Source organism: Mus musculus, chromosome 17, assembly GCF_000001635.26.
Source record: "Mus musculus strain C57BL/6J chromosome 17, GRCm38.p6 C57BL/6J".
Taxonomy (NCBI): domain Eukaryota; kingdom Metazoa; phylum Chordata; class Mammalia; order Rodentia; family Muridae; genus Mus; species Mus musculus.
The window spans coordinates 75,853,247-75,925,335 of NC_000083.6; the positions used below are offsets into that span (position 1 = coordinate 75,853,247).

At 39.0% G+C, this 72,089-nt stretch overlaps 1 long non-coding RNA gene across 1 annotated transcript; it reads left to right on the forward strand.

The window, feature by feature from the left end:
• Positions 1–7,776: 7,776 nt before the first annotated feature.
• Positions 7,777–35,793, forward strand: Gm4710 (predicted gene 4710). The gene is made up of 5 exons (NR_033456.1): positions 7,777–8,073; positions 8,265–8,366; positions 24,725–24,830; positions 32,999–33,192; positions 35,315–35,793. It is a non-coding gene; the product is annotated as a predicted gene 4710 (long non-coding RNA).
• Positions 35,794–72,089: the final 36,296 nt, after the last annotated feature.

Below are 72,089 nucleotides of genomic sequence, written 5' to 3' on the forward strand. Positions count from 1 at the left end.
TGGGGAGATGTTTTCTTCAATCTTACACTAATTGTGTTGAAAATTAAGATCGCTAGTGCAGATCTCTTTGGAATATTTCTGTCCAGGTTTTACCTGAAGGGGAAGAAAAAGAAAGAGACAAGATTTAGAAAGGCATGCTCAGGGCTGGGAGAGCTGAAACGTGATGAGTGGTGATCTGGCAAAAGTCCTTTTTGAGTTGATTAGGACACATCAAGGACCTACCCTAGTTAGTGTTCAACTTGACATCCTTAGAGTCATCTGAGAGAAGAGCCTAATCTGAGGAATTGTCTGGATTAGATCGTGCTGTGGGTGTGTCTGTTTGATATTGTCTTGATTATTAATTGATGTAAGAGGACCCAGCCCTCTGTGGGAGTACCATTCCTAGACAGTTGGTCCTGACCTATATAAGAAAGCTAACTAAACATGAGCCCATGAGTGAACCAGCAAGCAGGGTTCCTCCATGGTTCCTGTTGTACTTTCTTGACTCTGAGAGAGCTCTCTTGTCAGACGTAATGCTCTGTGTGTTGGGAAACAGTCCTACCATTAGGTTCCTGCCTTGTCAGTGATGGACTGCAACTTAGAAGTGTAAGATGCAGTAGTCAGTGTGTTTGGTCAAAGTAATAGGAAACTGGATTCATTCCCAGTATGTTATAAAGATGATGAAATGGGTTAAATAACTAATTTAAGAGTTCTGAGGGAGGGTATTAGCTTAAGGCTTTCCTGGTTGACAACAGATTTAGTGTAAGAAATGAATAGAATTTTTTAAAATATAGTAAACATAGTAACAGGCAAGAGTAAGTCATTTTAATGCACAGTATGAGATTTGTCACCACGTATGGTATGTGGGTATCACTTTAATCATGTGTTTAGTTCTCTTTAATCATGTGTTTAGTTATACTTTAAGAGTATAATTCTATGCTTCTCCACACAAATATATTTACAATTTCAAACCAATGTAAAAATGATTCTGTCTTTGAATTTTAGAATACCAAGAAAACTCTTGCCAGAATACTGGGGATGAGTGGAATGAGTTTTTGTTTTCAAATGAAACACACGAAAACCTTCATTATTTTTGGATGTTATTTGATTTTGGGGAAATTATTCATGTAACCATCTAGGATTCTGTCCTCACTCTCCCTTGAACTTACTGGCAGAGAGTATAAATTTATACTTACGTATTTTCCAGAATAATATTAGAAATTTTATTTTACCACAAAATTATGTTCATGCTGAAATAGTTTCTGTAAGAGCTAGTTTTGTAGTTATACCAGGAAAAATAATATTGTTTATGAATAACAAAGGATTAGTAATAAAACAAACAAACATTTGGCTTGGTTGAGATAAAAACAGGGTTACATCCTAAACCTGTCACTAGATTCATGAGCATAAAGCACCAGAAGCTATGCCACCCTGGGCATTTCCACAAACAATGCCTAGCGTTTAATATCTTTATGATGAAAGCCATTCATCTCTTGACTATTGACCTGCTCAGATTTTTTTGCCCATCTATTGCCCTCTGGAGGAAGATACTTTCTCACTTTAAATTGGCACTTTAGAAAGATGATCTGCTGAGTGTTTCCACATGGGCAGGAGCAATGCAGTGATTAGATTTTCCCATGTCAGTCAAGAAAGTAGGGAAGGTAAAATCAATGCTGAGGTTTTTGTAAAAGCAAAGTCATTCCATTGAGCACATTTTTCTTTATTCCAAGAACATGTCCTATTTACTTCTATGGCTTTAAATACATTTTATGAAATGATGACAGTAGATGCCTGTTTGAAATTTTTATTTCACAAATAGAGTTGTTGCCTTACATTGATCCCAAATAAAAGAATGCGAACAACAAAACCAGAAATCAGTTAACTTCTAGAACTTGTAAATAGGAAGCAACCACAGAACAAGTGGCTATAAAAACACACAGAGCTTCAAAAATGTTGCCTCAGTTACCTAACTTTGCCAATGCGTGTTTTTCAGACTTCTTCCACGGGACCCCTGATCGTCTCAAAATTAATTCACTAAAATATCTAATCATGCTACTTGTCATGGACGAGATTTCCAGTATACTCTGACAGCTCATATTTTTTTTCTTTTTTTTTCTTTTTTTTTTAAATTAGGTATTTTCCTCATTTACATTTCCAATGCTATCCCAAAAGTCCCCCATACCCTCTACCCCCAATCCCCTACCCACCCACTCCCACTTTTTGGCCCTAGTGTTCCCCTGTACTGGGGCATATAAAGTTTGCAAGTCCAATGGGCCTCTCTTTCCAGTGATGGCTGACTAGGCCATCTTTTGATACATATACAGCTAGAGTCAAAAGCTCCGGGGTACTGGTTAGTTCATAATGTTGTTCCACCTATAGGGTTGCAGATCCCTTTAGCTCCTTGGGTATTTTCTCTAGCTCCTCCATTGGGGGCCCTGTGATCCATCCAATAGCTGACTGTGAGCATCCACTTATGTGTTTGCTAGGACCTGGCGTAGTCTCACTAGAGACCACTATATCTGAGTTCTATCAGCAAAATTTTGCTAGTGTATGCAATGGTGTCAGCGTTTGGAGGCTGATTATGGGATGGATCCCTGGATATGGCAGTCTCTAGATGGTCCATCCTTTTGTCTCAGCTCCAAACTTTGTCTCTGTAAGTCCTTCCATGGGTGTTTTGTTCCCAGTTCTAAGAAGGGGCAAAGTGTCCACAATTTCGTCTTCGTTCTTCTTGAGTTTTATGTGTTTTGCAAATTGCAACTTATATCTTGGGTATTCTAAGTTTCTGGGCTAATATCCACTTATCAGTGAGTACATATCATTTGAGTTCTTTTGTGATTGGGTTACCTCACTCAGGATAATGCCCTCCAGGTCCAACCATTTGCCTAGGAATTTCATAAATTCATTCTTTTTAATAGCTGAGTAGTACTCCATTGTGTAAATGTACCACATGTTCTGTATCCATTCCTCTGTTGAGGGGCATCTGGGTTTTTTACAGCTTCTGGCTATTATAAATAAGGCTGCTATGAACATAGTGGAGCATGTTTCTTTCTTACTAGTTGGAACATCTTCTGGATATATGCCCAGGAGAGGTATTGCGGGATCCTCTGGTAGTACCATGTCCAATTTTCTGAGAAACCGCCAGACTGATTTCCAGAGTGGTTGTACAAGCTTGCAATCCCACCAACAGTGGAGGAGTGTTCCTCTTTCTCCATATCCTCGCCAGCATCTGCTGTCACCTGAATTTTTGATCTTAGACAGCTCATATTTTATCAAGAGTTAGTTATTTTAAATATCGCTATCCTCTGGACCTTTATGTCAGAAAAGTAACATCCATTCCTTTTCAAGGTCAAAAATACTACAGACACTTGGACTCTGTGACACCGTAAGAATGCATTCAAGAAAATCTGATAACTCCAAGTTTGATAAATACAGGGTGGGTTGTTTTCTCCTTTTTCCCCCCCAGGAAGGGCAACATAAAAATCCCTAGCAGTGAAAGCACTGAGCTTGTTACTTCTAAGAACGAAGAGCACTATCCCGAGGACAGGTGGGAGGGTACACAAAGTGGGAGATCTCCTGTTCCCTTCTTATGTTCTTCTCTGAGATCCTCCTCTAGTGAAAAAAAAAAAAAAGAATTAGGTAAGAAGGAAATGTGTCTGAAATAAACTTTGCAGCTTCAACAGTGAGCAAGGATCCCATCCTCTTCCCTCAAACTAGGAGGACAAGTATAACATTACACAGAACAAGTAAAAGGCATTGAAAATCTCGTTTAGAATTTGGTAGAGCACATTGTGAAGTAAATACCACCCTTTCTTTGTTTATAGATGCTTGTCCACAAAGCACAATATGGAAGGGATGGAACTAGTTCACTTAGATCGACAACATGACAGCTTTTACGAATTCAGAGAGCACATTCCGTCCCCGTAAATAAGTCAGAGCGACGGGTTTTGCCCTGCACAGTTAAGCTGCAGAATTGCAGTTAAGCACTAATTGACCCTCTTTGCTTTGTGAGTCACCAAAGTACTTGATGCTTTTCCATGAATGACATCACCATTTGAAGCCCGAGTCTTACCACGTTTCTACCCTAATCTTGAAAAACATTGGAGCCAGCAATCTTTTCTGCTTATTTCTTTTATATTTGAGATCATAATATAATTACATAAATTTCTCTTCCCTATCCTCCCTCTAAACCTTCCCATATAGCTCTCTTGGTTCGTTTTAAATTTTTTTTATCTTTTTCATTAATTGTTGTTATATAAATGTATATGTATGCACAAATATATTTCTGGATATAACCTGATAAATCTGCATAGATGACCATCTCTCTAGCTCTTGGTATTCTTTAGTTGCCTGCAATTTAAAAAAAATTATTTACTTATGCACTTTACATCTTCTTCACTGACCCTTCCAGTCACCCCCTATCACAACCTTTCCCCTTCTCCTCTACTTCTCCTTCTCCCAGGGTTGGGACCCCCACGGATACCCCTCCCAACCTGGCACTTCAAGTCTCTGCCTGCACCTGTGTGTGTTTGTGTGTGTGTGTGTGTGTAGTTGAGGCCTTGAAATGATGCTAATGAATTGACAGTTCTAACCTACCCAAATAGAAATATTAGATGCCACATGGATACCTAAAAATATTGAGAATGTAGCTATTGATTATGGCTTCGAGTATCACATCACTGTCTTTAGAGTTTTGCTTTAATGTCTTTAGAAGGGGATGGTAATGAGCCCATGAAAATAAGAGTAACTCATTGCAGGTGTTTGCTCTAATGGAGTATCAATGAAGAGCAAGAGCACACAAATAGGGAAATGAGAGCAAAGTTTTCTTTGCCTGTTTTTAGCTTTATATGTTAGGACACACACACACAATTTTAGGGGTATACTAAGACTTTCTGATTATCAAGCCACAACATAGTTACCCCACCAGCTGCCTCTTTCCTCTCCCAGCTTATTCATTTCTGTTCATAGGTGAGGATCATCGCATCTAAGTCAATCGATTTTGAGTTGATCTTCTTGTCATCCATAACATAGGTGAGGTTCATTTATGAAATAAAGACTGGCTTCTCCCTAACAAGGAGAAATCCTGCCAGTAGATAAGATGTGAGTTGCCACAAGCAAATCCTCTGAGTCTCAAGTCTGCCTTGGAGATTCTTCACTGGACAGCATAGATTAGCACTGGCTAAGTGCCTATCCATTAAACTATTTCTTCCTGTGCACAGAACTGGAGTATATTTCTCAGATAGTCTTTCAAACAGGTTACATGGTTTCCTTCTTATTTTTTCTCCCCAGTTAGTGTGGGTAAAGCTTTAGATTTGGCTTATTCAAATAAACACTTTTGCATACCTTTACCATTCTCTGGGAATTAAGGTTAATACTCTGGACCTGTAATAGGTAGCATATATTTCATCTTTTTTTTTTAGTCCTTTAGTAAACTACTAAAAGGCATAACTTCCTTAAGCCCTGCCATTAAAATTGAGATGAACAGGATACATTTTTTTTGTTGTTGTGAAAACTTTCTGAGATTTCTGTATTAGCTTGTGAACAGTGACTTATGTATTAAATTATTATTAAATTATGTATTATGTATTAAATGCCACTTACCTAGTCTACAAATATTATAATTAGATTTATTTTGAAAAAAATAAAGCAGAAAAAGTAGGCTTTGGGAAGCGATTTTCATTACCTTTATTCAGGTATAGGTCCTTCATACAGAGCTGAAGCTAACGATAAGGGTGGAAATGATAAATACCTCCATGGATTGTTTACATATTGGTGGTGATTGAAGTCAGAGAAAGGAACCTGGTCTTTCAGGAGACAAAGTAGAGAGCAACAGAGGTAGACTCAGTGTGAGTCTTTAGCAACAATACTCTTTGCAAAGAGGATATAGTGCAAGACATCCAGAAAGAAAAGGAATGGGGCATGCTAAAAGAATAAAGGGGAAGATATTTTTTTAAATGGAAAGTCTGTCAGCAGTATCAGCATGACATAGTTAAGGCAGCTAAAGACTGAAGGAAAGGCCACTTAGCCAATTAGCTGGCGAGTGTTGACCTTTCCAGGAGCCTTTTTAGATGGCTCCTCTGAGTGGATGCCTGACTGAGATGATTTGACACGTGACTGAAAAGGGAGAGAACTCATGGCTGTTGTGTGTAGAGTTCCTTTTGAAGGTATTTGAAAACAAAGAGGAAAAATGTGTCACATAGAATGAATGCCTTGATGCTGAGCACTGAGAAAAGTAAAAATTCCAAGAGCGAAGGGCCAGAACCTTTCAATTTGACAAATTCTTATGTTGTTCAGATGAATAAATGAATAATGGTATATTTCAAGTCATCACTAGGTATACATGGGACTACAGCAAAAGAATTCTCGATTTCTATGTCCCGTTGATGGTCTGAGGTTAATTTGTTAAGCTGGAAAGGTGAGCTGAAATAGAAAAACATCCTAAGAGTAAAGTCTGGGGATGAAAAGGAGGCACACTGCCTGTCATCAAGTGGGGACTGTTAAGTACAAAAAAAATGGGAAGGGAAATATATTGCAGGACACCAGTACTAGTGATGCCTTCTTCATGAACTATTAGCATTTGCAAATATTATTGACATTTAAAGAACACTGTGCAAAATCTTGGATCCTGTTGATATTTAATTGTTTCAGACAGTGTCACTGTACTCATGTTGAGGTTCAACAGATTAAGAATATTACAGGAGAGCCAATGAAGTCCATGACAAGGAACATGCCAGAGAAAATGTGCGTGTATTTAAAGGGAATAAGATACTTAAACAACACACACTTATACTCTCTCTGTCTCTCTCCATCTCTCCTTGTCTCTCTCATCTCTGTCTCTGTCTCTGTCTCTGTTTCTCTCTCTCTCTCTCTCTCTCTCTCTCTCTCTCTCTCTCTCTCTCTCTCTCTCTCTCTCTCACACACACACACACACACACACACACACCCCTGAGAAGAAAGTTCATATATTAGATAGATGTACTAGATAGATAGTTTTATGTCACCTTGAAAAATGCTGGATATCTGAGAGGAGGGAACCCCATTAAAGAAATGCCTCTGTAAGATAAGTGTGTAGGCAAGCCTGTAAGTCACTTTCTTAATTAGTGATAGCTGGAGGAGGGCCCAGCCCATTGTGGATGGTGCCATTCCTGGGCTGGTGGTCCTGAGTACTATAAGAAATCAGGGTGAACAAGCCATGTGGAGATAGCTAATACACATCTTTCCACCCTGAATGCTGCATCAGATCCTGCCTCAAGGTTCCTGCCCTGCTTGAGTTCCTATCCTGATGTCCTTTTATACAGAACTTTGATGTGGAGGGGTAAGGTGAACAAACCCTTTCTTTTCCCCAAGTTGCGTTGGTCATGGGGTTTATGACAGCAATAATAACCCTAACTAAAACAGTAGAGCTTACAGTTTTAAAAAGCTCAAGGCAAAACAAAACAAAAACAAACAAACAAAAAACAAACAACAAAACCTTGTCAACAACTACTCCATGACATGGAGTGTGTGCAAGATGGGGCACATGGAAGCTGTGCCACAAGAACAAGAGCAAGAGCAAGAGCAAGAACAAAAAGAACAAGAACAACACAAGAACAAGAACAAGAACAAGAACAAGAACAAGAACAAGAACAAGAACAAGAACAAGAACAAGAACAAGAACAAGAACAAGAACAAGAACAAGAACAAGAACAAGAACAAGAACAAGAACAAAACAAGAACAAGAACAAAACAAAACATTGTGAGACCAGGAGAGAGAAGCCTTTTAGCTGGTGTACAAAGTAGCCCAAATTGCAGCAAAGATTTGGGGGATGCCACACAGTTTAATGAGAGCTAGGCAGATACTCTCCTCCAATAGGATGAAATGTCCCAGGGTCAAGTAGATGGAACATACCTTTACAGGAGAAGCTGGGTTAATAAAAACTAATTGTCAGAAGACTGGATAGACACCCAGCACTGGAATGGAAGATTATGGCAGAGAAGGATCGACCTGAGCTGGGATGAAGTTGAGCCTTCCAAGCATCTTCCCAAACTTTGGTTGGGTGGTGAAGAGGTTCTGGCAATAGACTCCCATGGTTTCACGTGATTGTAAAACTTGTAAAAGTAAGATTATTTTTCAAAAATAACCCCATCTCTTTCTAAATTATGTCTTGACTGTCACTATATATATCTAAATAGCACATTATTAGGACATGAATGCCAAGAAAGAATTGTTCCTTCCCTGCATTTGGGATAGCAGTGGTGAAAAGAGGAGTTGCTAATCCCTGCATGTTTCCTTGCCTTGCAATAAGAAGGTTTTGGGACCTGGAACTGCGAGGTTCACAGCCTACCTATATGGAGATTGCTAGAGGAGACCCAGCATAAGAAAACTGAATACAGAATACCATAAACCACAGGTGAGTATGTAGAGGATATAGCTATAGTTTTAAATTGTACCATGGCAGCAATGTTGTGGAAGTGAAAAGAGGGACGTGATATTTGGGGGCTGCATGCAACATGCTTGATTGTTGAAGAACGCACCTTTCAACAGTTGCAAGATCTTATGAAAAGTACAAGAACAGCTTCTTTGGTTGGCTTTTACATCTATGAAATTGGGTGACTTGTTGCTCTTCACCTTTCTGTTTTTGGTGCTTTTGTGCATTTGAACTGAAAGCCATATATATTGCAGGATGCAGTACTGATTGCAGGAGATAAAGAAGAACTATATATTGTGCATGACTTCCACAGTCAAAAGTCATATTTTAAACTTATAATCAGCACCTTGTGAGAAAGTCATTAAACTTTGGTTAAGACCACAGACTTAAAAGTATGACTTGCTGAGTGTATGACTCAGTTTGACAAGGGAAAGCTGTTATACATTTTCTTCAGGTTCTTTCTCAGTTTCAGGAGAATATCAGTAAGTAGTGAACATTAGCACTTTTATAAGGTGGTTGTGAGGACTAAAGGAGCAGGTGCCTTTCATGTAGCACATACTGGTTAGTACCTGCAGTGGTGAGCTGGCTTTTAAGTCTCTTAAGCTAAGTCATAGCTTTCCAGACTGTGATAGGTGGAAGTGGCTAGAGGCATGCTAGGTATTATAAGATAAATGGAAGTATCTTCTTGAGGTATTCATTTAGTGATATCCATTATAATTTTATATTCTGTAGAGAATATGAACTCATTTGAGTAAAAGTGTACATCTATTTTAATCGGGTATATATATGGGTTACAATAAAATGCATCTATCAACTATCTATCTATCTATCTATCTATCTATCTATCTATCTATCATCTATCTCTATTTATCATCTATTATTTTTCTGTCTACCAACTCTTTTTTTCAAGATTAGATCTCACTGTATAACCCAGGCCGCCCTTAAACTTGCAATTTCCCTTCAGGTACTGGGATCACAGAGTATGATAATGTACCTTGCTGAAGTATGAGAATGTGTTCATACAGTGTCATGATTAAATCACAGTAATTAGCACTTCCATCTCCTGAAAGGTGTAAAACACTTTATTTCAATTATTTATTTTATTTGCATGTGTGCATGTATGCACGTTTGTGTGTGTGTGTGTGTATGTGTGTGTGTGTGTGTGTGTGTGTGTGTGTGTGTGTGTGTGTGTGTGTGTGTGTGTTTAGATTTTAGGGAACTCGTTGGAATCACTGCCCTCCTTTTTCCATTTGTGTGTTCCAAAAGAATGAAGTTAACTTATCAGGTTTGGTAGCATTGTTTACTGAACCAACTTAGTAGCCTTTGAAATAAGTTTTGATCAAAACATAACTGTTCACACACTGTTATGAGGGAGTATTTGCTTGGTATAAATGTACAATGTATCATAACTCAGTGCAATTAGAATTTCCATCTTTTTTCCCTTTGTATTTGGAACCCATTGTCTAGATGGTAATAAAATATGCAACAATTTCCAGTGATGTATAGTCATCCTTCTGTGGTATAAGCACTGAATTTATTCATTTTACCTGACTATAGGTAGCTGATATTCAATTTCTCATAATTCCCCTGCCCCACATTTCTTAGCTCCTACTAATCTCTATTAAACCTTCATGTTAACTCTACATTTAAAAAGAAGATTTCAAATATATATATGCTGCCTTTGGAAGAGTGGGGAGGTTGGAATGTGTGTGTGCTCACTTGTGAAAGTTGGGGATCTCAGAGGAGATAGGCAAGAGTTCCTTTGTGGGTTTAGCCCTTGTTGGAAAATTTTCACAGAGATATGTTTCCAGCATCCCACTGTTTTAAGTAATTGAAAACACTGCAACCTGGATTGCTTATGAAAAAGGCAAGCTAATATATTTTCAGAAATGCTGAATAATAAGCTCTACGATTTTTTATATTCTCAACTTCCTTATTTACCCTGACTAAGATAATTTGGCAATTTTTAGGTTTTAGAATACTTAGATATATAGTCCTCAGAGAATACATTTTAAAACATCACTTCTCACTTTATAGACGGCAATTGCCAAGATGTAAGCATATGCTTCCTTATCAACATGGTACCTTATTTTGAAAGAGAAACTGGATTTGGATGGATATACCACAGTCATAAGGACAAAGAAGATAAATACAGACATAAAACCAATTTCTCGTCATCCTTTGTCAACCATTTCTTGTGTGCCTTTGACTCTGTGGACCTCCTGTTCAATTCTTTGCTTCTTTGACTGTGAGAAGCTACACACAGGTATTGGTGGAGAGCCTTTCTTTCTTGCTTTTACTTTTACGTATTTCTTTCACTTAGAGAATGCCTTTCTTCGTGGAACACATCAAAGCCACATTTGGATATTTCCTCTTCTATCAAATCTTTAGTGACCCAGGGAGCAGATTTAATTTTATCTTTGTGCATGCATCAGTCTGCATTCTTTGAAGTACAGAGAAATCATTTCTTTACATATCTGTATTTTCCAATGTTTTACCTTGTTTATGTAAATCTTACAGATTCAGGCATGAGTATGTAGCAAATTTTCAATACCCATCTTTTAATTGAAGCTCAGAGAAGACGTGGTAGATATAAAAACTTTGTGGAAATGAAAGGTATTAACAGAGAGCTCCAGAAATAAGTCATTGTATTATTATGTATTGTATCATTGTATTATGGCATATAAATATCTTTAAAACAAATACAAACCCTCCATATGGGAGACACCCAGAGCTATGCCAGACTGTATGTAACTACATAAGGGATTATGGGTACCTGGCAGGAATAGGCTGGGGACCGTGCAGATGAATGCAGTCAACTTCCATCAACTTTTAACTTAAGAATTTATAATATGACAAGTAATTATACATTTATTACTCAAGTCATTTTGTAATCAAGTAATTAATCAGGTGATATGTAAGTCCTATAAGACATGAATCCATAAAAAGAGAAATGATTATATGTTCATTAATCAGGTAACTTGCAGCCAGCTGTATAGTAGTAGTTGATAAGAGAAGAGTGAAGATGCCCAGAGAATTATAGAACCTGTGTTCTAACACAAAGCAGGTAAGTTTTATGCAGGAGTGGGTAGATCAACACCACACAGAACAACAGGAGATGAACTAACTCAGTGTGACAGCTTGAGACACAGAATGCATCTTTTTTACTGGGGATTGGCTAGTGCCCAAAGTTGAGACTATCAGGTAGTGCCTTTGTTCATGCTCTGAAAGAAAACTTCTAGAAAGTTTCCTTGAGATTTCAAAAGTAGAACCAGTTGGACAATCCACTTTCTTCTTCTGTTTTTTTCTCTTGGGGTCATAGGAAGGCTGGGAGGAGAAAGACACCTGAAATTTCAGTGGCTGTGAGAAGTCTGTAGACCCTGACCAAGTAGACAGAATTAAGCATACAGGGATGGAAACATTACTAACGCAATGGGGAGAAAGAGAATTGCTCTAAAGATTAGAGGCTATTGTCTGGGAATGTAATGCAGTATTCAAACCTTCCAAAATATTCTCTGAAGTATTAGGCTTGCAGTAATAATATTCTGTGCAGTACAACGGCTGGGTTTGTATCTCATGAAAGTGGAAAGTTCTGATGTAGGAGATACAAGAGAGGCATAGAGAGAAGTTAAGAAATCCTGGGAGTCTCTTGAGAAGGTATATGATAAATTTTGTGAGAAAACTGAATGTCACCCCATGTAGTTATGGGGAGAGCAATACTTGTTAGGTTCTATTCTGAAGATGTCTGATATATAGTTGTTTTTAACTTTAGTGTACCAAGTCAACTGATACTTTCTCTTATATCACTTATGAACTGTTCAAAAGATTGTTTGACTACATCAGTTTTATATAAACAATTCTCATATCTGACATTTTACATTTTTTAAAAATAATTATAACTCATATTTAACCACAAATTCATTTTGGGGTTGAACTTTTATGTGTGTGCACAGTGTAACTTAGGAAAGAACTGTCATGTGATCATCCAATAGGCCTATATAATTTGTTACAAAGACATCCATTTCCCATCAGAACAAAATATATTACCACTTTGTCATAAATCATGCATTTGGTCATTAACTTTAAAGTCTGTTCCTGGAATCTTTGTTTCTGTTCCATTTATTTACCATATCATGTTTTAATTATTATGGCTTATAATCATTCTTGATATTTGATTGCATAGATCATCCAGCTTGTCATTGCCATTGTTGGCTCTTATCCATACTCACTTTTAAATCAACTTCTCTGATTCTGTACACTATAGAAAGAAACGTAGTGATAAGAGTTTGGGATCACATTGAAACCTTAGATTAATGTGGAGAACATTGGCATGAGTTTCTCAATTCATAAACATTACCCCCTTCTTTTCTTATTTAGGCATTTTTTTTTGTTTGTTTTTTTTTTTTGGTTTTTCGAGACAGGGTTTCTCTGTGTAGCCCTGGCTGTCCTGGAACTCACTTTGTAGACCAGGCTGTTATTTAGGCATTCTTTAATGTCTTCTAGCATTTTATAGTTTTCTGTCATGAGCTTCCATACATTTTTAATAAGCCCAATCATTATGTATTTGCTATTTTTAAAATGTGCTTTTAATGCCTTTTTCTTTAAATCGCAGTTTTTGCTCTTTTGTATTCTAATTTCCATTTGTTTTTTTTCCAGCACCACGTGGTAGATTATAACACTTCCTAACTTCTCAAAGCCTTAGTCTGGATTTCTCTTTGGCACCTTTGTCTCTCAGCTTCCGCACATGGGCCGTGCTGCAGGGAAAATAGTTCAGGTTCTTGAGATGACTTCCTCATGCTTATCTTCTCTGAATTCCAGTTCCTGAATCAGCAGCCTAAGGAACTGGAGACATTTTGCTGAACCTCTCTGTCCCTAAGACACCGCTCTCATCATGACTTGTGTCTTGTCCATTGATGTCACCGTGTGTTGGAAAATACATGAACTGATGGGACAGTGTCAAATGTGAAGTTCATGTTGAGATCGGAACTCTGTTTCTGTCAAGAAACTTGCTTGAACCTGTTAGATAATAACTAATCAGTTTGGGAAAAAAAGGGCTGTTCTATCCATTCTAGTTATTCTCAAGGGGAAGTGAATTTTTCAAAATCTTGGCTGCACCTTTTCACGTGAATTTGTGCCGCTGTACTGTTTGTCACCGGCATTATTATATTATTTCTGTGTATAAGAATAATTTCATTATTGCCCTGCAAATTATCTCTACAACCTTTAACTAGAATTGGGTTCTAATTCACCAAATGCAATTTTTCTTAATTAATCTTTCCTTTGATTTATGTTGGTATTTGGTTCTTATGTACATACTACTTTTTAATACTATAATCTGATTTATGTGTATTTAATTAGTTTATATTAAAATCTTGCAATCCTATATCTAAATCTTTATTTTCTGTTTCTAATATATTTTTGTTTTTCTTGAATAATCATTAGTTTTATTTGTAAATATTAATGGTATCTTTCATCACATATAAAATTTCCCTGTTTTCATTTTGCTTATCATTTATCATTTCAAAGTCTTTTTCTTTCACCTTATATTATGCCTACTTGCCATTTATTAAATCTTTATTGTTGTAGTCATGACTTCTGACTTCTATCTCTTTAAAAGGCCAATAATTTCATTTTTCTTCTTTTTTATTTCTAAATTTTCTGAATTAATGTTTTAGGTTCGATTTATATTTATATTTATAGTCTCCATTTTGTATTAATGTATGCAAGTAAATCTATCCTCATAGAAGACACGATTAGTTATAGTTTTTAAAAATGGTAAATGTATTTCTTTCTTTTTCATACTACTTTATGTTCTATCTTTACGAATCTTTTAAAAATACTTCATCATCTGCTTTGATTTTTCTGAATCATGTTTGTGTCTTCTCTAGTGCTTATAAAAGCAAATACTTTTCTCATATATATGTGTGTGTGTGTGTGTGTGTGTGTGTGTGTGTGTGTCTGTGTGTGTGTCTGTGTGTGTGTATGTATGTATGTATGTGTGTATGTATGTATGTATAGGATATCTTCATGCATGAATTTGTGTACCCTTGCTCATGTGTGTATGGTTGTTTACAGGTGCATGTATGTGTAAATACTTGTATGTGTAAATACATGTATGTGTAAATACTTGTGGAGGTTCAGGTTGCCATCAGGAGTCGGTTGGTGTGTGTGTGTGTGTGTGTGTGTGTGTGTGTGTGTGTGTGTGTGAGAGAGATTTGTCTGTATTGTATTCATTGAGGCAGAGTCTATCAGTTGAACCCAGGGCTTGTGGCTATGAATAGTCTATCTAGTCATCTTAGTCTTCCAAAATACTGGGATTACATGTGAGCCAACACATATCTCTCGTATTTCCATAAGTTCTGGAGGTCCCAAACCTGGTCTTCACTCTTTCACACAAACTCTTTAACCAGTGAACTGTCTCCTAACGTTGTCTGTATTTCCTGTTATAGTTGTTTCCTATAACCTATAACTGTACAATAACTTTAATGTTTTCTTAGGAGGTGTTTATTAATTTGCTACAACTAATAATAGAATTATATGGTTTTCTTTTTCTTCTTGGTTGTCTTCTAATTTAATTAAGTATATGGTATTTTTTATTATTTCTCTTTTGTGATATAGGCTCATTTTTAGGTCTAACTGCTTTGGATCTTCAGTGGTTAAGATCAAATCAGAACATTTGCAATCTTTCTGTTCCCTTTGTGCTAACATTTTGTTATTGTTACATACTGTTAAGAATTGTACACATGTTGGAACAATAGGAACTCCACAGTAGTTCCTGTTTTTGCTACATGGTTGCATATATGTCCAATACATTGAGATTCCTTCTGCCACTTTCTCTTCAGTCTTCCATTGATAGATTCTCTGATAGATTTACACAGAGATCCTCATGAAGATGATGTTTACAGTATTCTTGCTGTTCTTAGTGGTATAAAATAAGTTTTATAACACATACACCAATCATAAGCCTCACTTAGACACTAATCACAAGCTATGCAATACACTAATCATAGGGTTTTCTTCAGTCAGTAGGGAAGCAGGCTCCTGTGCAGGAGTGAGAAAGGCCCAGGAGATAGTCCTTCAAGCTGCCCGGAGCAGCCATGACTGCAAAAGGCCTTCTCAAGAAAACACAACCCCTCTCCCCCCAAAACAACAACAACAACAAAAAAAACCCCAAAACTAACTAACCAACCAACAAACAAAAACAACCCACTGAAGTTGTTATTGGATTTGCAGGGAGAGTAGAGCTTCCTCAGAGTGTTGGAGTGATGTTCAAAAGAGCCATATTACCTCAAGAATATTTGCTGGTTGCTAAAAAGATGGTTGCTTGTGATTAGTTCTTTGTTGAAGGTAGCAGGACATAAGGAAGATGTCTGCCCTGTGTCTCTTGAGACTGAGTGTTGGACTCCCAATGCTTTATGTAAAGAAAAATATAGAATGCTTATGATAAAAACCTCCTATGACATTGACATTTTCAACTCTCCTGAACAGGGCTTTATCTCTAGCCAAACACCCATAGGGGGAGTTGGGGTTACCCTCAACTGCCACACACACAACTTTATAAGAAAATTTCCTATTTTACTTGAGTAAGTCTGTGTTTTGATCTACAGTAAACCCACTCATATCAACTCACATAAGTCTTTAAAGCTAGAAGGAACATGGAAGATCATATTAGATTTTTCATTCCCTTCACAAACAATTTTTTCTAACTGTAGAGTTGATTATCAAGTGAATTAAAACACAGCCTTTATTATCTAGTTTAATGACTAGATTAGATCTGGTTTAAGTACCAGGCTTATTGGCTGTGTCAATATAATACAATAGTGTAAAATTAAAAGCAACCTAGAGATTCAGTCATTGGAGTTTAGACTGGTTCATTAAATCAGCACTCTGAGCTGTAGGCTTATACATTTGGATCCTCACAGCTCACTAATCCTTCCCTCCATCCAGTTCTATTTTTTTCCTTTTAGGTTTTTAGTCCTGCCATTGTCTGCTCATAACACCACTCTAGTCCAAGAAGCATGCTTAGCTAAAGTGTGCATTGGACTACTCAAGATTATTTTGACACATTGAAGACTTATGTAGAGATCTTAAACTCAGGGGACTTTTTGCGAAAGAGAGATTATAATGTGTGTGTGTTTCAAGAGTTCAGAAAAGGTTTTTGTAATGTCCAGAGGCAGAGTTAGTTATAGAGTATCAGGCAATTGTCACCTGCTTGATGTAGGTGCTGGGAATCAAATGCCAGCATTCTGAATGACAAGCAAACACTCCGAGTCATTGAGCCACCTCTCCAACCACATTCTTTGCTGTAGACCAAAAGGAAGTCTTTTATTTTAGGGAATGTATTGAATGTCATGTACCCTGGGAACTTTGTAGGCTGATTCAAAGCGTATTGAAATATGATGTTTATTTCTTCTTTAGCCTAAAATCTGGCTGAAAATGCCAATAGAATTTTTATTTTTCCTATTGCAAATAATAGATAAAATTTTTAGTTTTATCTATTATTTTTTAAATAAAAGAAAATGAAACAATGGAAAACATACATACTCTTATCAAACCAATTCTAGAAGTTGGGATGTTTTATCTTCTAACTTGTTATTTTTAACTTGCCAACAATTTTTATGTACTTTCAACACGATATAATATTATAAAATTACACATGTGCACCTCTTTTGTATCCAAATATTTCCAATGACTTTAAAATTTTTTTATGATTAATCATCTTTATGACACTCCAGTGTCTTTTGAGGGAAAACATTCACCTATTTCTACATATAGATTTTTCTGTAGTTAGATCTTCAGATATTTCTGTCACAATTTTAAATATTTTCATCCTAGAAGCTCAACTTTGTCTATCACCTCTTTCCAGTGTTCTTTTAGAGGTCCAGGCATGAAGCTCATACATGTGTAGTGCAGGAGGCCCATGGCAGATCTGGGAACATCTGATGTGAGCTGCAAATTTGACTGACTCTAAAATCCAGGTTGATCCCTTTGTTTTCACTTCACCGAGTTCCAAAGATGAGAACTGGCAGAGAATGTGCCAGGATTTGGCCCTGCCAGCTGGCGAGGCATCCCTGAATAATGGGAGATTATCTGAATCCTTCCCTTCTCCAGCAGGCTTTTATCCATTCATTTCTATGTTGTGCCAATTAGGGATGGAATGGTGGTTTGCTTTGTAAGCACCCTGGCAGATTCAACAGGGATTCAGGAGGAAAACCTTGCAGAATATGCATGTCATTCTGACTTTCTTTAATGATGTCTGACAGCCACACATCAGGTCCCTCATGCTACATGCGCAGGTAACTCCATGCCTGGAGAGATGATCTGTTGACAGTTTAGTTCTCAGCTCTTTTTGCAGTAGTTATCTCCTAGAAAGAACTAGTGATTATAGAGCATACAGTGGTGCTCAATTTCTCTGAAATCTGTTTGTTTTTGTAACCAGTGGTAATGCTGTCTCAAACCTTGCTGGAGCTATAGAGAGATGCAACAATGAAACAGATCCTAATGTAATCCGTAGTTGGACCACATTCAGTTATACTTAGTGAAAAATGTCTAAAGCCCATTGTCACAAGTTTTTCCCTAAATGATTCTTTCACAGTCCATCAAGCCATTATACCCCTCTACAGCCCAGAGAGGTGTTTATTGGAATACAGGTTTCTTCTTTGTACACAGCTTGTAGGATTGCAGAATGGAGTTTGTCTTTGGGTATCTGTTTTTCTCTTGGGGAGGGGGTTGATAAAAGAAAAACAACTGCTTCTTATTTAGACAAAATAGAAGCTTTTGTATTTCTCCAAACACACTTGTTATGGTAAGAGAGGCTTTGTGAAACTTTGTGGGTTTTTAGTGGCCATGGAAGTTTACTGAGGAGAGCAAATTATACGTAATCAGAAAGTGGAATCAGAGATTGGGGCCTCTTCTCCATGAAATGACCTATTTATCCAAATCTCTCTCTCTCTCTCTCTCTCTCTCTCTCTCTCTGTATGTGTTTCTGTCTCTGTCTGTCTCTGTCTGTCTGTGTGTCTCTGTGTCTGTCTGTCTTTGTATTTTTCTGTCTTTCTCTGTGTCTGTCTCTGTCTCTCTGTCTCTGTCTCTGTCTGTCTGTCTGTCTGTCTGTCTCTGTGTCTGTCTGTCTGTCTTTGTGTTTTTCTGTCTTTCTCTGTGTCTGTCTCTGTCTCTCTGTCTCTGTCTCTCTGTCTCTGTCTCTCTGTCTCTGTCTCTGTTTCTCTCTCTCTCTCTCTGCATTGTTTGTGTGATTCTGCTTATATGCTGTTAAGGGACAACCCTTCATCTGACACTGGCCAGGTCTCACTTCAAGCACTAACAGTTGAAGAGAGACTAGAAGATCCAGAATATCAATTCCTGCTTTTCTTCTGCTTATTGTCACTTGTGGGAATGAAGCACTGGACCACAGGAGCTAAGATTTCATATAACAAAGGAAGCCTTTTAGGCCATACCTCTTACTTTGTAGTTGGACTATCCTATTGCAAGATCTTTTTTATCCTGACACCCAAAGGAGAAGGGCCAATATATTCTAACAATGCAGATTAACCTAGAGGACATTATCATAAGTGATAGAATCTGGACACACAATGATAAAAACATACTACTTAATTTTATTTGTATGGTGAATCTGAGGTAAACTTAAAAACTAGAGAGTAGAATAGTGTCGTGGTGGTCATGGCAGGAGAGATGATGGTGGGCTGGAGATGGTGATGGTATAATGGTATAGTGGTGGTGGTATTCATGGTGCTGGTGGTAGTCGTGGTGGTGGCAGTCATGGTGGCGGTGGCAGTCATGATGGTGGTGGTAGTCATGGTGGTAGTGATGTATGTATAATTTAAGTAAAATTTCAACACAGATGCATTTATGTATGTGCACTGTTCACATCCCTGTAGAGGCTGGAATTGTGTGTTGGCATGCCCTGGAACTAGAGTTACAAACAGTTGTGAGCTGCCATGTGTGATATGGGAACCAAACCCTGGTCCCAGGTAAGACAGGAAAGAGCCCTTGAGCCGTTCCACCAGCCCATGTGTTTCCTCTATTTGTTGCATATAGTTGTTGCAAACAGTCTATCAGAGCCATTTACAAGACACATGTTCAGAGACTTAATCTTAAAAATTCTAAACTGTGATCAACAAATAATTAAATGAAACGTAATAAGACTCTCGTGAACACACGTCAAAGGCTAGCAAAATTGATTCTATCTAAACTCCTTGTAGTTGGAATTAGCAGATGGAGTATTAGGAAGCCCTCAAGTAGCGTTTGGGAGTCTGCAACACACAGAGGAATCAGGATGCTTTGTGGGGTTCAGGGTGTACAGAGGAGACTTTTAAGTTGATCACCATGGGGTTCAGGAATTTGAACTATGGCAAGTGAACTATGTAGATTTTTTTTTCCAAAATTTGGAAATTACACAAATGAATCTTCATTTCTTAAGGTTTAATTTGAGTCTTTAAAAGCATGTGTTTTATTCCTCTCTGCATAAATTTCTGAGCGCATGATGTATAGTTTAACATCTGTTTTAGTGCTTCTGCTTTCTGATCTTGTTTCTACACCCAGTCTAAGTCAGTTTTGATTGACTGAATTATTTTCTTTATTGGGTTTTATTTTCTTTCTCATCTGTCTGGGAATTTGTTAGTGGATACCATATGTCGTGAATTTTATTTTGTTTAGTACACTTAAAATTATTTCGATTAATACCATTGTCATTGCCTGGAATACATTTAAGTTATTTTTAACAAGTTTGATTCTTTCAAAGTTTGTTTTTAAGGTTTCTTAGGTAGAAATTTTATGCCATGCCTTACATTTGAAATGTCTCCCATAAGGCTTATTTGACCTCTGAAGGCTTGACCCCCAGCATGTGTACTGACGTGCATGGTGGGAAGTCCTAACAAAGCTACATCCCTATGGGATGTTTCTGGAAGACATCCTCTGCTTCCCAGATTACCACGATGAAAGATGTCATGTACTTCACCTGACCCATCTTTGCTTCAGTGATGAACTGAGATTATCTTATATTCTGAGTTAAAATAAATCCCTTCAGCCTCACATTGGTTAGATAGTCTATCACCATAACTATAAAACTAACTAAATGAAAAAGAAAATGGTACCCGAAAAGTGGTTTTGTTGCTGCTTTGCAGGAGGAATGTGGAAAGGTATTGGGGAGGAGGGCCATAGGAACTCAAGAATAGAACAATTGCAGTTTAATGAGACATTCTGGTAGAAATTTAGAGACCTAAATGCTGATGACAAGGTAAACAGTAAAGACTTTTAGATGCAGTAATGGCAAAACGCTTTAGATTCAATGAGGATTCCTTTGGAAATCCAACCATAGGTATTTGTATGCTATTCTCACTGTATTTTATCCATGCTATGGAAATGTATGAGACGTTGATTCTCAACATAATGGACTAATTTATTCTGTGATGAAAATCTGAAATCAACTTAGCATCTGCATTGAGATGTGGTTACTCTCTGCTTCCTTGAGTCTGCTATATAGTCGAGGCCTGCATAGAGCGAATATCAGAATGAAAGGATTGGAAAGATATGTACTTTGGTATGGAAAGAGATTGGTATTTTTCAGGTGGTGGACAAATTCACGGAAAAGCTCTGGTAGATTTTGAGGAAATCAGCACTGTGATGGAGAAAACAGGGACTTTGAACTTGTCTGCTAAAGGAGATTCATGGAGGGCAAGATTGTACTAGAATTTGAAAACAGAACACTTTGAAAGAATGCTTGGAAAGGGAGACCTTCCAATGAATTGTTTCCAATCCTCTCACACTGCCGCAGCTTCATTGGCTCCCAGAGGCTATGGGAGCCACGTCCCAGGGGTCTTGAATTACAGAGCACAACTTGCAATCACTGATATCATCCATATGATACTGCTTGTTTTCAGGCACACAGAACTTAAGAATCTTACATTAAGACCCCAGCACAAAACCTGTGAAGCCGTGTGGGCAATGTGTAGCGGAGCCATATTTATTTCATGGAGCTCCTGAGTGAGCTATCAATTGGGGAAGCTGCAAGACAGAGCTCGAGGTGCAGTAGAGACTTTAGGATTTTCAGCACTGTGCGAGCATGGGCTGTCTTAGGGAAGATAATGCAGATGATGAATGGCGCCAGCTGAGACTGGGTAGGGGTGGGGGTGGGACTGTAATGTCAAGGTCATTGTGAGAGGCGGAGGAGGCCACTGCTGTTCAGATGGTGACACCATTTTCACTGGATGCAGGACAGAGCTACAGGACTTACTGTTTTCCTACAGGGTTTAGGCCATTCTGTAGCTGACTTTTTTTTTTCAGTCTTTCTTTTCTACTTCATTTATAATGGGGGTATTTACTATATCCCTTTGTGTACTGGAAGTAGGTATTTAGATATCTGTTGCTGTTGCTGCTGCTCTTGTTATACATCACAACGGAGAGTTTGCCTTGAGTCTCAAGAGATACTTTGAATTGTGAACTTTTGAATGCTCTTGGGCCTGTGAGACTGTGGGAGCATTAAACATTTCATTTAATGCTTTTTGTATTCTGTGTTAGCAGTGAGTTTTTATAGAAGATGGGAAGAATACTGTAATTTGACTCTGAAGTGTTCTCTACGGGATCAGGTTTTAAGTGCTTGAGACCCAACTTGTGGCATTCTTTTGAAGGCTGTGCCGTTCTTTAGGGTTTGAGGCCTAGATGGTGGAAATAGGCCTCTAGGACCAAGGCTTTGAAGCTTCTACCTATGTCTAATTCTGGCCTAGGTCCTCTTCTTCCTGCTCAGCTATGGTGAATGAGCCTGCAACACACATTGCCATTATCCTGTCTTCTATGTTATGATGGACATTTCTGAAACTGTAAGCCCAAATAAACACATTTCCCCTAACATTATCTGTGTAGGATATTTTGTTCCAGAAATCAGAAAATAAGTAACATGGGTGGTTACTAGTGATCAATGCAAAGAGAATTTCTCCCCACCACTGTGACATTGTCTTTCTGTTCGGTATTGTCGTTCAGTGAATTGAATTTTCTATAGTGACTGATGGTAACAGGCTCTATCTAATGCCTATACATTGTGTGTGTGTGTATGTGTGTATGTGTGTGTGTGTGAGAGAGAGAGGGGGGAGGGAGGGAGGGAAGGAGGGAGGTGGAGGGAGGGATGGAGGGAGGGAGGGAGAGAGAGAGAGAGAGAAAGAGAGAGAGAGAGAGAGAGAGAGAGAGAACACTATTTCTTCAGGTTCTATCTACCTTTGACATTGTGTGTGTGTGTGTGTGTGTGTGTGTGTGTGTGTGTGTGTGTGTGTGTGTGTGTGTATGTGTATGTGAGTGTCTGAGACACTATTTCTACAGGCTCTATCCACTGCCCCACACTGTCTGTGGTCTGTGTGTCTCCGTGTCTGTGCAATGCATTGTTTCTTCTTCCTTTGCCTCAGATGAACATGAATGGGGTTCCTTTTCAAATGTTAGTTCTGTCTCCAAGTTCACTCTGCAGCAGCCACCCGTTCTGTCCACATGTAGTCTTCTCTCCACTAGCCAGAGTTTGTTATGCTCCACTTAACCCCTGTATCTGTAGAGAGTCTCTTAAGGACACACACTGGACCTACTGCAGGGAGAATTTCTATTTTCTTTTCAAGGTCACTATTCTGTCATCAAAAGATAATGAAACATTGTTGTTTCCAGCTGAAGCATAAAGCTGAGATGGAGCAAAAGTTCTCTGTGGCACTGATATTTTATTTACATCTTGTATGAATTTCTCAACATCCAAATGTTTAAATATAGTTTCCTCAACAAGCTGGTAAGCGTCCACACAGCAAAAGGCTCATTTGAACTTACACTGTGTGCTTTGTTTAAATTTAGAAAGTTCCAAGCCTAGGGACCAACCAGTGACAGCAATGGGATTACTTTTAATATTTTAATGTTTGAGTCTACCCTATGACAGTTAGTAATATCACCATGAGCTTACCTTGTTTTTTTTTCTATGCCCCTCTAAAGGGAGATTCTGGGGACAGTGAGCCTGGTTTTGAGTGGATTGGGAGTCCTAAGTTTTAGGGCCTGGAGTTTAGACTAAGTCAACAACCAGGCAGAAAAGTTAAAGTACAGATGTTAGGAAGAAGTACAACAAAGTCCAGGATTGAGGACTCAAATATCAGTAAGGAACCAAAGGTATGGAAGCTGGGACTCAGAAGCCAGGGGAGAAAATAAGCCTCAGAGAGGGGCTATGTAGCTGGCTATTCTACTTGAAACATATTATTGCCTGGTGAAAGATAAGTGAATTTAATATGAAAAGACACAAATATCACGGGAAAACACTTAGAACATATGACTACAGACACTCCCCCTTCTAATTCTGCTACAAGGCTCTGGCCAGCCATTGGCACATAAACCCTGTTTCTTGCTCATCCGCGGCTCTTCTGCTACGTTATAAAAGACATGTGTAAACAGAGTAAAACAGAGAGCAAACATCTGTCTCAATATTTGCTCAGTGTCTTTGTAAATAGACCTGCTGATCTGATCGCACTAACGATCACAGTGTCTGTTGCATGAACACTATATACTGCTTGTCATATGTTTTGAATGAATAACAAATGTACAGTAAGTAAGATGTGATATTGGAACACACGCTCTCTTTACATATGACATCTACATATGGTGCATCTGCAAGGTCTTACTCAATATAAATTGTAATTTTCTATTATTTCTGCCACTCATCAAGTTACATAAGTATTCTCTAAATATCACAGGACCACTGAAAAAGGAACTACACTGTGTTCTATTTTCATAACTGCGCTGCGAGTTATGAGATACATTGGCACATTTAATATTTACAATAATGCTATGAGGTTAAGTGGTCTTTGTTTTTTAAATTCTCCACTATGGGGAGTTCTAGTTTATAGAGTTTAAATATCATGTCCAAAGTTTCAGTTGTTCAGGAGCTCAAACTCAGGTCTGTTGACTGTAAATTTATTCTCTCTCTCTCTCTCTCTCTCTCTCTCTCTCTCTCTCTCTCTCTCTCTCTCTCTCTCTTTCTCCCTCTCTCCCCCCCCTTGGGGTTATTTATTGTTGGTGGAAACAAAGCTAGCTACAAATTTGCAAGGCTTCACAGTTTCCAACCGTAATAGCCTTATAGTTCCACGGCTATTATGGAATTTATTCTTGGACTTTATCAAAATGATCTCCACATATGCTCTGTGGTGGAAGGCTTTACATGAATTAGGGGTCTCATTACCATCCCTTATCTGCTACCTTAAACCAAGGATCCAGAACAATACAACAATGGGTGATTTGTGTAATTTGTTTTCTTTTATCATGCTATTGAAATGTTCAGATTAATTTTCTTTTTTCTTTTTTTTTCTTTTTTCAATGCAAAGGCATCCAAATCTTTACTCAATGGGAAGGAGAAAACTTCCTCAGGAGGCAGTGGACTTGCTTCACGTTGACTGGTGAGGGCAGCAGAGGGCTATCAAGTGAACATAGGTAAGGTCACATTGATTTCTTTGGGTATCTTGAGTTTGGAAAGAATGAAAAGGGTAGGGGAGCACCCTCACAGAGACAAACAGGAGGGGGGTGAGAGGGAGTGTGGGAGGGGGGCTTGTGGGAGGGGTAACTGGGAAGGTAATATGAGATGTAAATGAATGGAATGATTAATAATAAATAAATAAAAAGAAAAGGGTAAACACTGGGAAGAAATGTGTTAATTAACGAAGGAGAAATCCTCTAAGGAAGAAGTACAAGTGGAAAATAAACATTTGAAAAATTGTTGGCCATCCGTAGCCATTAGGGAAATGACACCCACTTTCTTAGTTTATCTCACCCCAACAGAATGGCTATTATCAAAGAGACAGATGACAGCAAATCCTGGCAAGGCTTTGGGGGGAAAGACCCTTAGTCTCTGATGGTGGGAGTTTATGGAAGTCTGTATGTGGATTCTTCCAAAAGCTCAAAATAGAACTAGCACGTGGTAACACTGATCAATATACTCCTGGTCATATACTCAAAAGAGATAGCTGAACATCCATGATTATTGCTGCACGGTTCATAGTAAGTAGCCACGGTATAGAACCAACCTACATGTCACTCAATAGACAAATGGGTAAAGAAAATGTGGTACACACATGTACCTGGATTTTACTCAGCTGTAAAGAAAAATGGAATTATGACCTGAGCAAGAAAATTGATAGTCTCTCTGTGGTCACTGCCCTGACCCTAACTCTAGCCAGGCCAAACAGAGATGCAGCACTATGATCCTGTCTGTCCCTGAGAGTCCTAGCAGTAGTTGTTGAAGTCGATATGCAACAAAAAGTCTTCCAAATGGGGAGATAGCCATAGTTCACCAGCTTGGTCCCTACTGGAGAGGCATCCAACTCTCAGGCTCCTAATTACTTGTTTTCTTCATTATAATGAATATAGAGTTAAAGATTGTGTGTGTGTGTGTGTGTGTGTGTGTGTGTGTGTGTGTGTGTGTAACATGAAAGCAAAAGGTGGACTAAGAGGAAGATATCTTAAGGAAAGGGGAAGGAATATCATGAAAGCTGAGTTGGGGACTATTTCAGAGGAGGAAGGTATTGGCAGGCAGGAGTGACAGGCAGCAGAACAAATCAGAATGGTCTATATTCAGGAAAATATGATGATAAAACGTATTCATTTTGCTGCTGCTGCTGCTGCTGTGTACATTAAGGAAGGGGAAACTCAATGAGGAATTGGGTTGGGTCAAGTTTGGGAGGGCAGAGAAACTGCCACATTTAGAGTTGCAGGGGGAAAACCCCATGTCAACCATGGAGCTTTCTGCCTGTCCCTCAACAGGCTCACTTGTGAAGAGCTTTAGTTATGGCTTCAAAAGAGTGTTATTGTTTTCAGTTTTGATCTTGCAAACTGTACCTATTATATTTATATTTGTTGCTTAAATCTCAATTTCTGGAAAAATATAAATTCTCAAGATGTCCAATTATGAATATTCATTCAGGTCTTTCTTTTAAAAAGAAACAGAGCAAGGTCAGAACATTTAGAATTAGATCTCAGCTCTAATCTAATCTTAAATCCCAAACTCTAGTTCAAAGTCTCAAAACTTTGACAGTTTTCTTCTAGTAAAAGATTATTTCTATATCTAGAAAATCAATGCGCCGCTATTTCTAAAACCCCAAACTCCCTTTCTAAATCTATTTGTGTCTCAGCAACACTCTTTAGAATGTATTTGTCAGAATGAAAACCTTTGCCTTGGAGAGTCTGAGTTCTTTGGTGTACCATTCGAATAATTTAATTATTGAATGATCCAATGGCAATAAGAGTATAGTGATAAATCAGATTAGGGAGTTCCTGTGAATCTCAGGAACAGAGATGAACATGACTTTGAGAATCTCACAGAATTCTGACCTTGTCTTAGAAGCTGGTACCTGTGATAATATAACATTAAATAAATGTATATAATTCATTTAATGTAACTTAATATGATATATATATATGAACATATAATATAGATTACTTAAAGAATAAAAGACAAATAGGCATAATGACTTTTAAATCATCTGCTTGTATGGGTCACATTATTTGTGATGCTGAAAACTAGAAGTATATTGGATAGTTATTAAACATTTGAAAGGAATTTAGAAATGGGTTGATCATACCTTCTGTGTCTATAAATTTTGAATGGGAAGTAATTTAAAACATATAACCTTTAAATTGTACATTCATGGTAATATATATTTTGTTGTTTTAAAGCCAGGCTTCACGTTCAAGGGTGATAGCTCGCAATAGACACATGCCCCTCTCTGACTCTAAGGGCAGGTATGCTCATGTTCACTTAAATGTAAACCATTTTCCCTAATGCTAATGACTAACTCACTCCTCTGCCTTGTGTGAGTCACAAGGTCTAGGTACGATTAGGCAAAGCCACACTGTGAGTTTTCCTCTAAGTCAATACAGTAGCAAAATGTTGAAGTCTTTTTCTTTTGACCTGAGCAATAAAGAAACACCGTGAGAATTTTAATTGTTTTTATAAATAAATAAAATAATTAATTAAAAATTTTAAATAAAAACTCACTCTGTTACTTTTCCTAGTCATACCTAAAGCTTGTGTCCCACTCAAGTCAGAAGAGTATGAAGTGTGTGTCAACCATCAGTAGGAAAAACTTTCTCACAGTGTGTGAGAAAATGACACTGATGAAACTTCTTATTCTTTGATAAGATCCTGAAGCCATTTAGAATAGTAAACTTTTTGCTTTCTCATTTGTTTCTGCTTTCAGGTTTGCTTTAAAAGTCACACATATGTTTATGGAGGATTGCTAACTGGTGGTGATATTATTCATTTTCTTTAGACTTTTCCATTTTATTTGCATGCAATTCATGGCTCTTCTGATTTTGACATTGTGATTTGGGGTACATATTCCCCAACTCGAGGTTAACATAGAAACAACCAAATTGGATTTATTGGAATATGTTAATTTAGAGGTCATTCCAGGCACTTAAAAATATAATATCAAACTTTTTATTCAACATTAAATGCAGTGCCTGTTCATAATAGACAATGTTGTTTTATGGAAATACTCAAACTACACCATAGAAAATTATCAACAGAGTGTTAGGGATATGATTTGGTGCTTAATGGTTAGCTCACATACATGTCTATGTTCCTGGTGAATTCTCTTATGTTTCCTCATTGAGCCTGCATCCTTCTTGCTTCATCTTCTAAGCAACAGGAATCTAGGCTCCCTTCCCATTGCTCTGCCTGTCTAAACAAGAGGAGAGCAACCTCTGGCTCCTGTTACCTTATTACAGGCTGCTAGCTGAGCTTACCAAGGAGACCGGAAGCAGTAATGCCCCAGAAAATGAGAAGTTCACTTTGTTGGTACAGCCCCCTTTATCTATAATGCTTTTCTTTTGGTAGGTAATTATTGACACAATGTGGCATAAAGATTCTTAAGTGGCCTCTAAGATCTTTGCCTGCTGCTGTACATGTCTTTGTATAATCCATGTCTTCTCCAACTGTGAGTGAAAGGAACTTGCTTGTAATCTAGAATATGAGTAAGGAATTGGAATGTGATGCCAGAGTTTGATATCACCTGGTATCAAACTCTGCACATGGACTTGATGAGGCCATCAGCCATGTTAGAAAAGTCCATTTGTCAGGGAACTATGGTAACCTTTAAAATCTGAGGCAGCTTGTTGCCAATGATCAATAGGGATCCTGATGGTCCATTCTATAGCTACCAGAAGATGAATTCTACCAACAACCTAGGAGAGAGAAAACTGCCTCAGGTAAGGCTCTAGATCAGAATGTAACCCAGCCAATAGCTTCATTCTTACTGCAAAATCTTAAAAATACCCACATAACCCATGCATAGATTTCTAGGTCATAGAAGTCATGGGTGTATCTTTGCTAAGTTTCTGGGGGTTCTAAAATGAAATACAAATAATTGTCACCATCTACTTAATATTTCCCCCAACCCACTGGATTGTCATTTTGAGATCAAACATTTCTTAAGTTAAGGATTTTATTTTTTTTTCTTAGCCACTTATCTACCTTCTTCTGAAACCCATAACTTTGTAGCCTCTAATGCATCATTTGAATTTTATCAAGGTGAATTTTGTCATTTGTCAGCTGGTATCAGCCACACCGTTCCTCTCCAGGTTGTAGGATGGATGAAGTAGGACGATGTTTTAACTCCTCCCCACACAGATTTTATCTTTCATGATGATTCATCCTGTATTTCCTAGATTTTATTGCACAACAACCCTCTGCAAACATCCTTATACCCGCCATTATTTTTTCATAGTTGGTTTCCCAAGTTGAGAGCAATGTTTAGCTCCTATTACCTTACTATAGACTACAAGCTGGACTCACTAAGTATTAGTGATCTTACAGAAAACGCAAGAGAATTCTGAAGTTGCTGTTTTTCAAAGTGCTTTGGTCATTGTGGAATAGGTTGGCATCATAAGGTCAGTTCCATAGTCATCATCCCACTAGATAGAGCAGAATGTACAACAACCTTGGCACCATTAAGTCTAGTGAGAAATACATGAGAGTATTAGTCTCCTAATTGACTATAGAATGAAATCTAATCCCAAACTATTTAAAAGAATCAGAGCAGACCCTTAGGACGTGCAAAATGGCACAAATCATGTAAGAAGTATAAGACTGCAGAAAATTTATAGAGAAAAGAACTTAGCAACATTTGAGTAGCAATCATAATGCATAGCATCTTTTGATGCTGTTTGCATCATAGACAATACAAAATGGTTCTGTTGTAGTTCGTCAAAAGACCCTTACTCACAAGAACCACAGAGACTGCCGCCATTACTGCAAAATGCATGAGGATTTTTATTGATCCAACATATTGGGGACTCCTCTCTCAGCATGCAGGCCAGAGGAGAGACCAAGAACGAAGAAAGAACACACTTTTTATACTTTTGTAAGGGGCAGATTTGAGCAACAGGGTTCTCATTGGTGTCATGGTTTGTATAGTGACTAACTAACCCTTTGGCCTAGTGACTCACTTTGCTTGCCCCCATGGTGGTTTATTACGATTTGGTCAGCAAAGTAATAGTACATTAATGTCAAAGCTATTAACTTCAGGGGAATTCTCGCAACAAGGTCAGGGTGGTTTGTGGTCTTTGTCAGAATTCAGTGTGGAGCGGGGTGGGGGGCAGGAGAATTGCTAATCTTGTTATGGCTATTTCTTTGAGAACAGCTAATATTATTTTGGTAGCTGCAGGCTTAATCATTTTGACTGCTAAAACTATGTTTTTACATTTGTTTAGTCAGCCAGCTTCCTTATCTGGCTCTACACTTGTCTGGCTAGTACAGTTTGGAAAGTCCTTTTCAAAGGGAGAAGGTACTGGGTGGTCTTGAATTCATTTTGGATATTACAGTTCATTCCCAATGTCTCGTGCCATATGAGTCTCCTTACTCTTTAGAGGTGGAAAGTCTCACAGTTTGATAAACAGGAACTTTCTGTCATCACAGTGAATCAATACAAAAAAATGAATTTGTAACAAAATTGATTCTGTGCTTTGCATGGCATAAGAAGATAGTAACTAGCAGCGTTTGCCTGAGCATGATACTAATATGAATTTAAATAGTGGTTCTAATTCCACGTTAACTGTGCGATGCATAATTTACTCAGTTTCCCTCATCTACTATTTCTCCATCCTTATTTAAGACATGATACTGCTATATGGGCTTGCTATAAAAATTAAATAAAATTAAGACTATAAAACTTATGGTACAATGTGTTCAATATCTATTGTTATAAAATGATTTAATATCAGTTAAACCTTGTATACATGATTGTAATTACTATCACATTTTATTTTAATATTGCCTTATGCTTTTACATATTTTATAAGTTATAGAAAACAAACAAATAAACAACAACAATGACCAAAAAAAAATGCTGTCAATGCTGTGGTATTAGAGAGATAGGGCTCAGGCTGAGAAGTAAAAATTTTAATGTTCAAGCTCTTTGTGCTTCTATAAAGTTTTTTTCTTTACCCATTTACACAATAGAGGTGATGTGTTCATTCATTCAGCTTGGAGCATAGTTCTTTGCATTCTCCTCCTGGATAGATATTTGCTTCTCTAGAAAAACTAACAGTAAGCCTAAAACAAAAGTACATTATTTTGTAAAAAGTTAGCACCATTATAAAGAATAGGAGCACTTATTTTAAAGTAAGTTACTGATTACACAAATATAAGAGCTGTAATATGAGATCAAGATGAAAGAGAGGTGCCAAAGGACAAAGTGTAGCAAGAGATATTCAGGGGTTCAGGAGAAAGACTGATCCTGCTGATCAGGCAGACTTTCTGGAAGACCTACACACATGTGCATTAGCCTAGGGGTATACACATGTGGTAATATCCCTCTCTACACATTGTATTTTTATTCTTTGCTTTCCTTACTACAGTTTTAGAGTTTTCTTTTTGAAATAATTTAGAGATGAATACAACAGGTAGTTACAGTACTCATTTATGCCATGAACACAAAAATCAGTAAAACCAAATCTTTGTATAACCTATTGTAGGATGGAAAATGAAATATGGACTAGAAAAACACAGTTGTGATAACATACCATGGGGATTGAGATGAATTTAAATTGGTCTTAGAATATAAAGTTAGGAGTCCAGTTCCAACCTGAGAGGATAAAAGGAGAGGAATAATAAGTGAGGTAAGTATCAGAGGACTTAACTAGGCAGACACAAGAGTGTATCATTAAAGGGTGCATGTTCAAAGCCACGAAGATGTAAGCGACCAGAGTCTGTTCTGGGACATATAGACAACTCTATATAGGTGAAATACACTGAACATGATCAGGGCAGTAGGAGCGGCTAGTAAATCAATTGGAAAAAATTTCAATTTCTTCAAAGATCACGAGGAGAATTTTAGATTATACTGTAGCAATTAAAGGACATTTAAGTCAGGGAGAGACATAATATGTTTGTAAAGAAGAGTGTTTATATGTAAAGAGCAGACACTAAGAGCTGGTGAGGATGAAGCTGATGAAGGCCATTACAGTCAGTATGAGAAATAGTATCAAGAACTTGGAACATGATAGTGTGGTATAGAAGTAGGGAAGAAAGAAATTGGGGATGGTTCCAGATCTTCGACTTGTGTGACTAGAAAATATCATAATTTCTGTTTTCTAGCTATTAAATGCAATGAGTTTATAGGATTTTCAATGATTGTTTCTAGAGGGTTCCTAGATATCCAGGTTTCAGGAGGGACTAGGGAAGATGAAACTGGGGATTCATCAGAATATAGACAACTGGTGAAGTTCATATGGGTGGTCATCATAAAAGGGAGGGAAAAGATGGATAAAGTGAGCTGTGGGAAGCAATGAGCTGCTGAAGTTGAAGTGAGAAATTTATGAGGTTAGAAAATATTTCATAGAAACAGAGAAAGGGAAGGGAGAATGAGAGACCATTAAACCACTGACGTTAATTGGAGTTAACAACACATAGGTCATTTAATGAATGGCCAAACAGTTTCAAAGAAGGGTTGGAAGTTCAGAAAAGATGAACATGAGGAGAAAGCACTGATAACAAAGACAGATAACTCATTCAAGTTTGTATATGGAAGATGGAGGGACAGGGCTTTGCAGGTATTTGGTTTGATTTTTTTGCTTATTGGTGTTTGTGTCGTGTGTGTGTGTGTGTGTGTGTGTGTGTGTGTGTGTGTGTGTGTGTAACTTTGGAAAATGCAAAATGCTTTTCATTTTTCTACTGGAAGGTAATGACACCAAAGATGGCACAACACTCATTTTCCATTTTGTTGTCATGTAGGCACAGGGTAAATAGGATTTTATTTCTCAGATCATGAAGTCAGAAAGAACTCTGTGACACGGTGTTGCTAATGAAATGCAAATAGATGTGACATTGTCACTTTGGGTGGAAACTAGAAGCAGAGAAATATATAATGCCTTATTTTTCCAATCTCAGTGACCTAAAAATATGTATTAGGGTTAATCTTCCATTAGCTTACACCCTGAGAGAATAATTTGAAATTAACATGGTTTTCCAGGAGTATGTAACGAACATCAAAAGTCAGGAACTTATTTAACATTGATTTTTCTATCATCTGTATTATTCATTGCATCTACTGTGGCTTTTTTCATTGCTTACATGCTTCACTTCCATCAATTGTTTTGAGCAGTTTAGAATGTGGCCTATGAGACCATCAAAGCAACTTGGGCTTTCAGACTTTTACCAGGACCAACTCTATTGACCTTCACTCATCCCTTCTTAGTCCTCTGGTCTTGAACTGAGTGATGTCATCGACTTTCCAGGGCTTCATCTCACAGATACTGATGGAACTGACTGAAGAATTTTCAGCCTCTATCATCTCAGGTGAGCTCATTTATGTCATGATACATCTCTCTCTTGGGACTGTGGCATCAGTATGTAAACTGTTTGCCACATACGTGTGAGGGTCTGAGTTAGAGGGCCCACATAAAGTCAGACATGTGTCTGCACCAGGGATGCCAGCATTCTGTAGTGAGGTGGAGGTGGAGATAGGAGAAGTCCCAAAAGCTCAAAGGCCAGCTAACCTAGCATAGGCAGAGGCAAACAAGACATCCTGTTTCAAACAAAGCAGAAACTGAGCACTAGTACTCATGGTTGTTTTCTGAATTTCACAATCAGGTTATGCCATACATATCTCCAAACTCACATATACAAACATGTATAAAAACAAAATTAATACTCTCTCTCCATCCTGTCCTCCATTCCCCCTCTGTTTGTGTGTGTGTGTGTGTGTGTGTGTGTGTGTGTGTGTGTCTTGCTCTCACACACATGCACACACACCTCATGCAAACTAGCTAATGTGATCTCTTTATTTGGTTTATTTATCTGGGTGCCTGACTGCACACTACTCATACCTCCAAAAGCTTATCATGTTTGAATAATGCCATTTCAAGACTTCACTTTCTGAATAAAGAAACTGAGGCGTCAAATAGGCCCAGGCCTCCTTGCCCTGATCACAGTCCCCCTTTCTCAGACCATTGAATCTAACTAATTACCCAGACCACTAGCTTCCTTGAGGTCCCTCCTATGTGTCCAGGTTTGACTCTGGATTCATTCAGACTCAAGGTAGAATCTTTCAAGCTCCCCAGCTCAGTCTTTCCCTTTGAAGCTGGCTTTGGCTCGGTTTACAAGATCCAGAACTTTGCCTGTTGTTTTTCTCTGCTGTGCCCTGAGTTTAGTTGGATCCTTCATAGACATCAAAAAACTGTTATCTTGGAACACATATAGCATAAAGGTCTTTAAAAAACAACAACAACAACAACAACAACAACAACAACAACAACAACAACAGCAGCAGCAGCAGCAGCAGCAAAAGAAAAGAAGATCAAAATTTCTTTTTAGCCAGACCAGAAACACCTTTTACTTAGTTGGAGTTGGAGTTGACCCAGTGGAATGGTGACCAGTAAGCAAGGCTCAGGAGCAGGCCAGGCCCAAGGTCTCTGGAGCAGAGTTGCTTTAGACATAAAAAGACATTAGAAGCCTGGAGGCCAGCTGTTTGTTCTTAAATTCTCCAGGGATGCTTTTAGTCTTTGAGAAGAGAGCAGTTTCCTGGGAGGAAAAAACTGTGCCATTTGCAAAAGAGAGCAACTCCCTAACCAAGCCGTACAAAAATATCTGGTGATTTATCAGCTTAATAACAGCTCCCATCTATCAGCAGAATCTGGAAAAATTGGATGAGTCTTTTGCTACTAGGTTAAGGAATATAGACATACTTAGCTGTGAGTGTGTGTGTGTATGTGTGTGTGTGTGTGTGTATGTGTGTGTATGTGTGTGAAATAATATAAGAAGGAGCTATATGTTATGGTTATTACTGCTATTATTTTTCATTGAAAAACATTTGAAAAATGGCTCTGTGAGTTATGCAAGATCAACTTTTCAGTGAAAAAGGATCAAATAATTTGGATATCCCAAGGCTGCCTTTAGTAACCATTTTCCAAAGTGCGAACAGTAGCCTTCCTAAAATGCATTCATCTGTCAGATTAGTTTATCAGATTAGCTAGCAGAGAGCTACTTTGACTTGGTGCTTGCTGCTCAGAGCTGCCCGGAGGCAAAATCAAGACTGGTAGATGGCTGGACGGGCTTCATTAAAGATAGAACGTATTGAAATTTCTTTGTCTGGGGTGGAGGAAAGGAAGCCTTCCTTAAAAGTCAAAGTAAAAGTAAATCATAGAGCAGTCGGGTGGTCTGAAGGTCTCATACTAACTCAATCCATTTAGCCAATTCAAATAAATCAAATATTCAAATTGGTCAAACAGCTTGGCTGTAATTAGAAACAAGAAGCAAGATGGCTGAAATGTTCTGAGATTATTAGGATGATCTGAAACAATTGATCTTGGCACTTGATTGTATCAAAATGATGATCAGTCGATTGTAGAATTAAATCCTGGGCCCAAGGATATGTATGTATTGGCCCCTCTGCCAGTTTTCATGTCTTGTTTACCACCAGGAGGAGGGAAGCAGATCTCTCAATTGCAAAAACACACTGGAATTTCAATAAGTGAAATAATAATTTCAATTTCAACTGGCAACTGCTCCAAGTCTTTTTGGACTAACTGCTTATCATCTGGATTTCATGGATCAGATATTAGAAGGAGCCTGAATTACAAGTTTTGGTGAAAAGGAAAGAACTAAATGCATAACATTTTTTTTTTGCTCCTTTATATTTTTGAATCATTTTTTCTAATTCTTTTTAAAAATTTTTATTGGTTATTTTATTTATTTACATTTCAAATGTTATCCCCCTTCCTGTTTCCCCCTCTGCAAATTTTATCTTCCAGCAGATTGTTTATGCCCACAGAGTGAGATGTCCTGTAACTTATGCTGCCATTACTGCTGGGGCCTCCTTGTGGCTACCATTGTTGATTTAAAATCTTAAAAACAAAAACTATAGCACGAGAAAATATGAAATAAAATGGACATTTAGTGACAATGCACCTGTCTCCTCAATTTTAAAAAGTCCTTAAGAAACTTAGTATAATTCTTTTCTGCAGGGTTCTTCTTTTGGTGCCAAACAGGCAGATTCACAAAAGTGCAATCTCTGACAGTTTTAATAGTAGGAATTCGTAGAATGAACTTGTGTGTGTGCATTTGTATGTGCCTGGGTATATATAATAAATTGAAATTTATTTTTTTATACAATTTAAGTAGACTTTTACTGTTAAATTGGGAAGGAAGAATGAGAATTTTTTGGTATATGTGTATATACATGTATTAATGTTCTCAAGTGTATTGACCTGTGTTGTGGCATATGTGCATGCATATGCACTTGCATGTGGAGGCCTGAGGATGATCTAGACAATCTTTTCCCATTACTCTTCTTTTTCACCTAGTAAAGGTCTTTCAATGGAACCCAGGGCTTGCCAACCTGTCCCAGGTTTCCACTGTTTCTGACTTCCACTATCATCACCACTGTAGCCCTGAAATTAAAGAGTAGCATCCATGTTGTGGTTTGGCCAGTTGCCATGTATTGTAATGTCAAATACAGGCCCCCAAGATCTGTTTGTCCCCAAACATGAGGATGCTGAATGGTGTTATATAACCTTGCTCCTCAATTTAAAACTATTGGTTGAATAAAGATGCCTATAGCCTGAAGCTGGGCAGAAGAGAAGCATGCAGGGCTTCGGTTCCTGGGCTTAGTTAGGGTCTGAGCCAGAGAGCAGGGGGAGAGGAGGGAAGAGAGGAGGAAAGAAGAGGACACAATGAGGTAGGTCGATCGTGGGAACATGGTTAGTTGGAGTAGGAGTGTCCCAGGCTCCTACTTGGCAAGTTATATCTAGGGGTTCTTGATGGGAGAGTAGACAAAAAAGACGTTGGATTGAGATATGACCAGCTGTAGTGCTTTTAAAGTTTATTATAAATATAAAAGTTTTGTGTCTTTTATTTGATCAAATAATGGTCAAAGGTGGGGAAGAACCCCCCAATTAGTTTTTTACTACAATGCATGAATGTGGCTTCTGAGAATCTAAGCCTCAGTTTACATGTTTTCATGGCAGTGCTTCATCTGCCAAGCCATCTCCCCAGCCAGGGGTGAATAGTTTAATTACATGTGACACTCAATATGGGTTTGTGACTCAAACAAATGTTCTCTGAGTGTGAGATGGAGTGACAGGGGAGAAGTCCCTAGGGGGACTGGTTGGTTCCTTCTCAGTTCTCACAACTCAGTCTGTGACAACTGGTGTATTAAACTTCCTTGACCATGTCTTGACTAACTTTCTTTTTGGTGTGGTGGCTACTTAAGAAAGCTGCCTGCAAAAGGAGACTGACACTAATAAAAGTAGAAAGAAATCTCTTAAAAGGAAATAGTATCAGAAGAGAAGAGAAAATATAAAATAAATGATGTATCATCATTTAACTTAGAAACAGAAAAAAAATGAAGCTCTGAAGATTTTTTTTGTCATAATGAATAAGCTCATAAACCAAATTTATGTTGTCATCCTTTATAGAAAAGTATCTGAATCTTAACAGAAGAGACATGATGGGCCTGTGTGTAAAAGGAGAATGCAAAGAAATATTCCATTTGGGTTTGAATCAGAACCATAAACAATAAATGGTGAGAGAAAGGCTACCCAGGTCAAATCACCTGAGCGTGTTAGAGAAAGTACCCAAGGAGCTAAAGGGGTCTACAACCCTATAGGTGGAACAAAAATATGGACTAACCAGTACCCCCCAGAGCTCGTGTCTCTAGCTGCATATGTATCAGAAGATGGTCTAGTCTGCCATCATTGGAAAGAGAGGCCCATTGGTCTTGCAAACTTTATATACTTCAGTACAGGAGAACGCCGGGGCCAAGAAGTGGGAGTGGGTGGGTAGGGGAGTGGGGGGAGGGTATGGGGGGGCTTTTGGGATAGCATTGGAAATGTAAATAAAGAAAATAACTAATAAAAAAAAGCAGGGCTTTCTCTCCCTGGTGACAACAAAGGAAATCACATGGACTTAAATGTGGTGTTGCTGCACTGGAGAAGGAGATAGCCAAATGGTAGGGACCTGAAAGTGGAAGGATGCCCATCTGCAGAACCATCAGAAAAAGTCCAAACCCAACTGAGACCTTTCTATCTTATTGATATCTTATTAATTGACACCTTAGTAAAAAAATAACCAGTCAATCCTGCCTGGATTTCTGACTTAGATACTGTTGTCCTTTGTCAAGGTGTGGACATGGATGTGAACATAATGGGCCAAATTTAGCCACCTGTGCCCTCTAAGTCCCAGGTGGATTAGTGCAGTAGCTATGTACACCTTCTTCTGAGAGCAGCGAAACAGAATCATCCTTTCTACCTCTGATCCAGGTAAAAGGGTGTATGCTATGAAAACTGGAGTTCCATGGGAAAGCTGCTCTGGCCACTGGTTGCCACAGTGAGCCACAGAAAGATGTTAACTGTATCTACAGAAGGACACCAAACAGTCTTTGTTCTAGTGAATTGCTTTTGGACTGAAGTTAGATCAATAATGCTACAAACAAAGTCAGTCATTAGAGAAAAAAGTCAATAGTAATGTATTGTGAAATCTCCATTGCTTTACTATAATTCATTTTGGGGGACTCTTTTTATCATAATCTCTGAGTTTAGCTGTTCAGCCATAATAACGTGGGTTGTGTCAGTCTTGAGTGGGTTTCAATTGCATAAGTCCTGAACTGACTTGGCGCCCATCCTTGTGCTTAGTCATCAAGCAAGAAAGCAAACAAAGGGTTTTTGCAGAAGTCATGGAGGAAGCTTGGCTTTCATACAAGAGAGTGGTCATATGTGGGGAAAGGATGGTGGCAGTAGAGAGAACAGAATAAAGAAATGACCTCACGGACCAAACACCTGAATGCTGCTCCCATTCCCACCGTGGACATGCTAGACAGTCTTGTGATTTTTATGATTTAATACCTTTAATCTGTGTGTTTAAGTGTGTACATGTATGTATGTATGTATGTATGTATGTATGTATGTATGTATGTAAATATTTGTATGCGAGCCTGCATTTGTTTGTCAATGTAGGCATGTGTCCCACAGTATACATGTGAAAATGAGCATACAACCTCAAGGGTTAGTCCTTACCTGTTATCTTGTTTGAGACAGAGTCTTTTTCTTTTGTTTGCTATCCACATCTGCATAGCCCTTGGTAGCTGGCCTGAAAGATTCTGGAATTACCACCTCACCACAGGCGTATTGGCATTGAGGACACATACTACCTTGCTTAGCTTTATATGGGCTCTGGGCAGCTGAACTAAAGTCTTCAAGCTTGGGCAGCAAGCACTTTATCCACTGAGTCACCTCCCCAGCCCTGATTTTATTATTTTGGCTCAGCTCCCCGAGCGTCTCCATTTCCCTATCTGTGGAATGTTTATTTTAAGTAGGGGAATCAGAGGGCAAATCTAGATATAATCAACTGAATCCACACTCCATCAGCGATGTGAAGGAAACAGAGTGCTCAGGTACAGAGATTGGCCCAGTTACCTGATAGACAAAGAATAGCATTCAGGGCATGATTTAACCATTTCAATGTGACATAACAGTTGACGGTGAATTCATGCCTGATGGCAGAGTAGGTTAGGTATTGAGAGTTAGAGGAGTAGTTGAACATTTCTATTTATCTGTACAACCTTGATCATTAGATTTTCTAAACTTAAAAAACTGAAAAAAATGAACAGAGGTGAATTTTGACTAGATGCTGTGATTTTGCAAGCCTCCCTTAGAGTGCAGTTGACAATGATCTATAAACCAATACTGTTGATTGTTTCTAATGTCCATTCGATTAACAATTAATAAAAATAGCTTTTAATGTAATAATTCTGATGCCATTACCTTATGCAAATATTTCCTATCATAATTATGGCGAACAAGTAAGAAATGATCAAATCTCTACATTTGGTCAATTAGTGAGTTTGAGAGTAGAATTTTTATGGATAATTACTACAAAGTACCTTAGACTACAGAGTTCTAAAAATGGGCCATATTAACAGGACAGTGACCCCTTAAGCCATTGCAATGTTGCAATGGAAACATCTATGTCTATGATGGGTGGACATAATGTCTCTAAATTTAGATAAAAGCTTCCTTTCTCTCTTGTTTCATTTATCATAGCTTTTTTGCTTTTTTTTTTTTTTACAGTATTTTAAAGGCTGATACAAAAAAAAAAAAAAAGGACATGAGATCTTTAAAACACAAAATTGCAATCCATTGTCCTGTTTTCAATTGTGTTCTGGTTTAGACTTTTTTAGAGGAGGCTGTTTCTTTAAACTCTCTCTTGCCCTATTTGAGATTAATCTGCGGCAACACCTGCTAATATAACTGGACCTTCCATGGCACTAATGTGAATCACTTAGCTATTTAAAAAATGAGAGGGAGTAGCTTTCACCCCTTTGGCCATGTGCTAGGTTTAAACACTTACTTTGTCAAACCTTAGCAGGCAGCCTAAGTGAGGGCACTGCAGAGGAGATGATGAACAGACCTGAGAAAGCTGCAAGCATCTATGACACCCCTGAAGGTGAAATTCACCAAACTCCTGCTGTTTCAGTTTCTAAAAGTGAACACAGATTTTGGCACTGCTTAAACCCACCTTTCCCCCTCAAACCTTACAGAATCGAGGGGAAGAGAAAGGCAGAGAATTGGAACAGATGCTGACACAGCTGGAGACAGACCCTGAAATATATAATTGTACCCAATTTAGTTACTAAATGTGGGGTGCTTATAGACACTGTGTTGTTAAAGAAGTAATAGACTTTTTATTGCCACTAAGGCTGAAATGAGCAAGTCTTTTGATCATTTTGCCTAGATTAACTGGTAATGAATCAATTAGCAAACACTAAGTTCAGACTGTCACCTAGTTAGTAATTGGTGTATAAATCCACCATCACAGTAAAAAGGGTCTAGTATCTATGTAAGATATCTCTCTCTTCTCTCTCTCTCTTTCTTCTCTCTCTCTCTCTCTCTCTCTCTCTCTCTCTCTCTCACACACACACACACACACACACACACACACACACATACACACACACACACACACACACACACACACACACACAGAAGGGGTTTGCGGGAAGGAGAGGGGCATGAATGCACACACACACATCACACATACACATGTACACATGTGCACATACACCATATATATTAAGTAAAACTTATAGCTATTCGTTGTGTGTGTTTAATATATGTAAGCCCAGGGGAGTTTTGCCTCTGCCTGTGGGTTGTGGAGTTCAGTTGTAAGCCATTAAGAGTCAGTGCTCTTCTTCCACTATGACATTTCAGGGATTTATCTCAGGTCGCCAGGCTTTTGTAGCAAGTGATTTCCATTGCTGAGTTGTCCCACCAGTCCTCAAGCATATATTTTCGCATATCTATGCATGCTTAGTTTTGCAAGTGTATGGTACCTTTTATATCTTATTCAGTACTAAAAATACAGATTAAATGACTAAGGCCAATTTTTATATAAAAGGAATACTCCCTGTATTAGTCTTATGGTTGACCCCCCCCCCATGTTTACATTTGTGAATTCAACCATAACAGATAAAACATACTAAAGGAAAAAGATGATGTGCACTGAATATACACTTTTCTCTTGTCACTGTAAGCCTTACACTGGAACAACATTTGCATAGTGCTTCTATTGGACTAATTTCAGATGATTAAGTAGGTACAAGAGCGTGTACCAAGGCTATATACATATTCTAAATCATACTATGAAAGAACCATGACTATTGTGGACTTTTCTATCCACAGGGATCCAATCTCTTATGGAAACTGATGAATGACTATGTATACTTAGCTGCTAAGTCCTGCAGTTCTTGACCCAATAATTGTATAAGTCCCTTTGAAGCACCTGTTTATGCTTGCTCTTTTTTTTTTTTCTTTTTTAAACCAATGCCTGGTGCCTCAGTCTTTCCTTGCACAGGTTGGAGGAATGCCTTTCGCTTAATGCAGTTACATAGGCTAGATGGAGACTGTTACCACTGGTAGTAAGACAGAAATCCTTTGCAGCACTGGAATGAGGCCCAGAGCATAGCTCGGCAGCCTATTCCAACCTCTTGGCTATGGTGATTGAGCAGCTGGCACAGAAGAGGCTATGTCGTCCGTCTTAAGATAAATTTAGCAATGTCTGTAACATGCAGTGGAGAACCAAAGATGTAGGTGCTCTGGGTTATGCCAGCAAACATATTTTGACAGTGGAATTTTAAAAAGCTTTCAATTAGATTCAATTTGAAGAATGGCTACTGTAGTCAGATATGCTTAGGCTGTGCTGTAGGAAAAAAAAATAATCCCTCCTATCTCAGTGGTTTTTGTGTGTAAGAATTTATTTGTTACTCAAGCAAAATCCTGCCACAGGCTTGGCAGTTCTCTTCCAATGCCTCCCATCCAGGCTCCCAATTGCTTCCCTGTTGTGGAGGTGCGCTGTTTAACATCAGATTCTCTGGTGATGCAGCTGCAGAAGAGAATTTGGAGGATAGTACGATGTCATGTTGCAGCACAGACTACAGTTGAAACTCATCATGTGATCTCTTTAACTGCAAAATCTTAAAATAGAGTCCATTTCAAGTGTCAACTAAAGATCAAAACCACGTGTCAGTGAACGTCATTATTACCCCCACACAATATGCCACGAAGATGAATGCTTTTCTGGCTAAGATTGTTTCAAGATTGCTCATCCAAAAAAAACAAGAGAATCACAATGTAAATAAATAGTGGTTTTTAAAATCAAATCTGAGCACCACATTTGATATTTACCAAGGCCGTAAAATGTTCATTGGCTACCTATAAATCTTTAGCTTCTGTGGTTCAATGGGGTTGGAAAAGTGGAACAAAACAAGAGGAACCTTCTATTAGTACTGAAGCGCTTCTGATTCATGGAGGAGACAGCCAATGGCACAGCCCAGGGCAGCCCAGGGCAGGATGTAAGCAGAAAAACAAGAGCTCCTGCTGCTAGAAGAGAGGCAGGGAAGGATCTCCAAGAAGAAAAGAGAATCCTTGGAATGGAAAGGCATCATACCATCAGGCCACTGTGCCACTGCTCCACTACAAAACTGCACCACTGTGCCACTTCACTACTGTGTCACTGTGCCACGGGGATGGGGGTCGGGGGGAGGGCAGTGGGGTTTGTCAGCTCATTGGATTGTACCAGGATAGGCTTTGTTAAGTTTGAGTGCCTTTGAGTGATTTGTTTCTAGAATTCTAGATCCCTCAAGAACTATATCCTCCTTTCTTCCCTTCGTCCCTCCCTCTCCCATTCCCTCCCTCTCCTATTCCCTCCCTCTGTCCGTCAGTCCCTCCGTCCACCCCTCCCTCCGTCCGTCCGTCCGTCTGTCCGCCCCTTCCTCCGTCCGTCCGTCCGTCCCTCCCTTCCTCCCTTCTTTCCTTCTTTCCATCCTTTCTTCATCCCATACTCATTTGAAGCTTGAGGACAATATTAGAGATTAAAAGCAAAACAGACAAACAAATAAACAAGCCAACAAAAAACTCCAGGGCAGGCAAGCTGCAAATCTTAACATCTGCCCAGAAGAGATTAAAGAGGAACATAACCGCACTGTTGATTAAAGCCAAGCTGTTTGAGTTAACCTGGCATGGATGTCAGTCACATGGTGGGGTCGTGAATGAGGGAGCTGTAGAGAACGAGTAAGGAAACACAAAAAAAGCATAGGTAAGCTCTGGCCAGCATCCAAAAAAACTGGAAAAGGGAACGCTGCATCTTTTTGAAACTCAGATACGCAGGTCTAAAGAACCTCATGGAGGCAGGAACTGGCTTTTGTTTGATTGTTTCCTTTCTTTCTACATTTTTTTAAACAAGAAAAAGAAAGATCATTCATGCCAACTTGTTCAGGAATATTTTGGTATACTTTATTTTAGACTTTTTATTGAATATTTTATTTATTTGCATTTCAAATGTTATCCCCTTTCCAAATTCCGTCCCCCAGAAACCCTCATCCCATCCCCCCCTCCTTCACACTCCAGCTTTTCTGCCCTTGCATTCCCCTACACTGGAGGCATTGAGCCTTCATGGGACAAAGGGCCTCTTCTCCCATTGATGTCCTACAAGGCTATCCTGTGCTACATATATGGTTGGAGTCATGGGTCCCTCCATGTATACTCCTTGTTTAGTGGTTTAGACCTTGGAAGATCTGGTTGGTTGATATTGTTGTTCTTCCTATGGGGTTGCAAACCCCTTCAGCTCCTTCAGTCCTTTATCTAACTCTTCAATTGGGGACCCTGTGCTCAGTCCAGTGGTTGGCTGTGAACATCTGCCTCTGTATATGTCAGGCACTGGCAGAGCCTCTCAGGAGACAGCCATATCAGGCTCCTGTCAGCAAGTGTTATTAGACGCGTTCTCACGACCGGCCAGGAAGAACACCACAGACCAGAATCTTCTGCGGCAAAGCTTTATTCTTACATCTTCAGGAACAGAGTGCAAGAAGCAAGAGAGCAAGAAGCAAGAGAGAGCGAGAAGCAAGAGAGCGAAAAAGCAAGAGAGAGAGAAAAGCAAGAGAGAGAAGCAAGAGAGAGAGAGAACGAAACCCCGTCCCTCTTAAGGAGCATTCTCCTTCGCCTCGGACGTGTCACTCCCTGATTGGCTGCAGCCCATCGGCCGAGTTGACGTCACGGGGAAGGCAGAGCACAAGTAGTCATAAGATACCCTTGGCACATGCGCAGATTATTTGTTTACCACTTAGAACACAGCTGTCAGCGCCATCTTGTAACGGCGAATGTGGGCGCGGCTCCCAACATCTCCCCCTTTTTCTTTTAATAAGAGCAAATAGGCCACCCATATTAATGAGAGTGGAGATAGAGGTCAAATCCCCAGTGTGTAGGTAAAGGAGCCATGTACAGGATTAGCTCTTAGGCTTACAGGCTTTTACCCAGAGCAACCCTGACCTGCTCCCGTGTCGTTTTGCCTGGGGGAAGGGAACTAGGACACTGAACCTTCATGAAAGATGACATGTCTCCCTAGAATAGGCTCATATATGCCGCAGAGCCTTTCCATTGCAGTGCTTAGCCTTGCAACTCTCTCGGGCTGCTGAAGCACACTCACTCTATCCCGTGCAATGAGTCTAGCCTCATGGGATATAAGAGCTGAGTGGCCAGCGACCTATTGCCTAAGCATAGATATATCAGGGGAAGCTCCATGTTCTAGTCCTGCAAGCGCCTGGGCAATAACCACCTTGTCTCTCCTAGTTTGGGCCTTAAGCTTACAGACCAATCAAAGAAGCAACACTAATCCACAGCAAAGTGTATCTCCAAATAATATTAATCCCACCCATTTTTTAAAGAAAGAAAATGCTGAGGAGATCCAATTGGGTAATCCTTTGGTCAGCGACAGGTCCAAGCGCGTGGAGTTGACCTGAAGTCTCAATTCCCGAAGGATCTGTTCAAATTCAGCCATCCAATTCTGTAACATATACTGAAAAAGACTTTTTGACAAATTAGCTGCCCTAGTAAATTTAACATACTGAATGGAAGTAACACACAATCCCGGAAACTTTTGTTCACAACCCTGCTGAGTTATTTGTCATAATACATCTAGTTGTATCTGGACAAGATCTATGAGTTGATTAACCAGCATGAGACCTCTCTGTATCTAGACATTAGTTGAGGCCTGTTTATCTATGACTGTAGTCACTGAGGCTGACAAAGTGTTAATGGTGTCAGTCGTCTGGACCTGTCCAGACAGAGCCAAGGCTGTCTGAATTAAGGCCAAACCCAGTTCCTAGTTAGTGGTAAAAAAGCAGGAGAATACTTGAGCATTATACATCACCGTCATTGGGAGTGGAAATGTCGACATTATCCCCCAACGCTGCTCTCTCTTTATTATTGACGCCCTGGACATCACCAAGACGAGGGACATTAGTATTCCCTTGGTCAGTCTGGATTTTTCGGGTGAGTCTTTCTGGTACCCAAAATGGGTTGTCTTCATTCTGTGGGAAAACACAGATAGCTCCCCTGGATCTTATCAAGATAGGATCCGGGCCATACCATTTATTATCAAGGACATTTTTCCATTTAACCATCTCATTGGGCCTATCTGGCTCTGAACAATGACGTTCAGCCGCAGTATGGCCATGAGCATCAATATTTAAAAAATTGAGTGTAAAGAGTGCCAAAGACACCGACACTCTTGGTGCTCGGGGTACAGTCTCCTCAAAAGTTCCCCTCTTCTGTTTTATAAGATAGGCTTTGAGGGTGCGATGCGCACGCTCAACAATACCCTGTCCTTGAGGGTTGTATGGAAGTCCAGTCAGGTGGGTTACGTCCATCTGACGGCAGAACTGCTGGAATTTTTGAGACGTATAAGCTGGTCCATTATCAGTCTTAAGGAGTCTGGGTTTCCCCCAAGCACTCCATGCCTCAAGACAATGTTGAATCACATGTGAGGCTTTTTCTCCGGTTAACGGAGAGGCAAACATGATGCCAGAACATGTGTCAATGGACACATGGAGATATTGAAGTTTTCCAAAGGAAGAAACATGTGTAACATCCATTTGCCAGACCTGTAGAGGTCGAATACCGTGTGGGTTAATTCCCACATGAGGAACTGGCAAGAACTCACAGCAGCTTTGACATTGAGTAACAATGTCACGGGCTTCTTTTCTTGTCAAGGAGAAACGACTGCGTAATGTTTCAGCCGTCACATGAAAATTGTTATGAAAATTTTTTGCAGCCTCTACCGGGGATGATAGGGCAGCAGCCACCACTTTAGTGGCCTTATCTGCCAAATCATTTCCCAGAGCCATGGGGCCAGGTAGGCCTGAGTGGGCTCTAACATGAGTAATATAAACAGGAGATCTTCTAGATAACAAAACTAATTGTATCTGCTGAAAAATATTGGCAACTCTACTGGAAGGCTTAATCACTCCAGCCACTTCTAAAAGATTTACTGCATTAACCACATAATAGGAATCTGACACAATATTAAGGGGTTTTAAAAAGGTTTTTAAAACTTCTAAGACCACTAAACATTCTACCACTTGAGGTGAATTTTCATTATACTGTTTGGATACCACTTTACCATTAGCCACATAGGCACCTATGCCAGTTTTTGATCCATCAGTATATACCACAATCCCATTTTTAAGTGGGTTTCTTACTGTTATTTGTGGAAACACAACAGATTGATTTTGGGCAAACTGTAAGATTGGATGTTTTGGATAATGGTTATCTATTTTTCCTGAAAAGGAGGTAACTAAAACTGCCCAATCATTAGATGCGGCTGCCAAGGTTTGAACCTGTGCAGCGGTATAAGGTACAATTAAAAGATATGGACTTTGCCCAAAGTGGGTGATTGCTGCTTTTAGACCTTTAAGGGCAAGCTGTGCAATTGCATCAGGATACCAATCTATTATTTTAGCTGGGGATACGTTTGGATGGATCCACAACAATGGCCCATTCTGCCACAAAACTGCAGTTGGCAATTGTGCTGTCTTAAAGACACACAAACTGAAAGGCTGCGAATCCTCAATACGTTGTAATTGTGCATTCTGTAAGGCCTTTTCCACTTTTTGTAAGGCCTGGTTAGCAGCTAGAGTAAGAGTCCTAGGGGAGGAGATATGAGGATCTCCTTCTAAAATACTAAACAAAGGCCTTAACTCAGCGGAAGGAATCTTTAAAAAAGGTCTGAGCCAATTAATATCTCCCAACAGCTTTTGAAAATCATTTAAGGTATGGAGGTGATCTCTTCTTATCTCTACCTTTTGGGGCACAATCTTATCTGGGGACACCACAGAGCCCAAGAATTGTCCTGTATCAGAAATTTGGACCTTTTCTGTGGCTATCTGTAAACCCCACTGACTTAAAGTTTTAAGTAGAAAAGGATATGCCTTTTGTAGCATGGTAAGGTCTTTATGGCACAGGAGGATGTCATCCATGTAAAGGAGCAAAATTAAAGAGGGGAATTGTTCCCTCATTGGCAAAAGAGCTTTTTGCACATAAAGCTGGCACATTGTAGGACTATTGGACATCCCCTGTGGTAAGACCTTCCATTGATACCTCTTATCAGGTTTAGCAGAATAAGCTCTCTGACCCGTTAACAAGTCAAAAGTCCAATCTCTCTGCTCTGGAGTTAAAGCAGCAGCGTTTGCTCGGTCCTGCGCCTGTGCAGCCTCTCGCCACAGAGATCTCCATTCCAAATATTTGCCCATATTAGGGAGAGCGGCTTTTGCAATCATTTGCCAGTCGGCAGGAGTTAGTGCCATGCCGGCAAGCCTGTCTAACTGCACCAAGGTAAAATTAGCATTAATTCCATATTTAATCTGCACATATTCTACCGGAGCGTGGACACGCCCACCCTCGGCTCCTTCAAAGACTGGAAATGCCTGTTGTATTTTCCTTTGTTCCTCTCGGGGAATGAATGAGTCTGCGCACTGCCTCTCTGCGCACTGCCTCTCTGCGCATTGTTGACGCACTACGGGCTGACGCACTACGCAGGGCGGGGACTCCGCATAGGGCGGGAGTGCACCTGGTAGCCGATTGCCCTGAGGCCAATTAGCAAACTGGCCTTCGCCAGCCGCTTTTGGCTTTTTCCTTAAATGACTAGTTAGCACTTTACTTGGCGGCTGGTATCCTTTTCTTTCATAATGAGCCGCTTTTTTCTCCCAGTCTGTTTCTTCAGAGCACAGGCTCCTTCTCCTAGAGACCTCCGCTAATTGATCTTTCTTCTTTTCCCTTTTTCCTCTTTTTCTTCTAATCTCTCTCCAGGTATTCTTACCTAACCTTAACTTTTCCTCGGGTTCAAGACCCTTGGAAAGGCCTGTATACTTATTTTGTGTACCATATTTTCTCTTTGTTCCTACTCTCTCTCCCCGCTTTACTTCTGATAGATTGTCCTGAATTTCCTCTAGAATTTTCAGCCCTATCTTAACCACTTGATAACATGTGAAAAGGAACAAAAGGGCTCCTAACACCAGAAAAAATTCAAGGCCAAACATATTCCACTTTACTTCTGATAGACTGTCTTGAATTTCGTTAGAAAGTTCAAGATCAGACTTACCTCGTTCCCCAGCTGAAAAGTTCTGAATTCATACAGTTGAATCCTTCTTAACAGTCTGCTTTACGGGAACCTTTATCACCGTCGTTCCCCAGCTGATGAGTTCTGGATTCGGCAGTTGAATCCTTCTCAACAGTCTGTGTTACGGGAACCTTTATAAACGTGATCCGCAGTTCTGGTTCCGGAATGAGGGATCCTCCTTGCGCCAGTCCCGAGTTTTTTTCTCGTCCCGGAATTCGGCACCAATTGTTATTAGACGCGTTCTCACGACCGGCCAGGAAGAACACCACAGACCAGAATCTTCTGCGGCAAAGCTTTATTCTTACATCTTCAGGAACAGAGTGCAAGAAGCAAGAGAGCAAGAAGCAAGAGAGAGCGAGAAGCAAGAGAGCGAAAAAGCAAGAGAGAGAGAAAAGCAAGAGAGAGAAGCAAGAGAGAGAGAGAACGAAACCCCGTCCCTCTTAAGGAGCATTCTCCTTCGCCTCGGACGTGTCACTCCCTGATTGGCTGCAGCCCATCGGCCGAGTTGACGTCACGGGGAAGGCAGAGCACAAGTAGTCATAAGATACCCTTGGCACATGCGCAGATTATTTGTTTACCACTTAGAACACAGCTGTCAGCGCCATCTTGTAACGGCGAATGTGGGCGCGGCTCCCAACAAGCAAGCATTTCTTGGCATCCACAATTGTGTCTGCCTTTGGTGACTTTATATGGGATGGATCCCCAGTTGGGGCAGTCTCCGGATGGTCATTCCTTCCGTCTCTGCTCCACACTTTGTCTCTGTAACTCCTTCCATGGGTATTTTGTTCCCCCTTCTAAGAAGGATCAGTATCCACACTTTGGTCTTCATTCTTCTTGAGCTTCCTGGGGTCTGTTAAATCATATCTTGGGTATTGCAAACTTTTGGGCTGATATCCACTTATCAGTGAATACATACCATGTGTGTTCTTTTGTGATTGGGTTACCTCACTCAGAATGGAATTTTCTAGTTCCATCCACTTGCCTAAGAATTTCATGAATTCATTGTTTATAATAGCTGAGTAGTACTTCATTGTGTAAATGTACCACATTTTCTGTATCCATTCCTCTGCTGAAGGACATCTGGGTTCTTTCAAGCTTCTGGCTATTATAAATAAGGCTGCTATTAATGTAGTGGAGCATGTGTCCTTGTTATATGTTGGAGCATATTTTGGTTATATGCCCAGGAGTAGTATAACTGAGACTTCAGGTAATACTATGTCCAATCTTCTGAGGGACTACCAGACTAATTTTCAGAGTGGTTAAACCAGCTTGCAATCCCACCAGCAATGGAGGAATGTTCCTCTTTCTTCACATTCTTGCCAGTATCTGGAGTGGATGTAGCATCACCCGAGTTTTTGAACTTAGCCATTCTGGCTGGTGTGAGGTAGAATCTCAGGGTCATTTTGATTTGCATTTCTCTGATGAGTAAGAATGTTGAACATTTCTTTAGGTGCTTCTCAACCTTTCATGTTGTAGGTAATCTTATATTTTTGCTCTTTACAAAGCCCCCTAAGCCAACAGTATTTCCTCAGGCAGTGTCAAATTCTAGGTTTTTTTTTTAAGTGTCCGTTCTATATAGGCAAACCGGCTTCATTTAGTCACTTTACACCAGGCAATACTAACACACTTGCCCTCTCCAACAATGATTTCAGTCTTTGCTGTATACTAGAATCATCCAGGAAGCATTAGGACAATAGCATGATGCCAAAGCCCTTTACAAACCAATTCATTCATGACCCAAGGAGGCTGCATCACTGATCTGGATCTATTTTGGGCACCAGTAAGGTCACTATGGATTTCCTATATAGCTCAGTCATCTTCCTGACTCTCAATTTGTTTTCTGATTTCCTTGACTTTAAGTTTGATTCATAGCCTTATCTAATTCTACTTTTACCATGTCATAAAACACTGAAAATCTGAACAGTAAGGTGGCTTTTTTGATCAGTATTCCTTAGAAAGGCTAGGCCAGAAAAACTATTAAAAAAATCTACATTTTAAAATAGATTATTCATGCTGTGTCTCATTCAGTATAGACTCAGCCTTCTCTGCACATAAGAATCACTTGAGGAGCTTTTAAAAAAATGAAACAAGTGGGGAAAACATACAATTGACCAGAACTAAACCCAAGATTTTGTTTCGAGTGTCATTTGGTTGGGCATAGATAAAGTTATTGGCTTCTCCTTAGATAATGATATAATACTCAAGCACTTTGGAAACTAGAGTTAGAAAGTCTTGAGAACATACAATGCTAATATACATACAACATACAACACAACTGGTTTTAACTTCTTTGGTCATCAAGACTCTTTGATTAATAAATGTCTCTTCCAATGTGGAGAATGACAAATTGAACACAGGTATTAAGGCTGATGCCATGCAGTTTGCTTACAGTGCTACAAGATGTGTCTAAGGAATGGGAATGGGATTCATCACAAAGAGACCTGGATGCAATGTCAATATATAGGCAGTTGATGGCTCTAAGTTACAAAGTACTGCACTTCTCAGCTATCAACTATTTCTTCAGTGATCTCTTAAATTGCTGTGTTTCGTGTGTTGAGACAAATGTAGCATCCCATAGCTGCTTGTGTGTACATATAGTATATTTGATATGGTTAATAAAGCATTTTTCTCTAACCATATGTTATTCACCAACAGACATTAATTTTTTTACGTGCCTTAGGAAACACTTTTGGCATCTGTTTGTTTGCCTCTGAGTGAGAATCCATGTAATCTCTAGTAGGAATTCTGTAATTGGCACTATCAAAAACTTGCTTTGATACTGGGCATGGTATATATCTCAATCCTAATTAAGAAGCCAGTAGGATATCAGGAAGATAATGATTTCAAAGACAACTGAACCACACAGTGAGACCGTGTCAAAAATTAAGTGGAGCTGACTCTCTAGGATCTAGGTAGTTATGCAGCGCTCATGTGACTTCTCATGGGACACCTAGTTGTCCTTTGAAGGATAGCCTTCCTTTTCCTATACCCCAGATACCCCAGACCATCGCACTCGTGCCTCCTTTGATAATATCAGTCCCCTTTCTTTCTGGCTTCTAAACTGAACTTTTCCATCATCACCCAAGAGAATTGACTGTAGTCTTTTTCTTCTCAAGTAATTTTCTTTTGATTTGCACTTAGCACTCTGCTTCTCCTGCTGACTGGTGGACATTTGGTCCAGGGGAAATAGCTAAGTATCACTGTAAAAACACCATGTTAGCTATGTATGTCTATGTGTACAACCTTGGGAGTAAGTGTATGTGCACAGACACATATGTGCACACAAACATGTATGTGTCATAAGTCAAATTCTAATGTGTATGTGTGTGTGTGTGTGTGTGTTTCAGACAGAATCTCTCCATGACAACCAAAGGCTAAGTAATCCGATTAAGCTAGCTGGCCCATTAGCTCCAAGAATGGCTTTTTCAGCTACCCAGCACTGGATTATAAAGAGGTATTATTTTTATGTGAGTGCTGGGAATAAAATTTGGGTACTCAGAATGGCATGTACCTTGTATGGCAAGTACCTTACAACTATGCTATTTCCTTTACTTTTTTGCTGCTTCTACTGTTATTGTTGTTGTCTTGAGGCAGGGTTTCTCCATGTTCTCTGTATACCTCTGACTGTCCTGCAACTCACTCTGTAGACCGGGCTGGCCTCAACCTCAGAGATCCACCTGCCTCGGCCTCCCAAATTCTGGGTTTAAGGTGTGTGCCACCATAGCCGGCTTTTAAACATCTTTCATGACAATAAACTTTTAGAGTTGCAGTTGAATTAATCTGAGCTCCAACATCTTCCACTTGCCAATAGTGACTATGCAATTTGTGTCTGGGTAGAGGATGGTGTCAGATACTAGGCCTTCAGTATCCATAGCTCTAGAAGGCAAACTCTTCAACGGTTGAAAGACTCCTTTCAGGAGCACAGAGTCATGGGCTGTCTTTTACCTACTGTAACTTAAGAATTTGGCATGAGATTCATTGAGTATCACTGAGCTTCCTCAAAATGCCTCCCTAGAGCTCTTGAAGAAAAGAAAAATGTGTTAATTGCCATTAACTGAGTAAGTGCTGATGTGTTTAACCTGAGCACTGCCACCTGTAGTCACCCAGGTGAGAAGCAGCTAGATGGCAAACCACATTAAGCTTTGTGATAGTCAATCTGGGACTCGTACATAAAGCCACTGGTTGTTTTGCCTGTCTTTGACATATTAATGCATCTTCATACTGATGGCTCATTAACCCCATTGGCAATCTTCTGGGCCTCTTATTTCTCCTCTGCTTCAGACTCTCTGGGAAATGGCTGTCTGTATGTCTCCTAGAAGAACCCAAAGAAAATCTCAGAGTTGCCACATAGTCTGTGTTTAGAATCACGTTGCTCAGAACATACTGAGCAAATCTGATAAAAATATAAAAATCTGTCAAGCTCACTTTGCTTGTTATGATAACAAAGTTTTAATAACATGAATATTTTTATTTATACAACCGTACATAGATGCCATTAAGAAAGAAAGAAATATTTGGCAGTAAATGTAACTGGCTAAGACAAAGACTATTTTGATTGTGTTGTTGGTGTAGATGGGAATTTGAATGGCATTGTTTCTCAACCCTGCCAGAGGCTGGGGAATAGTAAATTTTCTCAAATGCCATTTAAGTGTCTGTGCCTCTTGCTATTTGTCTTGCCAGGGACATCATAGGTCTTGATAGATTTGTTATGCACAGTCACGCTTGGCTGATGCTTCTACATCTTTGATTGTCCCACTAGGAATTTCATTATGGGGCTGTCCTCGGGAAATGTGCTGTTGGCTGAGCCTGCAGAGTCAGCATGTTGCCCTGCAGCTTCAGTGTGGTAAATAGATTTTTTTTTCCTGTTTGTTCAGCCTGCTTAGGCATTTACTCTATAGATGTACATGAGAATAAAAGGTTTCATGTTGACCTTTCCGGGTCCAGATTATGTATAATTGAATCTTATTACACAGAATATTTATTATACTGGAGACACTGCTGGACACATCAAATCATTTGAAAGAGATCGTCTTTGTTTCCTCAGACACTGTGAGTTCATCTCCAGTCTTGCTCTAGTGTCATCTCACATGGAAAAAGAAAATGCTTTGTGTGTGTTTTGCTGGGATAGTTATCCCTTTGTGGCATATACAATAGGACTTTAATCATCCATCCATCCACCCATCCACACACCCACCCATGCATCCATCCATTTCATTAATTGTATGTGCTTATGGTCGATGTATCTGTGTATATACATGAGTGTATCTCTGTGTCTGTGCCTGTCTTTGTTGTCTTCCTCAATTGTTCTCAACTTTATTTATTTATATTAAAATTTTTTTATACGTGTGTGTGTGTTTATGTACCCTAGTATACCCCTAGTATACTTGTGGATGTCAGAGGACAACTTGTAGGAGTCAGTTATTTCCTTCCAGCATTAAGGTCCTGAAGACCAAACTCAGGCTGTGAAGCCTGATGGCATATATGCTCATCCATTTCAGGGTTCCTCTACCTTAGTTTTAAGACAGGGTCTCTCCTTGTACCTTGAGGTTACAGATTCTTTCCTAGAATTTCTAACCAGCTAACCCCAGGCAACCTTCTATCTCCTCTTGCTCAGAGCTGGGATTATTAGGCCTATGCCATCATATCTAACATTCTACAAACTGACTGGGGATTTGTACACATGCTTGCATAGTAACCATTTTGCTGGCTTAGCCATCTCCCCCACACCTGCATGGATTGTCACTTTAAGAGTCAGTGAAGAGTCACCAGCAGATCTGGAATCCCACCAGGAAGACCCAGGCTCATTACACATATGTAGCAGCCTATAAACCACACATGATTTCTGAAGCTGACTTTCGGTTGTTTCAGTTCAGAGCTCTTATGAACTCAATACTGTTGTGGGAATCAGAGATAAGTCACCACCTTTGGGTTTACTTCCCAAACATTCTTTCCATTCTTCTGCTATTTGAACTTTTCCTGGGGAAGGGAAAACTTCCTGTTCTTGTCAGAAAGCACTCGTTCTTTGTAAAAAGGTTTTCCGTAGGGAATTCAGGGTAGGAAGCAATGCTTTTCTTCAAGGGAAATGTGCATACTCAGTGCAGAGAAGTGTAGTCTGAACCCGTCTCCCTGTGTGTCTTCTGGTTCTACAATCAATTATTCTTAAAGGACAAAGGATATACACACCAAGGCTTCATCTATCACAGGCATTTCCCTAACAAGTTTTTCCTTTAAAGGTCCTATGACATTGAATTTCAAATGGAAGCTATATTAAACTTTTATTAGTTTGAGGCGTAAATATTTTACTCATGCAATGAGAATGTTTTACTCCATCTCAACCAGGCCATTGCATCTATGAAGTCAGAGTGGTTGTGAGCATGCTCAAGCCCCATGCAAATTCAAGGACAAGTAAATACCAGTGAGAAGGGGGAGGTGGGAGTGAAGTCCCAACCCTTTGCAATTGGTAGGTGCTGGAAGAGAAAACTCTGTAAAGCACAAGAGTATTATTCATTGTCATCTTCCAAAGCACAACTTCGTTCTGATTTCTTCTTCTTCATTTTTTCACAGTACACTTCAAGTCCTATACTAAAGCTGTCCATTAACTACCAATTCCACCCAATAATTTTGTTTTCTTTGCCTTCCTCCTTCCTCTTTTTAAAAAAATTTTCTTTATTTATATTTCAAACATTATACCCTTTCCTAGTCCCCCCCCCCCGAAAATCCCCTATCCCCTTCCCCCTCCTCCCTCCCCATGCTCTACAACCCACTCACTGCCACTTCCTGGCCCTGGAATTCCCCTATACGGGGGCATAGAGCCTTCACAGGACCAAGGGCCTTTCCTCCCATTGATGACCGACTAGGCCATCCTCTGCTATATATGCAGATAGAACCACGAGTCCCACCATGTGATTTCTTTGATTGGTGGTTTATTCCCAAGGAGCTCTGGGACTGGTTAGTTCATATTGTTGTTCCTCCAATGGGACTGCAAACCCCTTCAGCTCCTTGGGTACTTGCTCTAGATTCTTCATTGGGAACCCTTGCTCCATCCAATGGAAGACTGTGAGCAACCACTTCTGTATTTGCCAGGCACTGGCAGAGACTCTCAGGAGACAGCTATATCAGGCTCCTGTCAGCAAAATCTTGTTAGCATCTGCCATAGTATCTGGGTTTGGTGGTTGTTTATGGGATAGATCCCTGGGTGGGGCAGTCTCTGGATGGTCATTCCTTCAGTCTCAACTCCAAATGTTGCCTCTGTAACTCCTTCCATGGGTATTTTGTTCTGCCTTCTAAGAAGGATTGAAGTATCCACACTTTGGTCTTTCTTCTTGTTGAGTTTCATGTGTTTTGCAAATTGTATCTTGGTTATTCTGAGTTTCTGGGCTAATAGACACTTACCAGTGAGTGCATATCATGTGAGTGCTTTTGTGATTGGGTTATCTCACTCAGGATGATATCCTCCAGATCCACCCATTTGCCTAAGAATTTCATAAATTCACTGTCTTTAATACCTGTGTAGTACTCCATTGTGTAAATTTACCACATTTTCTGTGTCCATTCCTCTGTTGAGAGACATCTGGGTCCTTTCCCGCTTCTTCTATGAACATAGTGGATCATGTGTCCCTATTACAAGTTGGAGCATCTTCTGTGTATATGCCTCCTTCTTCTAAAGATTCATACTTTATATCTAGAAAGTCATGTGAAATCCTTCACACCTGGGAATTGGTAGCTGCTAGGAAAGAAAATTCTGTAATGAACAACAACATTCTTCATTGTCCTCTTTCAAAGCACAGCCTCCTCCTCCTTCTTCCTCCTCCTCCCCCCTCCTCCTTCTTCCTATTCTTGTTCTTCTTCCTCCTCCTTCCTCTTCTTCCTCTTCCTCCTTCTTCTCCCATTCTTCTTCTCCCTCCCTCCCTCCTTCTTCCTCCTCTTCACTTTGTCACAGTACACTTGAAGTCCAATAAAAAAAGCTGTCAATTAACCACCAACTCCATTCAATAATTTTATTTTCGTTGTCTTCCACTTTTCTCTAGAAATACATAGTCTGTATTGAAAAGGCATTTGAAATTCTTCACATCTTGTATTTAGATCACAGCATGTGTATATGTGGTTATTTATTCAATGAATTATTAAAGCTTTTTAAATATACAGGTGTGTGTATATGCAGTTTATTACATCACTACTAATTCTGAAGGTTTCACGGGCAATGGATAAAGTCATTTCTCTCCATTCAACTTGCAGGGTTTTTCCTCGGGCCTTATTTTTCTCCTGCCCATTATTCTAGGTAATAAAACTTCCAGAAGAAGCACAGATAATGCTGACTGAATCCAGATCATCTTTTCTGTTCCCATTTCATCTTTTAATCTCCTTAGTTCTGGATTATGCCTAACATTATACTGTCTTTCCATATTAAAAACCAGCCTGTGCTCATTAATATCTACAAAGCATGTGTCTATACTTGGGAAACAAGAATATGAATGGGTTAAATTGTTGTATATTGTTAACTGTGATTTAAGCGTGTCATTATTTCAGGGATGTTCTTCTCTTTCTTCCACTTCAAAGCAGATCACAGCACAAATAGACAAAGATTTTTAGTAACTCACCTAAATAAGTAATCTGTTAAACTTCTGCTGTGCTGCTTTCATTTAAAGGTGAATCTTAGTTTGTAATAGACACAATCCATTTATTGGAAATTCTGTTCAAATAGCAAATTATTTATGTACACAATCAAATGGATATCTGAGAATATCAGCTGATACTCTGAGCTTCCAATTTAGAGGTTCTTATTTTTAGATGCTTTGGGGGTAGCCATAGGCATAATAGAGGGTTTCCATTTTGTACTTTTGTTTCCTTATGTCCGTGTGTTCAAACAACACATACCAAGGGTCTAGTAAATGTCAGGCCCTAAGTGCTCCAGAAATTACTCACTGAGTGAAATGTTTTCAGTTCAGCAAATCAGCCATCATTACAACGTGGATTCAGAAATAAAGGAGAAGTAATGACGAAGGTAATCATAAAGACACAGATGTAATCACTCTAATGCAAATGATGGTCATTCCTTTCCATTGGTTATTTCAACTGTATTGACTTAGAATAATATCTACAACCAGCCAAATACCATCCACATGGAGTCACCAAGTACCATCAGATTAAATAGTATGTTCTGAACCACAAAGCAAATGATTAGCAGCCTGATCTTACCCTAAGATTCTCAAGAAGTTGATCAATGTTAATTGTGTACCTAAGCGGGATTTGTGGGGGAAGACAACATGCATCCTAGAAAGACTCTTAATTTTTAAGAAAACTTTGAAGATGTTAAACCCTAAGGTCTGCCTTTCTACTTTGGAGAGAAAAGAAAAAAGCCATTGTCAGGGTTCTTGATAATCAAACTAGGGGTAGATTTATGAGTAACAGTTGGCTTATTATAGATACAGAAATAAGTAAAATGCTTACCTTTGCTACACACAAAGGAAGGAAGTCTGTATGCTGCCCTATTCAAGACAATATCCTGGCCTTTATGCTGGTTTTATTACTACTGAAGAGAGGTGATAGAGTGTCATACAGAACTAGAACTGTCTGAGATGCATGGCATGAGAGAAGCTATAACTCTACATTTTCCTCTTGTACTTGAGAAAGTAGAGGCCAAATAAAGGAATGACCTGTCCAGTGATGTAGAAAACTAGAAGTGGAACAAAGTATCTGTGATTTTTCTACTTTTCTAACTCATGCTCTGATATAATTTGATAGAACATCAGAGTTTCATTTCATATTTGGTAAGTTAAAGGCTTTATCTTTATCTTGAAAGCCAGTTCTTTTCTAGCTGAAAAAAAAAGTGAGTTTGTGCTGTGTGGACAACACTCCTGGGTTTCCATGACCTTTTCTTCCAGTGGGTTATAGCTTAATAGCAGATTGTTTCACAGAGCATAAACAAATTCTAGTAAAGATTTTGTCCCCTGGATAAATCTTGTATTTATATCTAGAAAAGTCCTTAAATTGTTATTAATGGTTGAGAAATTATAGCTAAATAAGTCTAAATGATATACTGGAAATCACTAAGATTTTTTTATAGTAGGGTCTTTTTTCCAAGTTTTCATGCATTTATACATATAAATTGATTATGTCTGTGTATCACTACCATCATCAAACTTCCCCTAGTTTCCCTTACTACCTCTTCCACTCAACTTTATGCCTTTTTTATTATTAACAACCTGTGTGTCCAATTAGTAGTTTCTGTATGTGAATGGATGTGTTCTTATTTACTGGACACAAGCAACCTATCCATGACCATATCACCAAAAGTGAGTGAGTCTCTTTCTCTGCTACCATCTATTGCCGATAGCTCTTCCAATAAGGGTGATGCCTCATGGACCCCTTCTTCATCTCAAAAATTCCAATTTTGAGTATCTTATCTTGTGCAAGTCATGTGAAGGTAATCACAGATGCGTGTGTGTTGCTGTGTGCAATGGCCATGTTAAGTCTCAAAATGAGCATTTCCCAACTCTTCTTTGATATTCTGGCTCTTACGTTTTTCTCATTCCCTCTTCAATGAAATCCCTTGAGCTTTGAATGAAGAGAGGTTAATATAGATGACCAATCTGCCTGAGCACACACCTATTGATGCACAAACATTAGGACACACACACACACACACAAACTCAGAGTAAGCTTATGGAGATTTGGATATATTAATAAACTTAGTTGTAATAATAATTACAAAGATCTAATGTAAATATGTATAGTATATGTGTGCTTATATCAAATAATTATATGCTACATCTAAATATAATTTCATTTGTATATAATAAATAATGCAGAAAATCGCACCGAAAATGAATGTTCAAAGGGCAATTAAAGCACTAAGAAAGGAAAGAAAGAAGAATTGAAGGAATGGGTGGGAGGAAAAAGTGATGACAGTGGCAGAGGAGAGAGAATTCCCTTCACGTGGTGAAGAAGCTATTGACGGGCAGTTGGATTTTCAGGATGTGATTCCCTCTCCTGGTATCACATTTTGGAAGGATATGAAACATATAAGTATATTCATCTGGAAAGTCAGAGATGTTTAAATAGAAAGATTACAAATTTCTTGATTACTAATACCTCAAATGATCACACTTTAGAGAAATTAATACGGTAAATAGTAGCCATGGTCACTGTCTACAATGTCTACAATAGTCACAACAGAGATATGTTCTATATGAGATAATATATCATTAGCTAGGGCACAAAGTTGGTGTACTATTGCAATGCAGTATTCATTCATGCATATCAGTGACCATTTATCATGTCTTCAAGAGTTCAGTACAGGCAGAGGGAAGGCCTTTGTGAAATTTTTCTATATGTTTATCTGAGCTCACAGGTGTGTCCTGATGTCATGCTGGGATGGCCACAACAGAGTTGATTGTAGAATTTATGCTAGTATCTGCTCTCACATCTTATTTTCTAGGCCACAGTCCTCAAATGGGTCATATCTTCGTTGTAAATGGATGAGAAGTATACAATTTTTCAAGAAATTCCTTCCTGTTGAAATAACAAAGCCATTCCTCAAATGAGAGAAATTTTCACTTTTGTTGATTTCTTATTTTCCAATCTGTATTTTATGTTTACAAATATGCTGAATATTCGTGCAGTTTAATGGTATGATGTATTATGTCATATGGAACATACCCCTGGAGAGACTATTGTTCTTAAGTAACTATTTTGTTTTTCTTCTCCTGAGGTGTGTGGAAATCTAACAAATTCTTACCCTCTAATTGGTTCACAAGAAAGACAATATTAACCTTACTAATTTTGACATCCAAGATCTCATAAAGAAAAAAAAAACCAACTCAGAGATCAGTGCCTCAATTAGAAAATCTCTCTTTTTTTTCCACAGATTTTCTGATAGTTTAGAATTGTTCAGAGGAGCAAGAAGATTTCTGTAGTACTATTGCTATTAATACTTTATGGTTGAATATGTTTCTAGATTTCTATATTTAATTTATTAGAAATATTTTTGTTAACTCTTTGAGAATTTTATACATGCATACACTGTATTTTGATCATATTCAACTACAGCTCTTCCCCATCTTTTCTCTAATCTAACTCCACACATATCCTCATCCCAGTAATAGCTTCTTCAACCGGGATTCATTAAGACAGTACCAGGCATGGCTTTCCTTCTCTAAATCAGGCCTCAAACCAGATCAAAAAGAGTTTTGTTACCTCTATAATATTCATCACATTATTGTGCTTATTGGCATATCTTTTCAGGTCAGTTATTATTACCATTCATGGGCATCACACGTAGTTTAAACTGCTGATGAATTCTTTTTCTCACAGTAGCCTGCAGAGCACTGGCTAATATTATAAAAACTAGCCAGCATGAAGGAGGCTTCATACTTTCGACCAACTTTATTTCTCCATGTCCTATGTGGTTTCCTCAGCAAGAGTCTTAGATTCAAGTTCTGGTGGACACTCTTTTTAATATCAATACACTGTGTTGTTTTGGGGCGCTCTCAATGACATATCAAAAACTAATTTGAGGAAACTGGGCACACTGGGTTTTTTATTTGACATGATACAGCTTTTAGGAAAATCATAACCCCTGTATATGATAGCTCCATTTGAATACACACACATCATACATATATACACAAAGACCTTATAAAATAGTAGACTTCTATGTAGTTTTCAAATATCCTTACTGTTAATTATCCCTACCATATCTCCTATCTCTCTTCACAGTTTGGATATATATATATGCATGGTTTTACAGTAGAAAACCAAGTTCTCAAAAAGCTAACACAATAATAAACCACCTCACCAATAAAAAACAACACTAGAGAATATATTCAACTTTTGAGATCGATTTTTCTCAAAGCTTCTCAGGAATCATATTTTATTTTATTTTTTTATAAATTGAAAGTTCTTACTCATAGACCAAAAGAAACTGCTGAGCCTCTCAGTCAGATCGGTAGACAAAATATTTCTATTAATGGAGCTGATAGTGATTGCTGTTGATAAGAAAGAGACTTAGAGAAATCCAGAAAGTGGCTAAGCAATGTGGGTATTTTCTTGTCATGATCTAATTTCATGGTGTAGGGTAAAGAAGAAAAATGAGTGTTTACTGAATATCTGCTAAATACAAGGCTAAATAGGACTACACTGGTGAGTACAGTCATCCTGTGATGGCCTGAGTTATTCCCCACATTTTCAGAATGAGGAATTGAAGTTCTGAGAAGATTATGAAGATCATGTGACTAGACAGTAGGGCATTGGGGTCTGTAATGTCAGGAGACCTTAAGTAAAATTATACTTCTTTATTCATGAAAATGTATTCACCCTCACTCAAAAGAACTGTGTGGCCATCTACACAATTTAGGTAGTGAGTTAACAAAGCATGGCAGGATACAGAGAGACAGAACAGGGTTGGAATTTTAATTAGATAAATTGTGCTGTATTATTATCATTGTCAGACTCAATAAATCTCTATGTTTCTGGTCTTCTTTATCCATTCTCTAAGAAAAAGAACATATTTCCTTTCATTTAACTTGTGTTCTCTTTCTGTAATGAAATCCTTAACCGTGTATTCATGAAGTGTTATATTCATACATTTGCATATTCTAGTACCCAAAGGAGCCCAGGGAATTTCAAATTTAATATAAAATGAATTTTGGAATAGAGTTTAGTACTTATGCCTGTAGACATTCTCTGGGGAGTTTCAAGTTAAAAAAAAAAAAGTTTCTCAAAGCTTCCAAACACATCCAAGAAATGAAATCATGTTGACAAATACTTTGGTTGAATGCCATTAGCTAAAACTTCTGCTAGCAAATTTTATTGAAGTTTTATGGGAAATAAAAAGTAATTCCATTAAAACAACAGCAACAACTGAATCAATTCCAGGTAGATGTTAAAAACCTTGCTTAGGAGAGAGTTCTCATCTTTTTTTTTTTTTCTTTTAAATGGAAGAGTATGCATGATGAAATTTTCTCACATCTAGCCTCTCTTCTAGGCAGTGAGGCATCTCCATGGGTATAATTGTCAACAAAATAATTAATGAATACTTTGTTTTATCAAAGAGATAACATTTGCAATTGCTGATGAGATCTGGAAAGATCTACTAGTTGGATGACCAGCCTAACCATCCTAAGAGTGGAGGCTTTTCTGGTTATCCTGCTGGAGCATCCTGTGTGCCCATTTAGTTTTCCAAGGCATATTTACTAAGTTTCTGATTCAGTTGTTAAAAGACAGGGTCTCATCCAAAGAAGTTTTACAGTTACAAAGCTTTGTGTTGTTGAAAGATTTATAACCTCCTTTTTTTTTCTTCTTGTTTTAAAAGGATGTACTTAGCATAGTAACTTGTTTGGGCTGGCTCAGAACCACTGTATGAAGGATGGAGCTTGTAGCAGGTTATGTCTTACATATTTTCTAACAATCAACTAAACTTGTAGACTGCAAATTTCAGGTCTAATTAAGTGTAAATTAAACATTAAAAAAAAGATGTTGGTATATTTTAAATAATGTCCAAATGACACTTAAATTTAATCTAACCAGTGCTTAGGAATGGGGCCTTTTGGTTAGGTAAGGTTATTAGAGAAGAGTTCTGAGACTAAATATTGGTGGTTTTATAAAAAAGGGTAAATGATTAAATAGAGATGGATGCATTCATACATTTCACAACTCTTACCACATAATGTCTGATGTCACCTTGGAACTCTGTCCAACAAGAAACCCACCCATCTTACACAACGCCTAGCCTTTGCACCTCCAGAACTATGAGTCAAAATGATTCTCTTGACTTTACAAAACAAGCATGCTTCAGGTGCCTGATTAGAGCATTGAAATAAACTTACAGAGGTGGCTATCCATCATTCATCTATTTGTTTACTTAAGAGAATGAATCAGCAGCTTTAGACAGCGAAAATTGAGAGATGACTTGTATGGGAATTTATGAAATCTATTTTTATGTAGTGTGTATCTATTTCTTTCAAAATAATAATAATAATAATAATAATAGTAATAATAATAATAGTAATAATAATAGATTTTTTTGCAAGACACGTTTGGTGCTAGCACTGGCTAAGCCAATGCTAGAGCTTGGAGGAATGTATCTTGCAAAATTGAATGACTAAGTGCAAAGTTATTTTTAAACTGGAAAGATCTTCCAAAGAGTAAAAATGTCTCTCAAGCGTTGCATGCTGGATTTGGGGATAAAGGGCCAAAGTCATGGTCTTGTGGATTTAAAATTCATTTTGAAAAATACCACAGAAAAAGCCTTCATGACTTCTTAGCACGAAGCATTTCTCATCTGGGGCAAGAACTCAGGTGTTTGGTATAGTTTACGAGGTAGGAGCCTATCCACTTCCTTACACAATGCCCACTACTCTCTGTTTCTGAGCTGCCAGTCATCCCAGCGACTGATACGGAGCAGCTCTGTGTGGCTTTGATTTCCATTGCTCTAATGACGAATCAGGTTGAACATCTTTTTGTGTCCCTCTTTTCTTCAGGCTTTTAAGCATGTTTGGCATTACAGTATGCAATTTCTCTGGGTCTGGAGTTCAAAGTTTTAACCTAGTGGTCTGCAATTGTCTTGCTGTCCTCAGGAAGTCAATGACCAAACCTTGCCTTTATTGTATGAGTAGGCTTTCTATACCCATAACAAAATACCCTAGCTAATTAATTTATAAAGATGAAGGAGCTTATATTGGCACACTTGTTTCTGGTTCTGGAGATTTCAGTAAAGGGTTTAGTGGCCACATTACTTTTTTGTGTTTAGAACAAGGGCAAGCAAATCAAGGCTAAGGTAAGTTTGTGGAGGTAACTGCTTCACCAACATGGATGAGGGACCAAAAAGAAGTGGAAAAGATCAGAATTGCAAGATGCTTCTCATGGGAACAACTTAAAAGTCTTCTGTTAGGCCTTACCCCTCCTTTCTTTCCCAGTTTGCTTTGTATTGAGACCATTCTTATCACTTAGCCCACGTTGGTCTCAAACTTGTGTTTCCCCCAGCCTCAGCCTCCTTGTCTCCCTTCTACAGGTGAAAGTATAGGTATATGCTTCCATGTCTACTACAGGCCTCAACCCCCATTTTCATTGGTTATTTTTTTATTTACATTTCAAATGTTATTCCTCTTCTTGATTTCCTCTCCACAAATCCCCTTCCCACCTCCCTTCTCGCTCTGCTTCTATGAGGGAGCTCCCCTCACTACCACCTCACTGCACTAGCATTCCCCTACACTGGGGCATCAACCCTCCACAGGACTAAGGGCCTCTCCTCCCACTGATGCCCCAAAAGGCCATCCTCTGCTATATATGTGGCTAGAGCCATGGGTCTCTCCGTGTGTACTCCTTGGTTGGTGGTTTAGTACCTGGGAGTTCTGGGAAGTCTGGTTGGTTGATATCATTGTTCTTCCTATAGGGGTTGCAAACCTCTTCAGCCCCTTCAGTCTTTCCCCTAGCACCTCTATTTGGGTCCATGTGCTTAGTTCGATGTTTGGCTACAGGCATCCACATCTGTATGGGTCAGAATCTGGCAGATTCTCTCAGGGAACAGCCATAGCAGGTGGGCTCCTGCCAGTAAGTATTTCTTGGCATCAGCTATAGTGTCTCGGTTTGCTGTCTACAGATGAGATGGGTCCCTAGGTGGGGCAGTCTATGGATGTAGGCCTCACTCATTAACAACTGGGGAATTTTGAGATCAGGATAAATGATCTCTAGGGAAGATCCTATCCTGACCTCAGTTGGTTATCTAATACCAAATGGTAAGCCCTGAAATCGTATGTAGGAAACACTATATGAACTGAGTAGATTGTATTTAGGAATCATATATCTATATCTATATCTGTACCTGTACCTCAATCTATCTATCTATCTATCTATCTATCTATCTATCTATCTATCTATCTATCTATCTATCTATCTATCTGTCTGTCTGTCTGTCTGTCTGTCTGTCTGTCTGTCTGTCTGTCTACCATCTATCTATCTATCTATCTATCTATCTATCTATCTATCTATCTATCTATCTCAATTTAATCCTTGTCAGAGTGACTGTTCCTTTGAAAGTGCTTAGGAAAACCTTGATTGGAGGCTCTTGATAAGATAGAAGAGCTCTGGGACTTTGAGGGCCAGAACAATTATTTTTTAACTGCGTAGGTGGAAAGGGAATCAGAGAGACTTTCATGCAGTGAGAGACAGGTAATGAAATATGAAAGCAGTATTAATATTACTTAGAGTACAGAATTGCTATTGTAATAACTGGAGACTGCCCTGAAAATGCTGCAATTGTAATAACTTAGACCTTTCAAGTTTGGTGTGATGTCAACATGATGGGAAATGCAACATTGTTGGGGTCTAGACCTCTCAATTTGCAATCTGGTCTCTGCCATTTAGTAGCTGTGTATTCTTTCATGAACACTTTAACTGTCCTGTGACTCCTACAGTTCACCAGGGCAACTCGGGTGGGCTAAGAATCAAATGAGTTAATGTGTATGAAATACACAGACAAATGTTTTATGAGAGGAGTTTTCAGACTTAGCATGGTTGGTGTTTCAGCCTCTTCATTCTTTGCTGTAAAGGAGTTTTTCTAGGACCCTTGGTATTTATTATATAGCATGGAAGTCTCCTATCTCTCAAGTTGTGACAATCAAAAATGGTTTTACAACTGGCATGATGACTCGAGTAAAGTCTCTTGCTGCCAGGTTTGATGACCCAAATTCAATTCTTGGGACTCAGATGGTAAATGACAAAAGCTTATCCCATAAGCTAGCATATGATAGATACACTCATGCTGTGGAACCTGAACTTACATGAATACACATGGACATGCACCTGCACACTCGCACACAAGTATGCACATACATGCACATATGCATGTGCACATGCACACACAAAATTAACATAATTAAGACACAAATCTTCAGACATTCCCAAGTCAAGTTGTGGAACAATATCTCCCTTGTTTGAGAACAGCTTCCTTGGTATGGTGATACACACAGAAGGGACACTGTTTTTAAGTGTTTCTTTGACTTACACAGAAGGTTCATTTTCTTTTGAGCCAAGTAATTTCTGCATGTTCTGGTTCCTTGAACTGTGGTCCTCCTTTCTACTCCTTGTCCTCCTGACTGCTATAAACCAGACAAGAAACTCAAGGCAACAGGAATCTGCCCTTGGTGGAAAGGGTGAAATAAAGACTGCCATCCTCAATCCATGGAAAATTAACGAATAATAATTATGTGTATTCAAATGGATATATTTTAGTTAGAAGATAGAGAAAAGAGGGCTCTTGGCATGGTTATGGAAAAAAGGGAACAGTGAACACCAGTGACACCCAGTTCTTATGGCTGAGCTTCAGCTGTTATGAATGGGTAGAATGCCTCTGCTTTTATAGAGGGTAGGCTGTAATTAAAGCTATTGGGATTTAAAAAGCATAATTGGCAGGTTTTATTCCTGGACATTTGCCCTTCAGTTTCATGTGTTGGCAAATGGGTGTGAATGTCAATGATTTAACCACATTTAACTGGGATTTTCATACAACTTACAAGAACTGTAGGGTGTTTACTCTCTAGGAATGGACAGCGACATGCTTGGCTATGGATAACACAAGCTTTGCTGCCCATATAATTGCAATCCATTTTAATTGGCATTTGATAACTTTTTCTGAGATAGTACTTTATCTTTTGTTTCATATGTTTCCTGAGAATTACTCTTTTGTAGAATAAATAAAAATCAAAATTATGTCCAAGTATCTAAGATAGGGCATTTAAAAGTTGGATTTGGGGATCCATCACACTTCTCTTTTTTCAGAAATTCCCTACAATGTGGACCTTGGGTAGTCTCCCTAGGTTGTCTTGACCAGTATCTCTGAGTTTCTATATCTTGAAATATGAAAAACCAAAATGAATCATGTCCATATTGTTAGTTCAAACCTTCTGTGATCTTGAAGGGGAACTTCTGTTTATAGATTTGCATTTAAGCTGAAGGAAATGGTGAGTTTTCCATCATCCTAAGAAAGCCTGCTTGGCAGCAGCCTGAGCAATACATCTGTATTTCCCCATGTAAACGATCATTCCTTAGTTACACAAATCTTACCATAGCAATGACAGTCAAGGGCCTTTCCATATTCAAGCAAAAAAAAAAACCTATAAAGTTATATTCAGTTGGTTAGCAGAGTATGTCTGAGCTTTAAAAGACTCATATTTTTCTCCCGTGTTCAGAGAAGGAGTTTTTAAAATGTATATGATATAGGAAGCACTTGATCTATATATGACTTCTAAAATAAACTTATTAATACATTCAATTTATTAAAATGCTGTTCATAACTTTCTCTCTGGATTTGTTTGATCACAAGCAGTTATTTTCCTCCTTAGAAAACCAATATATCTCTTCTTATCACAGAAATGAATTTCAGGTGGCTAGAATTGAGATTATAGATTTAACCCAAATGAAATAAATATATTTTTGAATATACATATTAAAAAGATATATATCAATGAGACATTATTCATTTTGTCCAAATAATTATTGATTAGTACATATTTATTCCTTGAGTATTATAATAAACTAGAACATTTATGCTAGTGTTTATTCATTCAATTATAAATAAACCAAATTCAATATCTTTAGGGTTCAGTTGCAGCTTAAGTAATTTTTTTTTTTAAGTGAAAGCACAAAGAAAATATCTTTTTTTGTTTTTTAGTAGGAGTTGCATTGGATGTAAATAATGGGAAATGATGGAACCAATTAGACTGCAATTTAGAGGAAGCAGAGAAAGAGCTAGTGTGCCTTTAAAACTGGGTAACTTTCAGCAAAATCTTGCTAGTGTATGCAATGGTGTCAGCGTTTGGAAGCTGATTATGGGATGGATCCCCGGATATGGCAGTCTCTAGATTGTCCATCCTTTCATCACAGCTCCAAACTTTGTCTCTGTAACTCCTTCCATGGGTGTTTTGTTCCCAATTCTAAGAAAGGGCAAAGTGTCCACACTTTGGTCTTCGTTCTTCTTGAGTTTCATGTATTTAGCAAATTGTATCTGTATCTTATATTTTGCTGAAAGGACCCAGATATAGCTGTCTCTTGTGAGACTATGCCGGGGCCTAACAAACACAGAAGTGGATGCTCAGAGTCAGTTATTGGATGGATCACAGGGCCCCCAATGGAGGAGCTAGAGAAAGTACCCAAGGAGCTAAAGGGATCTGCAATCCTATAGGTGGAACAACATTATGAACTAACCAGTACCCCGGAGCTCTTGACTCTAGCTGCATATGTATCAAAAGATGGCCTAGTCGGCCATCACTGCAAAGAGAGGCCCATTGGACTTGCAAACTTTATATGCCCCAGTACAGGGGAACGCTAGGGCCAAAAAGTGGGAGTGGGTGGGTAGGGGAGTGGGGGTAGGGAGGGTATGGGGGATTTTTGGGATAGCATTGGAAATGTAAATGAGGAAAATACCTAATAAAAATATTTTTAAAAAACTGGGTAACTTTCAGGGTTAGGAGAGCTTGATGCTCTTCCAGAGGAGCTGAGTTTAGTCACCAGCAGCCAGCCATCAGTAGCTCACATCTTGCTCTTTCTTCTATTATAGGCAGTCTTATACAGACTCTAGCCTCTGTCAGCACCTGTACACATGTGTTTATGCACATGAACACATTAAATAAAATATATAAAATAAGTATTTTAAAATAAAGGGTACATGAGTAACTGATTGGAAGAAGATAGCACAAATTAAAATAATAGTTTGATCTTGCCTCCTCTCTTCGATGTGTCTATAATCCAGAAAATAGGATTTTGTGCTTGCTCGTCTGCCTCCCTCTTCTTCATCCTCCTTCCTCTTCTCCCCTTCCTCCATTTTCTCCTCTTCATCCACTGTTGGAGGACACTATATATGTTAATGTAATGTTGAAATTAATATCATGGTGAAATGAGAGAATGTAAGAGCTTGACATTTTAGATACCTCAAAGACTCTTCTGCACTGAGATTCATTTAGGACTGTTCAGTTGATTATTTTGGAGTTCCTGGATGACAACCTTGATCAGAACCCACATTTCTTTTTTTTTTTCCATTTTTTATTAGGTATTTAACTCATTTACATTTCCAATGCTATACCAAAAGTCCCCCATATCCACCCACCCCCACTCCCCTGCCCACCCACTCCCCCTTTTTGGCCCAGGTATTCCCCTGTACTGGGGCATATAAAGTTTGCAAGTCCAATGGGCCTCTCTTTCCAGTGATGGCCGACTAGGCCATCTTTTGATATATATGCAGCTAGAGTCAAGAGCTCCGGGGTACTGGTTAGCTCATAATGTTGTTCCACCTATAGGGTTGCAGATCCCTTTAGCTCCTTGGGTATTTTCTCTAGCTCCTCCATTGGGGGCCCTGTGATCCATCCAATAGCTGACTGTGAGCATCCACTTCTGTGTTTGCTAGGACCTGGCGTAGTCTCAGTAGAGACAGCTATAGCAGGGTTCTATCAGCAAAATCTTGCTAGTGTATGCAATGGTGTTAGCGTTTGGAGGCTGATTATGGGATGGATCCCTGGATATGGCAGTCTCTAGATGGTCCATCCTTTTGTCTCAGCTCCAAACTTTGTCTCTGTAACTCCTTCCATGGGTGTTTTGTTCCCAATTCTAAGGAGGGGCATAGTGTCCACACTTCAGTCTTCATTCTTCTTGAGTTTCATGTGTTTAGCAAATTGTATCTTATATCTTGGGTATCCTAGGTTTTGGGCTAATATCCACTTATCAGTGAGTACATATTGTGTGAGTTCCTTTGTGAATGTGTTACCTCACTCAGGATGATGCCCTCCAGGTCCATCCATTTGGCTAGGAATTTCATAAATTCATTCTTTTTAATAGCTGAGTAGTACTCCATTATGTAGATGTACCACATTTTCTGTATCCATTACTCTGTTGAGGGGCATCTAGGTTCTTTCCAGCTTCTGGCTATTATAAATAAGGCTGCTATGAACATAGTGGAGCATGTGTCCTTCTTACCAGTTGGGGCATCTTCTGGATATATGCCCAGGAGAGGTATTGCTGGATCCTCTGGTAGTACTATGTCCAATTTTCTGAGGAACCGCCAGACGGATTTCCAGAGTGGTTGTTGCAGAAAGAAGACAACCCTGTCAGAATGGTTCTCAACAAATCAAATCGCACACTTCCCATTTTGGCATTTTTTTTTCCATTTTTTATTAGGTATTTAACTCATTTACATTTCCAATGCTATACCAAAAGTCCCCCATATCCACCCACCCCCACTCCCCTGCCCACCCACTCCCCCTTTTTGGCCCTGGTATTCCCCTGTACTGGGGCATATAAAGTTTGCAAGTCCAATGGGCCTCTCTTTCCAGTGATGGCCGACTAGGCCATCTTTTGATATATATGCAGCTAGAGTCAAGAGCTCCGGGGTACTGGTTAGTTCATAATGTTGTTCCACCTATAGGGTTGCAGATCCCTTTAGCTCCTTGGCTACTTTCTCTAGCTCCTCCATTGGGAGCCCTATGATCCATCCATTAGCTGACTGTGAGCATCCACTACTGTGTTTGCTGGGCCCCGGCATAGTCTCACAAGAGACAGCTACATCTGCGTCCTTTCAATAAAATCTTGCTAGTGTATGCAATGGTGTCAGCGTTTGGATGCTGATTATGGGGTGGATCCCTGGCTATGGCAGTCTCTACATGGTCCATCCTTTCATCTCAGCTCCAAACTCCGTCTCTGTAACTCCTTCCATGGGTGTTTTGTTCCCAAATCTAAGGAGGGGCATAGTGTCCACACTTCAGTCTTCATTCTCCTTGAGTTTCATGTGTTTAGCAAATTATATCTTATATCTTGGGTATCCTAGGTTTGGGGCTAATATCCACTTATCAGTGAATACATATTGTGTGAGTTTCTTTGTGAATGTGTTACCTCACTCAGGATGATGCCCTCCAGGTCCATCCATTTGGCTAGGAATTTCATAAATTCATTCTTTTTAATAGCTGAGTAGTACTCCATTGTGTAGATGTACCACATTTTCTGTATCCATTCCTCTGTTGAGGGGCATCTAGGTTCTTTCCAGCTTCTGGCTATTATAAATAAGGCTGCTATGAACATAGTGGAGCATGTGTCCTTCTTACCAGTTGGGGCATCTTCTGGATATATGCCCAGGAGAGGTATTGCTGGATCCTCCGGTAGTACTATGTCCAGTTTTCTGAGGAACCGCCAGACTGATTTCCAGAGCAGAACCCACATTTCAAAGCAAATAAATTAAAATATTCAATATTCTTTGTTTTAGAGGCTAAGAGAAA